At 36.8% G+C, this 72089-nt stretch overlaps 2 protein-coding genes and 1 pseudogene across 2 annotated transcripts; all 3 read left to right on the top strand.

Moving 5' to 3' along the window:
- Positions 1–565: 565 nt before the first annotated feature.
- Positions 566–1471, top strand: LOC121139868 (40S ribosomal protein SA-like). Its single transcript, XM_040743891.1, has one exon. It carries the CDS (start codon positions 586–588, stop codon positions 1402–1404), a length of 819 nt encoding a protein of 272 aa, XP_040599825.1. The 5' UTR covers positions 566–585; the 3' UTR covers positions 1405–1471.
- A 50185-nt stretch (positions 1472–51656) lies between these two features.
- LOC106021652 (U3 small nucleolar RNA-associated protein 14 homolog A-like) lies at positions 51657–52921 on the top strand. Its single transcript, XM_040743890.1, has 3 exons — positions 51657–51810; positions 52521–52714; positions 52828–52921. The coding sequence occupies exons 1-3, from the start codon at positions 51682–51684 to the stop codon at positions 52895–52897; spliced, it is 393 nt and encodes a 130-aa protein (XP_040599824.1). The 5' UTR covers positions 51657–51681; the 3' UTR covers positions 52898–52921.
- Positions 52922–64165: 11244 nt separating this feature from the next.
- LOC121140129 lies at positions 64166–64274 on the top strand (annotated as a pseudogene).
- The last annotated feature ends 7815 nt before the right edge of the window (positions 64275–72089 follow it).

Genomic DNA, 72089 nt, shown 5'->3' with positions numbered 1-72089 from the left:
ATTATATAGAATCCATACTTCAAATTTCGTATTTCATTACCTGAAATGTGATTTCTGTCTAGTAAGTTTTCAATATTGCCACATTTACCAAGAGTCACTCTCATTGGGCAGGAAAGAAGGGGCCAATGATTGAACATTCATCATCTAAATGGCAATCTAAATAATGTACAATTGTTTATAAAGTGACCAAGTATTACTTTACAAGCACAAAGATATAATTAATGGGATGTCTGTAAGATTTTATTTAATATATTAAAATTTTTTCTAGTTAATTGTGAAATTCCCCTAAATAAATACAGAAACCTGATTCAGTATTTTGTTAAGGATTTTTGAATCTATATACCTGGAAAAGAACTCCCAAAATTTATTATCAAATACCAATTATTAGCCATAAAAAGCATACATATGAGCAACATTATATAGAATGAACATATTATATTGATACATTCATGAATGCATATACATATATTCATGTAGTAAAAATTAATGATAAAAGAGGACATGAGCCTTTCCGTGCTGCCCTGGGACGGGTCCATACGGCGTTGTTCTTGATTCCCGTTGTAACTTAAAAGGGAAACTAACACAATGTCCGGAGCCCTTGATGTCCTGCAGATGAAGGAGGAAGATGTCCTCAAATTCCTTGCTGCAGGAACCCACTTAGGTGGCACCAACCTTGACTTTCAGATGGAGCAGTACATCTACAAAAGGAAAAGTGATGGTATCTACATCATAAATCTGAAGAGGACATGGGAGAAGCTGTTGCTGGCAGCCCGGGCCATCGTTGCCATTGAGAACCCCGCTGATGTTACCGTTATCTCCTCCAGGAACACTGGGCAGCGAGCTGTGCTGAAGTTTGCTGCTGCCACCGGGGCCACTCCAATTGCTGGCCGTTTCACTCCTGGCACCTTCACCAACCATATCCAAGCAGCCTTCCGGGAACCTCGGCTTCTGGTGGTCACTGACCCCAGGGCTGACCAGCAGCCCCTCACAGAGGCGTCTTACGTCAACCTGCCCACCATTGCTCTGTATAACACAGGCTCTCCTCTGTGCTACGTCGACATTGCCATCCCATGCAACAACAAGGGAGCTCACTCAGTGGGTCTGATGTGGTGGATGCTGGCCCGGGAAGTACTCCGCATGCGTGGCACTATCTCCCGAGAGCACCCATGGGAGGTCATGCCTGACCTTTACTTCTACGGAGACCGAGAGGAGATTGAGAAGGAGGAGCAGGCTGCCGCCGAGAAGGCTATGACCAAGGAGGAATTTCAGGGCGAATGGACGGCGCCAGCGCCTGAGTTCATTGCTGCTCAGCCAGAGGTGGCCGACTGGTCTGAAGGTGTGCAGGTGCCCTCTGTACCCATCCAGCAGTTTCCTACTGAACTGGAGTGCCCAGCCAGCCACTGAGGACTGGTCAGCAGCTCCCACGGCGCAGGCCACTGAGTGGGTTGGAGCCACCACTGAGTGGTCCTGAGCTACTTGCTCTGCGGACACCGGAGCAAAGGGAAAAAAGGTGGAAGGAAAATAAAGTTTCTACAAGCAGAAAAAAAAGAGGACATGAACTTGAAAAGGCTCAATGAGAATTGTTGTTGCTGTAGTTTTTCTTGTCCCACCTTGTCCTGCCACCAGTACAGCCCCAAATAAATACACAAAGATTATATTAACTATAAACAGTTGGCCAATGGCTAAGGCTTCTTATTGACTAGCTCTCTCTTAATTACTAACCCATAACTAATAATCTAAATTTTTCTACATGGCCTTATCTTACCAGATAATTCCTGGTGCATCCTTTCTTCCCTGTCCTTCCGTGGCGTCCTGTTTGGTGCTTCGCTCTCTACCTTTCCCAGAATTCTCCTCATCTCTTAGCCCCAGCTATCTTCCTGCTTCTATCGATCAAACAGTGATTTATTCATCAACCATTAAGAGAAACATATATACAGAAAAACATCCCCCATCACATTGTGTGAGAGAGTTTGGTGATAATGAAGAGAAGGTATAAATGATACCACTTAAACTTGAAAAAATAAAAGATACTTTTAAATATAATCAATAGTTGTTTAAAGGTTTTTTTTAGATAAAATATATTAAAATTTATTTTACCAAGATCTTTTCATTTCTTTCTTTTTTTTTTTAATTTTATTTTCCAGTTTAAATTTAGATAAGAATCAAGGTTGCTTCACAAGTCAGTTCCAGGTCCCTCTGCCATTCCCTCCCTTCCTCCCGTGCCCTTCCCTCCCCCCCCCCCCGTTATCCTCTCATTTCTCCAGGGAGGGTGAGGCCCTCCATGGGGGTGTCCATAGTGTGTCATTTCATATAGGGCAGGGCCTAGACCCTTTCACAAGAGTTCTGGGTGAGAGTGCAACTCACATTGTTCTATTGGAGTCCAAAGTCCGTGTGTATACTTGGGATGGATACTGATCTGCTGCCCAAGGCTCAATAGATTCCCTAGGCCTCTTCACTGACACCCAGATTCAGGGGGTCTTGATCAGTCCCATGCTGGCTTCCCAGGCTAATGCCTGGGATTCAAGAGTTAACCTTTGTCTGGTCAGCTGTTTCTGGGGTTTAAACCAGCCCAGTCTTAATCCCTTTGATCATCACTCCTCCCTCTCTGTTACTGGCTTTCTTGAGTTCAGCTCAGTACTTAACCAAGGGAGTCTGCCTCTTCTTCGATCAGCCACTAAATAGTTTCTGTTTCCCAGACTCTCTGGCCATAGGATTGTAGGCTGGCACTCCCCAGATCTATGTCTAAAATCCATATATGAGAGAGTACATGCCATGTTTCTCTTTTTGTGACTGGGTTACCTCACTCAGGATGGTTTCTTCTAGTGTCATCCATTTGCCTGCGAATCTCATGATTCCATTATTTTTTTCTGCTGAATAGTACTCCATTGTGTAGATGTACCACATTTTCTCTATCCACTCTTCAGGTGAGGGACATCTAGGTTGCTTCCACGTTCTGGCAATTACAAATAAAGCTGCTATGAACATAGTGGAACAGACATCTTTGTTGTATGAATGGGCATCTTTTGGATATATGCCTAAGAGTGGAGTTGCTGGGTCTTGTGGTAGGTTTATTCCCATTTTTCTGAGGAATCTCCACACTGATTTCCAAAGTGGCTGAACCAGTTGGCACTCCCACCAGCAATGGAGGAGTGTCCCCCTTTCACCACATCCTCTCCAGCATAAATTGTCATTGGTGTTTTTGATTTTAGCCATTCTGACAGGGGTGAGATGGTATCTGAGAGTTGTTTTGATTTGCATTTCCCGGATGGCTAAGGATGTTGAGCACTTTCTCAAGTGCCTCTCAGCCATTTTAGACTCCTCTATTGAAAACTCTCTATTTAGTTCTGCAGCCCACTTTTTAATAGGGTCCTTTGGTGTTTTGGAGACTTGCTTCTTGAGTTCTTTGTAAATTTTGGAGATCAACCCTCTGTCAGATGTGGGATTAGTGAATATTTTTTCCCATTCTGTGGGCTGCCTTTTTGTCTTGCTGACTGTGTCCTTTGCCTTACAGAAGCTTCTCAGTTTCAGTAGGTCCCATTTATTAATTGTTGATCTTACTGCCTGTGCTACTGGTGTTATGTTCAGGAAGCTGTCTCCTGTACCAATTCGTTCAAGGGTACCACCCACTTTCTCTTCTAAGAGGTTCAGTGTGGCTGGATTTATGTTGAGGTCTTTGATCCATTTGGACTTAAGTTTTGTGCATGGCGATAGACATGGATCGATCTGCATTCTTCTACATGCCAGTCTCCAATTATGCCAGCACCATTTGTTGAAGATGCTTTCTTTATTCCATTGTATATTTTTAGCTTCTTTGTCAAAGATCAGATGTTCGTACGTGTGTGGGTTAATACCCGGGTTTTCAATTCGATTCCATTGGTCTACCTGTCTATTTTTGTGCCAATACCAAGCTGTTTTCAGGACTATAGCTCTATAATAGAGCTTGAGGTCAGGGATGGTGATGCCTCCGGACGTTGCCTTGTTGAACAGGGTTGTTTTGGCTATCCTGGGTCTTTTGTTTTTCCATACAAAATTGATTATTGTTCTTTCAAGGTCTGTGAAGAACTGTGCTGGGATTTTAATGGGGATTGCATTGAATCTGTAGATTGCTTTTGGCAGGATTGCCATTTTTACTACATTGATCCTACCTATCCAAGAGCATGGGAGATCTTTCCATTTTCTGAGGGCTTCTTTAATTTCTTTCTTTAAAGATTCAAAGTTCTTACGATACAGGTCTTTCACTTGTTTGGTTAGCGTTACCCCAAGGTATTTTATGTTGTTTGTGGCAATTGTAAAGGGTGATGTTTCTCTGATTTCTCTTTCAGCCCTTTTATCATCTGTATATAGTAAGGCTACTGATTTTCTTGAGTTGATCTTGTAGCCTGCCACTTTGCTGAAGGTGTTAATCAGCTGTAAGAGTTCCCTGGTAGAGTTCTTTGGGTCATTGATGTAAACTATCATATCGTCTGCAAACAGTAAAAGTTTGACCTCTTCCTTCCCAATTTGTATCCCCTTGATCCCCCTTTGTTGTCGTATGGCAATAGCTAGGACTTCAAGTACCATGTTGAAAAGGTATGGAGAGAGTGGACAGCCTTGTTTTGTTCCTGATTTTAGAGGAATTGCATTGAGTTTCTGTCCATTTAGTTTGATGTTGGCTGTTGGTTTACTGTATATAGCTTTTATTATGTTTAAGTATGTCCCTGTTATCCCAGATTTCTCCAAGCCCTTTATCATGAAGGGGTGTTGGATTTTGTCAAAGGCTTTTTCAGCATCTAGTGAGATGATCATGTGATTTTTGTTTTTCAGCTTGTTTATATGGTGGATTACGTTGATGGATTTTCGTATGTTGAACCATCCCTGCATTCCTGGGATGAAACCTACTTGATCGTGGTGAATGATTGTTTTGATGTGTTCTTGGATCCGATTTGCCAGTATTTTATTGAGTATTTTTGCATCAATGTTCATGAGGGATATTGGTCTGAAGTTCTCTTTCTTAGTTGTATCTTTGTGTGGCTTGGGGATCAAGGTTATTGAAGCCTCATAGAAAGAGTTTGGCAAAGACCCTTCTGCTTCTATTGTGTGGAACACTTTGAGAAGAATTGGTATAAGCTGTTCTTTGAATTTCTGGTAGAATTCTGCACTGAGGCCATCTGGACCTGGGCTTTTTTTGGTTGGGAGACTTTTGATGACAGCTTCTATTTCCATAGGGGTTATAGGTCTATTTAAATTGCTTATCTGTTCTTGATTTAGTTTTGGCAATTGATAGCTGTCCAGGAAGTCATCCATTTCCTTTAAATTTTCGAATTTTGTGGAGTACAGGTTTTCAAAGTATGACCTAATGATTCTCTGGATTTCCTCAGAGTCTGTTGTTATGTCCCCCTTTTCATTTCTAATTTTGTTAATTTGCGTGTTCACTCTCTGCTGTTTGGTAAGTTTGGACAAAGGTTTGTCTATCTTGTTGATTTTCTCAAAGAACCAACTCTTCGTTGCGTTGATTCTTTGTATTGTTTTCCTGGTTTCTACTTTATTGATTTCAGCCCTCAATTTGATTATTTCCTGGCGTCTACTCCTCCTGGGGGAGTGTGCTTCTTTGTGTTCTAGAGCTTTCAGCTGTGATGTTAATTCTCTGGTATAACTGTTCTCCTGTTTCTTCATGTGAGCATTTAGCGCTATGAACTTCCCCGTAGCACTGCTTTCAAAGTGTCCCATAGGTTTGGGTATGTTGTGTCTTCATTCTCATTGAATTCGAGGAAGTCTTTAATTTCTTTTTTTATTTCCTCTTTGACCCAGGGATGGTGCAGTTGAGCATTATTCAATTTCCATGAGTTTGTAGGTTTTCTGCAATTTGTGTTGTTGTTGAATTCTAATTTTAAAGCATGGTGGTCTGATAAGATGCATGGAGTTATTCCAATTTTTTTGTAGCTGCTGAGGTTTGATATGTTGCCAAGTATGTGGTCGATTTTTGAGAAGGTTCCATGTGGTGGTGAGAAGAAGGTATATTCTTTTTTATGTGGATGAAATGTTCTATAGATATCTGTTAATCCCAGTTGGGTCATTACTTCTATTAGCCCTTTTGCTTCTTTGTTGAGTTTCTGTTTGGTATTCCTGTCTAGTGGTGAGAGTGGTGTGTTGAAATCTCCCACTATAACTGTGTGGGGCTTTAGATGAGATTTAAGTTCTAATAATGTTTTTTAACGAATGTGGATGCCTTTGTATTTGGGGCATAGATGTTCAGAATAGACACTTCCTCTTGGTGGGTTTCACCTGTGATGAGTATGTAATGACCTCCTTCATCTCTTTTGATTGATTTTATTTTAAAGTCTAGTTTGTTAGATATTAGGATTGCTACCCCGGCTTGTTTCTTGGGTCCATTCGATTGAAAAATTTTTTCCCAACCTTTAATTCTCAGGTAATGTCTGTCTTTAAGGGTGAGGTGTGTTTCCTGTATGCAGCAGAAGGAAGGGTTCTGTCTTCGAATCCAATCTGCTAGTCTGTGTCTTTTTATGGGTGAGTTAAGGCCATTAATATTGAGGGATATTAATGACCAATGATTGCTCATCCTTCTTCGATTTGCGATGGTTGTTGTTGGTGGAATTATGTGTGGAATTTCACCCCTTTGTTCTTTTGGCTGTTGGTAGAGAGAGATTCTCTAATGCTTATGTTTTTCTGGTTGTAGTTAGCTTCCTTGGGTTGGAGTTTTCCTTCCAAAATTTTCTGTAGGGCTGGGTTAGTGGACACATATTGCTTGAATCTAGTTTTGTCATGGAATATCTTGTTTTCTCCGTCTATAGTGATTGAGAGCTTTGCCGGGTATAGTAGTCTGGGCTGGCATCCGTGGTCTCTTAGTGTAGGTAGAATATCTATCCAGGACCTTCTGGCTTTCAGCGTTTCCATGGAGAAATCAGGTGTAATTCTGATAGGTCTGCCTTTATATGTTACTTGACCTTTTTCCTTAGCTGCTCTTAATATTCTTTCTTTATTCTGTATGTTTGGGGTCTTGATTATTATGTGGCGAGGGGATTTTTTTTGTGGTCCACTCTATTTGGTGTTCTGTAGGCTTCTTGTACCTTCATTGGCATGTCTTTCTTAAGGTTGGGAAAGTTTTCTTCTATGATTTTGTTGAATATGCCTTCTGCCCCTTTGAGCTGGATTTCTTCTCCTTCTTCTATACCTATTATTCTTAGGTTTGGTCTTTTCATGGTGTCCCATATTTCCTGGATGTTTTGTGTTAAGGATTTGTTGGATTTAAGGTTTTCTTTGGTTGATAAATCCATTTCTCCTAGCGTATCTTCAACACTTGAGATTCTCTCTTCCATCTCTTCTATTCTGTTGGTAATGCTTGTATTGGTAGTGCCTGTCTGTTTGTCCAGCTTTTCTATTTTCTGCCTTTCTTCAGATTGTGTTTTTTTTAATGACTCTATTTCAGTTTTCAACCCTTGCAGTGTTTGCATTGCTTCTTGCAATTTTCTGTTTATCTGTTCGTCCGTTTGTTGCCTTTTATGAATTTTTTGGTTTGTTCTTTCTTCCATTTCTTGCATTTTTTGGTTTGTTTTTTGTTCCATTTCTCGCATTTTGTGCTTTGTTTCTTCTTCCATTTCCTGCCTTTTTTGGTTTGTTTCTTCCTCCATTTTTTTCATTTTTTGCTTTGTTTTTTCTACCATTTCTTGCATTTTTTGCTTTGTTTCTTCTTCCATTTCCTGCCTTTTTTGGTATGATTCTTCTTCCAATTCTTGCATTTTTTGCTTTGTTTTTTCTTCCATTTCTTGCATTTTTTGCTTCATTTCTTCTTCCATTTTCTGCCTTTTTTGGTTTGTTTTTTCTTCCAATTCTTGCATTTTTTGGTTTGTTTTTTCTTCCATTTCTTTGAGGGATTTTCCAATATCCTCTTTTAGGGCCTCTATCATTTTCATGAAAGTGCTTTTAAGGTCGTTCTCTTCTGCTTCGTCCGCATTGGAATGTTGGGGTCTTGCTGGTGTGGAGTCTCTAGAATCTGGCGGTGTCATATTTGTTTTTCTGTTGCTGACTGTGTTTTTGTATTGTCTCTTTCCCATCTCTTCTTCTAGTGGGTACAGAAAGAGCCCCTTACTGGTCTGGGGACCAGCGTTCCCTTTTGGTGGGTGCTAGCAAGTCCAATAATCTGGTGGTTCTTCTATTCCTTGTCCGAATGCTGGTCCCGTGGGTGGAGAAGAACAGGAATCTGGGGCGCTTATCCTCTTACCTGGTCCCCTAGACCCTATGCTGGGTCCTGTTGTACTTGATCCAGAACAGCTACTCCCCTGGTCTCCCTGGGTCCTCTGGTTTCCTGGTCTCGTTGGTGGGAGAGAAGACCTGGGGTCTGGGTGCTTGGCTCCCGCCGGGATTGGGAGCTCTGTGCAGTTCCCAGGGGATCTGCAGGCACTGGAGCACAGGCCGGGAGGCCGGCCTGTTTACCTGATGCTGCTGGAAGAACCGCCGCTTCGCTGGTCTCCCAGCCTCCTCTCCTTTCCTGGTCTCGTTGGTGTGAGCGAAGATCCGGAGTCTGGGGTGCTTGGCTCCCGCCGGTATTGGGAGCTCTGTGCAGGTCCCAGGGGATCTGCCGGCACTGGAGCACAGGCCGGGAAGCCGGCCTGTTTCTGTTTAAAGGTTTAATTGTTTAATTTTATTTTGTGTGCATGTATTTTTGCCTGTGTGTGTGTGTGTGTGTGTGTGTGTGTGTGTGTGTGTGTGTGTGTGTGTGTGTGTGTAATGAATGCTTAGTACCTACATATGGGACGCTGGCAGTTGATGTGAATCCTCTGTAAAAAGCACCTAGCATGACAATTGAAGTCTGAATTATGCATTATTTCAATGGGTGTTCAGTTAACAGTGATCAAAAATGAGCATAATGGGAGGTTTTTCATTCATCAATAAATTAATCCATTCATGATTTCAAATTTAACTAGACTACTAGGAGGTGCTTAAAATCTGAGGAATGTTGAATTATATTTGCAGGAATTTAATCCTTGAATCACAAACTTTTGGTTATATATTGTCTCTTTATTCTGCTTCCTGGCAACAATGATGTAAACAACTTTGCTTTCAGCATAGGCAGAGAAACAACTGAGTAAAGTGACACGGGACATCAATCTCTTAAACTATGAACAAGTATGACAAGTATTTCCTTCACTATGTTAATTTTCTCAGGTATTTTGCAAAAGTGATGGAAAACTAGTTAGCACAAATACAATGCCAATATTAATTTGACTCTGCCTAAAGACATGGTAAAATATCCTTATCTATCTTCATTATTTGATAGGGTAAGTTGTACAGATATTGTCAGTATTCAAGTAGCTAAGAAACTCTGGATGAAACAGTTTTGAATTACTTACAAATGACCATTAGTTTTACATTTACATGTATACGATATTACTAGATTTAAAGAAATATATGTCATTTATCTTAGATTAGATGTGAACTGCATACAATGCATGCCACTGTCAGTTTTTTAATCATATCATTTTGTACAGTATCATGCATCACAGATCACAGATGTACTTAAAATAAATCAAGTTTCATTATGTCAGTATAATGTTGGAATCACTCAGAATGCCTGACCGAACTGATTGAAAATATAGCCTCTCTAAGCCTTATAAACCATTTCTATGACATGGAAAATTTAGATAGCTTTAATATGTTACTTCAGGAATATTCAGATATTATATATTTATATCTATACCTATATGAACCTATCTGTCTGTCTATTTATCAATATGCTTCTCTATCTAACCTGTTAAGATTGTGTTGACATTTCATTCATTAAGAAGAATTACAAAGTATTTGAACAGTTCCATACTAAGTATGGAAGAGAGTATCTGGTAATATTTTTATCATTTAATTTTTACAACTTTTACAATTCAACATAACTTTTCCTGAGAATGTCATGTAATAATTTTTTCCATTGAAATAGCACTTTATGGTTGAAGAGAACATATTCAAATACATTTGGTGATTAAAACAATCTTGTAAAGTAGGTAGTATCATCCTTATTTATATATGAAAAATGGTGTAATCTGTTTGTCAGACTCTACCCTTTCCTTAGTGCCTTACTGTAGGATAATTGACATGAACTATTTTTCTATCATTAGTGAATAGCAAACTAATAAAATTTTATACATTTATATAACAATTTTATTTTTATATGATGGAAATATACAATTGGATATTATATATATCTTGTATCTAAAAGACACAATTGTGTTGAATACATACACTACTTCAACCATTTACATATGATTAATACTTTACTACTATCTATGAATATAAAATACTGAAAAAATAATAATTTCTTCAAAATATGTATTTTTTATAATAATGGTTATGTTCAAATCCATAATATGATTGTCCTAGATAAGGTTACTTTTGCTATGATGAAACACCATGAAAATGCAACTTAGATAGGTGTTTTAGTAATTTGTCTTTGTGAGGCTTCAGTAGAATCTAGCCAACTTGCCTGGTTGGTACCTGAGACGGGGAGTATGGATAGAAAAATGGCAGATAAAGATGCTATGAGAAAGACAGACACAGAATAGAGTCCAGAGGGCAACCTAGTGAATACTGGATGCCCGTTGTTTATTTTTCAACATTCTTAAATACCACAACAAAAAATGGAACATCACAAAAGACTTCTTTATCAAGATAGACGGAAGAAACAGACCTTCTTCCTCAATTTGTCAAACATTGATAACCCTATCTCTTGTTATCTGGCATTGAGGATCAAGAGTAACCACACCTCAGAGCAAGTCTCTTGTTATTTAGATAAGATATCCACAACCAAGATCAAACATCGTATAGTCACCATGTCTTAGACCTTTAGGTCTTATGGCTTTAACCTTGGAGGACTAAGAGTAGTTTTGAACTCTCTGACCTTAAGCAAAAATTAAGTGGGGTCATTTTTATGTGCCCTGACAATTCCCCCTTCTAAATTTAATTAAATAATTCCTGTACTTCTGCCACAGGACAGAAGACTGTGTCTGTCTTAGGTTGTCTTCTTTTACCTTCCAACTTTATCTGTCATTGGAACACTATTCTGTCATATGTGACCTGTCTTAGGACACCTGGAGGCAGAAAGATTTTAACTGTTAGACTACCAGCCTCTATAATAATAAAGGTTAGGGGATAGTGTGTAACTTGATGCCATGTACCTCTGAGCTGACTTTTCATCATGAGTCCACAAGTAATCTTGAAAATGCTAAGTAATATATGGTATTATGTCTACAACATCTCCTATTAAAGGAATAAAGGACAAGCAAGATGAAATGGCCTTTAAAAATTGGTCTAGGATGTCTCCAGTAGTTTTAGCTGTATCAAAATCCAAATCTGCCTTTTTAATTACGTTTTATCTAACTACTCATTAGCATCATGTCAAATTCTTGCCAGAATTAACTCTGACTTTTTGCTATCAGTTAACACTTACAAAGGATAGCAAATGTTGCAAAACATTAATAATGCCAGTATGATTATTAACAATAAACACGTAATAGACTAGATTATAATACTCATAATTTCAATTCAATCAAAGGACAATAAAATTTTCTCATATTGGGTAAAGTACGAGTAACTCCACAATTCTGAAACTATATTTTCCCTCTTTTAAAGTCCTGTGTATTGCTGCTTCTAATTTCCAAAGATAAGATTCATATACAACAGTTCTTGAGTACTCAATACTAGCAGTAAAGCTTTTGTCCAACTCCCCTTCACACACTGAAGAGGGGCTTTGGCCGCATATCACCTGGATAATAGTGTTCAGTTGTTCTAATGAGTCTTTTTCCCCATAGAGGAGAAGTCTCTGAGACAACAGAAGAAATGAATTTTGACTGGCAAAAATGAGTTCTATGTCCCAAGATGTAGTGTGGACAGTCAGTTCTTGGCCGGATCCAGGATGATTAAAACTCACAGAGGCCTGGGAAGTTGATGCAGCAGGTTTGTTGAGAAACTGAAAATCTCCAACCATAGTCTCCTTCCCTTCTCAGACTGCAGAATGATGACATCAGTGGTTCAGAAACACAGCTTTAGGAGATTTCATTTGAATTCACGTGGGGAACTCTAGCAGTCACAGTATCATCAGGTCTGGCATTCCTCTGCTCCACACACTTCACCAGATGTTCTGGAAGCCATCAAGCCTTATTTTCTTTCTGTGAGAAAGAACACAAACATGCCCTTGAGCCCATATTAAAACAGGATTTGGCCATTTCCATAATTCAGTGCAAGGACCTTTCCATTTGACTTGAGCAAAAGTCACACGAGTGCCATCATGCCAGAATCCATCCACAGCATACTGCTCACAGGCATCCACATCCAGAAAATTTGAAATGAAGAGTGCATGATTTCATGCACTATGTGGTAACTGGGGGTACAACTCCCCCTTACTTCTTTTTTGAAGTTGTGTTTTCCAGGCTCCATGGGCACTTCAATTGCATGCTCCATGTGAGTCAAAGTTTGTCTAGCAGATTCTATGAGCTGTCTAGAGGAACTAGGGTCACAAGTGCCCTTATGAATCTCATTGAGGGGGTCAAGATCCCCTGTAGATAATTTTAAATGGGGTCATATCTCCCAATAATTTTTTAAAATATTTAAAGTTTGCAAGTATTCTTTTATAATCCAAGCTGCAAAGCTTTCGTTAGCTGACATGGTCTCATTTGCATCTTCACGGACTTTTGCTGGGTACAGCTGAGCAACAGTCCCTTGAGGCTATCTCATAAACTTTTCTCAAAACCTTTATTAACCTCCATTCTCTAGATTTCATTTTTAACCACAAAAATAGGAGAATTTTTGTATTCTTTCCTCTGATAAAGGCTACTGAACCATCCATACAGGCTCCCTGGGCTCTCAGGCCACGCTGGCTTTGGCCATTTCCTGACAAGCAGCTCTGGGGGCTGGCCATGGGAGGCACAGCTTGCCCATCTTCCTTGTTAAGACACTGTCTGACTTGGTGCCCTTTTTGCCTACATCCAAAGCAATTTCCAGAAGGTTTTCTGGCCTTCTTTCACCCTGAGAATTGATTTTAAGTTGTAATAACATATCCTTAACTGAAATCCCTTGCATTGCAGCAGCCATACCTAACCCCTGAGTGTATGAACATCCAATATCTGAACAAATTTAAATAAGTTCATCTATGTTACCTTTATTTCTATAAGGTCTTAGAGCAGTGTGACATACTGCATTAGCATTCTCACAGGCTAGCTCTTTAACAATCAAGAATTTAGCTTTTGTATCTCCCATTATTCTGGATGATTCCTGCATTAGCCTAGGGACCCTAACAGATAGGAAAGGGCTTATTATGATTATGATTCATCATCACTGTTATTCATTAAACTTAAACAGTGCAGGAACCTAGAGGCAGGAACTGATGCGGAAGCCATGGAGGGAGCAGTTTACTGGCTTACTCCTCATAACTTTCTCAGCCTGTTTTCTTATATAACCCAGGATCACTAGCCCAGGGGTGGACCTTCCTACAATGGGTTGGGCACTCTCACAGCAGTCAAATATTTGTTTGTTTGTTTGTTTTGGTTTTTCGAGACAGGGCTTCTCTGTGTACCTGTGGAGACTATCTTAGCACTAGCTCTGTAGACCAGGCTGGCATCCAACTCTCAGGGATCTACCTGCTTCTGCCTCCTAATCGCTGGGATTAAAGGTGTGTACCACCAACGCCCTGCAGCCATCAAATATGTTAAGAAAATAATCAGTGCTTAAAGGGCCATACAATCTCACCTACACTTTGATCTCGTGGAGGCATGTTCTTAATTGACTTTCCTCCTTCTCAGATGATGTAAGCTTGTGTCAAATTGACATAAAAATATCCAGTACAATGAGCTTTAGTATCACATCTTAAAATTTCTCTTACTTTTTGATACTTAAATATGAGGATTAAATATACCTGGATGAATGAGTGAAAATCTGAAGAGTGTCACTATTCCAAGAAATAAGCTATTTATTATGCATATAATCTATATAATGTATATTTATATGTTATTTGCAGTAAGATCAGCAATAAAGGCAAATGTAATACCTCAAATCCCCATATATATTATTATTTAGACATGGGGCATAAAGACCACTAAGCAAATACTTGACAAATTATCATTACAGACATGAAATGCTCTTGATGTTTTTCATGGCAGAACTGAATACAATATTTGTCTCTATGAAGCAAAACCATTAGATACCATAGGAAAAGAATATTTATCACTGTATATCATTGTCCTTCTTAAAATCACAGTTTCAATGTGCCTAAACACAAAGATGATATTCAAACATAATTATTATTAGGCAGTTGAAAAACATTTCACATATTGAAATGTTTTTTTCTCTGATGAATTATGACTTCTCAGTAAAATTCCTTGAAATTGAGAAAGCAATGACCTGGAACTTCTATTATTAATGGATTTAAGTAAATTAATATTTAGTATTCATAGGAGAATGTGTCAGTTAGGTAAATGTGGAGACCTTTATTCATTAAAAGGGATATCAGGATACAGCATCTCAAGAGTTTGAGTGCTCTTTCATTTTATCTACATCCATGAGCAGACTGGTGTGAACTATTGAAATGTTTCTAGAAAACAATTTTATTCTGAACCTCCATTCCAAAATTATTTCAAGAAGAGTAATTCAGATAAAGGAGTGAAAATGCACATGGGAGGGGCACATAACCCTTTCAAAAGCATTCCTTTGAGACCAGAACAAGTGGAGATGTCAATGAATGATACCTTCACAATTATGTAAATACAAACTGCAATGCCAGACAATGTATCAAGGGATATGACTAAGCAAAATCTGTCACATTATCAACTCACAGAGATAAGTTCCCAAGCCCTGTAATTTGATATATCTAACATTTAAGAAAAAAATCAAACTTCGGAGATTGTGGCACTGAAATGTTTAGAGGACAGTTTGATAATACAAAGCAGGTAACTAGGGCATATAAAATAAGAGAATCAAGGGAAGATGCAAATAATGGACTGAGTTCATGGGAGAAGTATAGATGTCCCTGAACTTCCTCAAAGCACTTGCTTTTCGAGAGCCAGAAATTGCTTTTTGCGACAGGAGACCCATGCCATCAAATCATAGATCTTTTAGCCTTGACATAGAAGAATGAGATGCTGAATCTGACAATTTGGAAAATTTAGCATAAACCAAAAGCCAAAGCTTATTCAAAGTTTAGTCAGTCTTGAGTACACAGAAACTTGAATATATGTAATAAAAACAAATAGAATTGGATTGCCTGGGGACTGCCACAGTGCTTCCCATCCCGGTAGGAGCCAGGCACCTCAGTTCCCAGGTCTTCTCTTCCACCAACAAGACCAGGGGACCAGCAGGTCCAGGTAAACAAGGCCCTACATCCAGCCTGCCTTCCAGTGCCTGAGGACTACCTACTGACTGCCACAGAGCCTCCAATCCTGGCACACTGAAACAACATAGATCCCTGGACTCCTCTTCCACCAACGAGACCAGGGGACCAGCAGGTCCAGGAAAACAAGGCCCGGCATCTAGGCCCACACTCCAGTGCCTAGGGAATGCCTGGGGACTGCCATATCCTGGCCTGTGCTCCAGTGCTTGGGGATTGCTTAGGGTCTGCCACAGAGCTTCCTATCCCGGTGGGAACCACACAGCCCAGATTCCAGGTCTTCTCTTCCACCAAGGAGACCAGGTAAACGAGGCCCCACATCCAGGCCTTCCTTCCAGTGCCTGGGGACTGCCTACTGACTGCCACAGAGCCTCCTATCCTGGTAGGAGCCAAGTATCCCAGATCCCAGGACTTCTCCAAAAACAGGACCAGGGGACCAGGTGGGAGAATATGCACCCCAGGTTCCTGGGCTTCTTCTCCACCCATAGAACCAGGAATAGAAGAACTACCAGAGTATTGGACTTGCTTGTACCCACCGAAAGGGAACTCTGGTCCCCTAACCACCAGACAAGTAAGGGGCTCTTTCTGCACCCACTAGAAGAAGAGATGGCAAAGAGACAAATCAAAAACACACTCAGCAACAGAAAAACAAATATGACATTGCCAGATTCTAGAGACTCCACAACAGCAAGACTCCAACATTCCAATGCAAATGAAGCAGAAGAGAATGACCTTAAAAACAACTTCATAAAAATGATACAGTCCCTAAAAGAGGATATAGGAAAATCCCTCAAAAAATGAACGAAAAAGCAAACCAAAAAATGCAAGAAATGGAAGAAAAAACAAACCAAAAAATTCATAAAATGCAACAAATGGAAGAAAAGACAAAGCAAAAAATGCAAGAAACAACTCAAGCAGTGCAAGGGTTGAAAACTGAAATAGAGACAATATAAAACACAATCTGAAAGAAGGATGGAAACAGAAAAGCTGGGAAAATGGTCAGGTACTACGGATACAAGCATAACCAACAGAATACAAGAGATGGAAGAAGAATCTCAGGTGTTGAAGATACACTAGGAGAAATTGATTCATCAACCAAAGAAAATCTTAAGTCCAACAAATCCCTAACACAAAACATCCAGGAAATATAGGACAACATGAAAAGACCAAACCTAAGAATAATAGGTATAGAAGAAGGTGTAGAAAACCACCTCAAAGAGGCAGGAAACATATTCAACAAAATCATAGAAGAAAACTTTCCCAACCTAAAGAAAGATATGCCAATGAAGGTACAAGAAGCTTACAGAACACCAAATGGAGTGGACCAAAAAAAAAGTCCCCTTGCCACATAATAATCATGACCCCTAATAAACAGGATAAAGAAAGAATATTTAGAGAAGCTGAGGAAAAAGGCCAAGTAACACATAAAAGCAAACTGATCAGAATTTTACCTGACTCCTCCATGGAAACTCTGAAAGCCACAAGGTCCTGGATAGATATGCAACCAACACTAAGAGACCATAGATGCCAGCCCAGACTACTATAGCTGGCAAAGCTTTCAATCACTATACATGGAGAAAACAAGATATTCCATGAAATAACTAGATTCAAGAATTACATATCCACTAACCCAGCCCTACAGAAAGTTCTGGAAGGAAAACTCCAATCTGAGGAAGTTAACTACAACGAGAAAATCCCATTAGATAATCCCACTTTACCAACAGCCAAAAGAAAAAAGGAGTGGAATTCCACACATAATTCCATCAACATCAACAATTCCAAATCAAAGAACAATGAGCAATCAATGATCATTAATATCCTTCAATATTAATGGCTTTAACTGACCCATAAAAAGACACAGGCGAACACAATGGATCTGAAGACAGAACCCATCCTTCTGCTGCATACAAGAAACACACCTCACCCTCAAAGACAGACATTACCTGAGAGATAAAGGTTGGGAAAAGATTTTCCAATCAAATGTACCCAAGGAACAAGTGGGTGTAGTGAATCTAATATCTAACAAATTATACTTTAAAATAAAATCAATCAAAAGAGATGAAGGAGGTCATTACATACTCATCACAGGAGATATACACCAAGATGAACTTTCAATTCTGAACATCTATGCCCCAAATACAAAGGCAACCACGTTCGTAAAAGAAACATTACTAAAATTCAAATCACACATAAAGCCCCACACACTTATAGTGGGAGACTTCAACACCCCACTCTTACCACTAGGCAGGAATACCAAACAGAAACTTAACAAAGAAGGAAAGGGACTAATAGAAGTTAAGACCCAATTGGTATTAACAGACATCTATAGAACATTCCATCCACATAAAAAAGAATGCACCTTCTTCTCACCACCACATGGCACCTTCTCAAAAATCGACCACATACTTGGCAACATATCAAACCTCAGCAGGTACAAAAAATTAGAAAAACTTCGTGCATCTTATCAGACCACCATGCATTAAAATTAGAGGTCAACAACAACACAAATTGTAGAAACCCTACAAACTCATTGAAATTGAATAATGCATAAGTGCACCATTCCTGGGTCAAAGACGAAATAAAAAAAGAAATTAAAGACTTCCTTGAATCAATGAGAATGAAGACACAACATGCCCAAACCTATGGGACACTTTAAAAGCAGTGCTACGAGGGAAGTTCATAGCACAAAGTGCCCACATGAAGAAACTAGAGAATAGTTATACTAGAGAATTAACAGCACAGATGAAAGCTCTACAACACAAAGAAGCAAACTACCCCAGGAGGAGTAGATGCTAGGAAATAATCAAACTGAGGGCTAAAATCAATAAAGTAGAAACTAGGAAAACAACACAAAGATTCAATGCAACGAAGAGTTGGTTCTTTGGGAAAATAAACAAGATAGACAAACCTTTGTCCAAACTTACCAAACAGCAGACTGTGAACATGCAAATTAACAAATTCAGAAATGAAAAGGGGGACATAACAAGGGACTCTGAGGAAATTCACAGAATCATCAGGTCATACTTTGAAAACCTGTACTCCACAAAATTCGAAATTTAAAGGAAATGGACAATTTTCTGGATATCTATCACTTGCCAAAATTAAATCAAAAACAGATAAGCAATTTAAATAGAACTATAACCCTATGGAAATGGAAGCAGTCATCAAAAGTCTCCTAACCAAAAAAAGCCCAGGTCCAGATGGCCTCAGTGCAGAATTCTACCAGAAATTCAAAGAGCAGCTGATAACAATTCTTCTCAAAGTATTCCATGAAATAGAAGCAGAAGGGTACATGCCAAACTCTTTCTACAAGTCTTCAGTAACCTTGATCCCCAAGCCACACAAAGACACAACTAAGAAAGAGAACTTCAGACCAATATCCCTCATGAATATTGATGAAAAAATACTCAATAAAATACGGGCAAATCAGATCCAAAAACACATCAAAACAATCATTCACCACGATCAAGTAGGTTCATCCCAGAGATGCATGGATGGTTCAACATATGACAATCTATCAATGTAACCCACCGTATAAACAAGATGAAAAACAAAAAAATCACATGATCATCTCACTAGATGCAGAAAATGCCTTTGACAAAATCCAACACTCCTTCATTATAATGATCTTGGAGAGATTTGGGATAAAAGGAACATACCTAAACATAATAAAAGCTATATACATCAAACCAACAGCCAACATCAAACTAAATGGACAGAAACTCAACGCGATTCCACTAAAATCAGGAACAAGACAAGGCTGTCCACTCTCTCCATACCTTTTCAATATCGTACTTGGTGTTCTAGCTAGAGCTGTATGACAACAAAAGGAGATCAAGGGGATAAAAATTGGAAAGGAAGAGGTCAAACTTTCACTATTTGCAGATGATATGATAATTTAAATAAATGACCCAAAGAACTCTTCCAGAGAACTCTTACAGCTGATTAATACCTTCAGCAATGTGGCAGGATACAAAATCAACTCAAGAAAATCATTAGCCCTACTATATACACATGATAAAAGGGCTGAGAAAGAAATCAGAGAAACATCACCTCTACAATTGCCACAAACAACATAAAATACCTTGGGGTAATGCTAACCAAACAAGTGAAAGACCTGTATCACAAGAACTTTGAATCTTTAATGAAAGAATATAAGAAGCCTCCAGAAAATGGAAAGATCTCCCATGCTCTTGGATAGGTAGGAACAATGTAGTAAAAATGGCAATCCTGCCAAAAGCAATCTACAGATTCAATGTAATCCCCATTAAAATAACAGCACAATTCTTCACAGATCTTCAATGAACAATAATCAATTTTATATGGAAAAACTAAAGACCCAGGATAGTCAAAACAACATTATTCAACAAAGCAACATCTGGAGGCATCACCGTCCCTGATCTCAAGCTCTATTATAGAGCTGTAGTACTGAAAACAGTAGCACAGAAATAGACAGGTAGACTAATGGAATCAAATTGAACACCCTGATATTAACACATGCATGTATGAACATCTGATCTTCAACAAAGAAGCTAAAAATATACAACGGAAAAAAAGCATCTTTAACAAATCATAACTGGATGCTGGCATGTAGAAGAATTCGGATTGATCCATGTCTATCGCCATGTACAAAACATAAGCCTAAATGGATCAAAGACCTCAACATAAATTCAGCCACACTGAACCTCTTAGAAGGAAAAGTGGGTGGTACTCTTGAACGAATTGGTACAGGAGACAGCTTCCTGAACATAACACCAGTAGCACAGACAGTGAGTTCAACAATTAATAAATGGGACCTTCTGAAACTGAGAAGTTTCTGTAAGGCAAAGGACACAGTCAGCAAGACAAAAGGCAGGCCACAGATTGGGAAAAGATATTCATTAACCCCACATCCCACATCTGACAGAGGACTGATCTCAAGAATTTACAAATAACTCAAGAAGCAAGTCTCCAAAATACCAAAGGATCTAATTAAAAGTGGGCTAAAGAACTAATTAGAGAATTCTCATTAGAGGTGTCTAAAATGTCTGAGAGGCACTTGAGAAAGTGCTTAACATCCTTAGCCATCCTGGAAATGCAAATCAAAACAACCCTGAGATACCATCTTACTCCTGTCAGAATGGTTAAAATCAAAACCACCAATGACAATTGATGCTGGAGAGGTTGTGGTGAAACGGGAACAGTCCTCCACTGCTGGTCGGAGTCCCAACTCATGCAGCCACTTTGGAAATCAGTATGGAGATTCCTCAAAAAAATGGGAATAAACCAATCACAAGACCCAGCAACTCCACTCTTAGGCATGTATCCAAATATTCACATTCATACAACAAGGATATAGGCTCAACTATGTTCATAGCAGCATTATTTGTAATAACCAGAACTTGGAAGCAGCCTAGATGCCCTTCAACTGAAGAATGGATAGAGAAAATGTGGTACATTTACACAATGGAGTACTATTCAGCAGAAAAAAAACAATGGAATCCTGAGATTTGCAGGCAAATGGATGGCACTAGAAGAAACCATTCTGAGTGAGGTAACCCAGTCACAAAAAGGGAAATATGGCATGTACTCACTCTTATATGGATTTTAGACAGACATGTGGGAGTGCCAGCCTACAGTCCCATGGCCAGTGTCTGGGAAACAGAACTTTCAATGGCTAATGGAAGCAGAGACAGACTCCCACAGCTAAACACTGAGCGGAACACAATGAATCTAGTGATTCAGGCTCATCCATCAGCCTGGAGTCCAAGAGCTTCCCCTTGTCAGGTCCACTGTCTCTGTGGGTTTCACCAGCACAGTCTTGACACCTTGATTCATCACTCCACTTTCTCTGTCACTGGGTTCCAGGAGTTCAGTTCAGTGTTTGGCTGTGGTTATCTGCCTCTGCTTCAGTCAGTTACTGGGTGAATGTTCTAGGATGGCATATAAGGTAGTCATCAATCTCATTATCAGGGAGGAGCAATTAAGGTAGTCTCTGAACTATTGCTTAGTTTGCCAGTTGGTGTCATACTTGTAGATCCCTGGAAATCCCACTAGTGTTAGCTCTCTCCTCAAACCTATGATGGCTCCCTCTATTATATAGTATCTCTCATCCTGGTCTCCTCTTTTCTTCCCCCAACTCAACCTTATTGCTCCTCCATATCCCCCTTTCCTCCCCTCTTCTTCCCCTCTTTTTCCTGGTTCCCTCTCCCCTCCCTCCATGCTCCCAATCTGCTCATGAGATTTTGATTCATTCCCCTTCTCTGGAGTATCTTGCATATATCTCTTGGGAACCTCCCTGTTTCCCAGACTCACTGGCAATGGGACTGTAGGGTGGCACTCCACTGATCCATGTCTAGAATATATATATGAGTAAGTACATATCATGTTTGTTTTTGTGTATTTTATTTATGTCAACCTTGATCTGACTGTGTTATTTCTTGCCCTCTAATACTTTTGAATGTTATTCTTTTTGTTCTAGATATTTCAGGTGTGTTATTAAGTTACTAATATAATATTTCTCCAATTTATGACAGCACATTATACTATGAAATTGCCACTTAGAACCAACTTCCATGTGTCCCACAAGTTTGGATATGTTATGTTTTTATTTGAATATTTTTATTTTCCCAAATTTCATCTTGAGCCATTTTTTCATAATGAATTGTTCACTTTCAATGAGTTTGGAAATTTTCTGTTCTTTGTATTCAGCTTTCATCTGTGTTGGTCAGATAGGATGCAGAAGGTTAATGCAAATTTCTTGTATTTGTTGAGACTTCCTTTTTGTCCAAGTATGTGACAATCCTTAGTGATTGATTTGTGAGGTGCAGAGAATGCATATTCTTTTTTCCTGTGAAATATTAGGTAAGCATATTTTAAGTCAATTTATTATCACTTTGTGAAGTGTGATGTGTAATTTAGGCTGTAATAGTGTTTCTTCTATGAACTTGAGTATCTTTTAATTTGTTTATATATGTTAAGAGTTGGGATAGCCTGTGGTAGATTTTTCCTGTGATGAGTATGCAGCACCATTATTTTTGGTTTGGAATTTGTTGTGTCAGCTATTAAAATGGCTACACCAGCTTGCTTAATATGATCATCCATTTAAGCTTTCTGTCCTTTCTGTTGTTGATATCCAAGGGATGTCTATTTTGATGTTAAAGTGTGTTTCCTATATGCAGCACAATGATAGATCTGTTTTCCATGTTTAGGATTTGTTGTGTGTGATTATCTATTGCCTGTGTTTACCTAGGTACCTCTAAATTTCTTGGGATGAAGTTTTCCTTCTAATGTTTTCTGTAGGACTGAATATGTGGATAGGTATTTATTAATTCTGGTTTTGTCATGGAATATCTTTTTTCTCCTTCAATGACAATTAGAAGTCTTTCTGGGAATAGCATCTGATTAATGTGTGTCCAGGACCTCTTGGCTTTAATAATCTCCATTGAGAAGTTGGGTGTTAATCTGATGGGTCTGCCTTTATAAGTCACTTGATATTTTTATATTAATATTCTTCCTTTATTCTGTACATTTTGTGGTTTGATTATTATGCATAAAGGGGACTTTTTATTCAGTCTATTTTGGTATTCTGTAAGCTTCTTGTATCTTCATAGGCATTACTTTCTTTATGTTGGCAAAGTTTTCTTCAATGATTTTATTGCATATATTTTCTGTACCTTTGAGCATGCATTCTTCTTCTTCTGTTCCTATTATTCTTTGATTTTGTCTTTTCATGGTGTCCCAGATTTCCTGTGTGTTTTGAGTTATGACCATGTTGACTTTAATGGTTTCTTTTACCTATAAATCTTTCCTCTATCATCTTCATGAAGGTATTTTTAAGGTCACTTTCTTCTGTTTCTGCATTGGCATATTCAGATCATCCTGTTGTAGGACCACTAGTTGCTGGTGTTACCATATTACAATTTAGGTTGTTGAATGTATACTTGCATTGGTGTCTCCCTATCTCTTCTTCCAGCATCTTTTTCTCTTGCTCTGATCCTTGAAGTCAGTGTATGTGTCTCAGAAATTCTCAGTTGGACTAATTAGTGTGGTTGCTGTATGTGTCTCCATGAGCCACCCTTGGTCACCTCTCTTCATCATCTCTGTGCAGTTGATTTCTGTGTCTCAGGGAGATGCTAAGGTGAGTTGGGGGTGATTTGTGCAAGAGTAGGACTTGTAAATCACAGGGTCCTGTGGGAAGGGATATTGGTGTAGTCTGCCTGCAGAATGCTTTCCTGCTGACTGTTTACCAGGGGTGACATGGGGAAAGGGACCTGAGTTTTTTTCCTGGGATGTAGGTTCTAGAAGCTGTTTGGTTCAGCTAGAGGTAGGAATTAATGAGCCTCTTCCCAATCCACGCTGAAATGTTGGCTGTGTTGAGCTTCTGCTTGCAGATATACTCACTCTAAATTCATGTGCCCAATGGTTTTCGTTTTTTAATGTTTTTATTTCTTTATTGAGATTTACACTGCTTACAAGAGAATGGTATCCTATGCTACTTATCCTATACTGCATATGTATTTATATGCACTATTATGTTTACATATCATTTTAGAGGATAATGTATACATTTTCTAGATTATGACAGTAATATGAATAAATCAGTTTAATAGTTAAAAGAACAAATATCCTTATAGTATGAATGTGGATGCTTTGAGTATATGCTCAAGAGTTGAATTGCTGGGTCTTGAGGTACATTGATTCCCAATTTTCTGAGAAACCACCATACTGACTTCCAAAGTGGCTGTACAAGTTTGCACTCCTGCCAGGAATGAAGAAGTGTTCCCTGTTCTCCACATCCTCTCCAGAATAAACTGTCATTGGTGTTTTTGATTTTAGCCATTCTGACAGGAGTAAGATGGCATTTCAGATTTGTTTTGATGTACAGTTCCCTGATGGCTAAAGATGTTGAGAAATTCCTTAAGTGCCTTTCAGTCATTTGAGATTTCTCTATTGAGCATTATCTGTTTAGTTCTGTATCCTATTTTAAAAATTAGATTCTTTGGTATTTTGATGTCTAGTTTCTTGAGTTCTTTATATATTTTGGGTATCAGTCCTGTGTCTGATGTGGAAGTGGTGAAGAACTTTTCCCAGTCTGTAGGCTGCTGTTTTGTCTTATTGACTGTGTCCTTTGCCTTATAGAATCTTCTCAGTTTCAACAGGTCCTACTTATTAATTGTTGCTGTCAGTGTCTATGCTACTGGTATTATATTTAGGAAGTAGTTTCCAATGCCCCTGCATTCCAGGCTACTTCTTGTAAAAAATCAAGTATTCATAAGTGTGTGGATTAATATCAGCATCTTTGATTCAATTCCATTGATCCCCCTGCCTCTCTTTATGCCAGTATCAAGATATTTTCATTACCATAGCTCTATAATAGACAGGGATAGTGATGCTTCCAGGCAGTTTCTTTATTGTATAGGATTGTTTGACTATCCTGGATTTTTTTGTTTTTTCCATATGAAGTTGAGTATTGTTCTTTCAAGTTCTGTGGAGAATTGTTTTGGGATTTTGATGCGGATTGCATTAAATCTGTAGATTGTTTTTTGTAATATTGCCCTATTTTTTATTATGTTGATCATACCCAACAGCATGGGAGATCTTTCCATTTTCTGATATATTCTTCAATTTCTTTCTTTCAAGACTGAATAAATCCAGTAAAACATCATAGATACTTGGAAACAGCCTAAAATTTTAGTTGCAACTTACCTAGATTATATAACAAACATGAAAAAGGCACTCAAGATACATTTTTCAGAGATTTCTGTCATATAGAAAAGTCAAAAGCACAGTGTAAGAAAAGCTTTATTCTGAAAATGCCTCTTGTTTTCAGAAACTAAACTTTTGTCTGACCTTAATTATTAAGTTAAAATTTTTTCTTGATACCATTTAAAATTACATACTTAATATATTTCCCTACTGTGTACTTGGCCTATTTAATGTCAACTTTCTTTTAAGAAAACAAAGCAGCCAATATATACTTTGGATGTCTCAAGTTCCCAAGTAAAATCAGCTTTTATAAACTATGCTTAAACAGAAAGCTTTAATCATAAATTATGGATTCTTCCATGTGCTTTAACAGAATAATGTGTATATCCCTCTGTGTGTCTTTGTGTATATTGTTATCATCATCAGATAAAAATAGCCAACAGGTTGAGAGAAACTTTAAAGAAAACAAATATCAACCATATATATTGGCAGCAGCTTATAGATGTAGGGTAATGGATCTGTTGTCGTTCTCAGTGCTATTCTGACACAATCGGGTTCAGAAAAGCAAATTCTTTTGTAAACTCTATTTTTTAAAAAAAATATTCAGACCAAGATTCTTCATTAATTTCCCATACCATATTTTATGTACTATAAATAGAGAAGAAAACTTTTTGTGGGGACACATGAAAGACACACACATGTACACACACACACACACACACAGAGAGAGAAAGAGACAGAGACAGAGACAGAGAGGGGATGTTGAAATTTCAAATTTGAGCTCTTTTTTTCTGACATCTATGCAACCAAGTGTGAGGTTTCTATGAATGCTACAATGTATAAGGCTATAACAAGGATGAAAAAGTTATAGAAAGAGACTACTTAATTAAAATTTTGGAGATATATGAATAAATATAATATATTCCAGAGTGTGTGAGATCAAAATTGAACTTAATCTTTTACATTAAATAGCATTCCTGAATATAAGTTTATTTATTTTAAGTTAGTTATCCTATATTTTTGACAGCAGAGAAACTTCATTGTGAGTATAAGACAATCAGGCTCATTTATAGTTATCATTAATGCCCCTTAAAAGAGGTATTATATAACTGTGAGGAGAGCTTCTCTTTCAGAATGTTGGGAATAGAATCTGTCATGGAGAAGCCGTAGCATGCTAAAGGAGAGATACAAAACCATGCTATTTATGACAAGATATTTATAGGAGGATGAAACAACTCAATATTCTACAAGGAGTTAAAACATCCCAGACTGTCTGTCCCTCCCCTCTCACTTTCTATTTTTCTCTTTGTCTTTCTCTTTCTCTTCCCTCTCCCCTCACTCTGTCTCTATCCCCACTCCCTTTTCTTCCCAATAAAACTTCCTTCCCGTGTAAAAATTTCCATCCCATGAGGAAGTTCAATAGCTCTGGAAATAAACAACAACAGTTTTAGGAAGTCCCTAAAACTTACCAGATCCACCAAGGCACTGGTTTCTCAATCACATATTGACAGCCAGGTCTCCTTATAGGCATTCTAAAACATGGTTTTGTATTCTATTTTTTTGTTATTGTTTTCTTTGATGTAGGCTTTAAAGGTGGGGGTGGCCACAGGAGGACATGGAAATGAGTGGAATTGAGGTACATGATGTCAAATTTGCAAAAGAATAAAAAATGTTAAATATAATGAGCAGCTGACCAAAAAATAGTTGCATTCAAATAAAAACAAAATGGAGGGGAGCAGGGGAGGATGGGAGGGATAGGGAGCTGGGATTGACAGGTGAAACAAGCTTGTTTCTAATTTAAATAAAAAGTCAAAACAAACAAACAAAAACAGGTCTGACTTGCAGGCAAACTGGTTTGCTGGGAAGAGGCTCAGAGGTTGAACTGTCTTAAAAACATACATCAGCAAAGCTGTTCATAGAAAACAGATACCATGGAACTCTGTGATTTAATGTTTGCCCTTCTGGTTATTAGTATTTTTTTGGTCCAGTCTTCCCTTGCTAGCCTTCATTTTAGAATCGGGATGTTTACTATGCTCCATTTTACGTAAGAAGTATGTGGCGTGCATGCATTTCATTTTATAGGGGCTCACAGTAAGTATGGCCCCGAGTCTCAGTAGAAATTGGAGTACAATTGTTGAGACTGAAAGTCCCTTCAGTCTTTCTCTCAGGATACTTGCCCCAAAGATCACCAGGGAGCTGAAGTTCATTGCAAAACACAAGAGGACTTTTTATTAAACTGGCATTCCGGGGTTCAGCAGCCTTGGGAAGGAATGAACCCCGAGCAGAAATTACAGCAAGTTTTTTTATGCTTTTTTTTAATGTAGGATGTTTTCTTTTTTATTTTCTTTTTTTGTTTATTTATTTTTCAGTTTAATTTTAGATAAGAAACAAGGTTGCTTCACAAGTCAGTTCCAGGTCCCTCTCCCTTTCCCTCCCCTCCTCCCGTGCCTTCCCCCCAACCCCCCCATTATCCCCTCATTCCCCCAGGAAGGGTGAGGCCCTCCATGGGGGTGTCCATAGTCTGTCATTTCATATAGGGCAGGGCCTAGACCCTTCCCCCAAGAGGTCAGGGTGAGAGTGCACCTCACATTGATCGATGGGAGTCCAAAGTCCGTGTGTATACTCGGGATGGGTACTGATCTGCTGCCCAAGGCTCAATAGATTACCTAGGCCTCCTTACTGACACTCACATTCAGGGGGTCTTGATCAGTCCCATGCTGGATTCCCAGGCTGATGCCTGGAATTCAAGAGTTAACCTTTGTCTGGTCAGCTGTTTCTGGGGGTTAAACCAGCCCAGTCTTAATCCCTTTGGTCATCAGTCCTCTCTCTCTGTTACTGGCTTTCTTGAGTTCAGCTCAATACTAAACTGCAAACAGGGTGTGGGAGTACAAGGGGTGTTGGGGTAATCAGTGCCAGACCTTCATGCTAACATGCATGCTTGTGGCTGTCTGGCTGACTTGCTCGTTGTCTGTCTCAGGCAACGTCTGTGCCCTGACTGAACTTTGTGACCGGCCTGGAACCTTGAGGCCTGGGGAGTGTTCCCAAGTCCTTGAGGACTGAGGTCTGGGAAATATTTTCAAGCCCTTGATGACCACCAGGGGAGGATGTCTATCTTTAAGGGCAGCTGTTCACATTTGAGAACGGGACAGCTTAGTAATTTTTCAATTGTTGGGGCGGGGGTTCTTCAAGACCATGGAGACTCTTGAGTTGAACTAAATATACCTTCCTCATAGGACTCTAAGTCTGAAATGTCTCTCACAGGTTTCCATTTTGAATATCTATCCCCCAGCTCTTGGTCCTATTTTGGCAGTCTGTGGATCTTTAAGAAAGTGTTCCAATGGATGAAAGAAGGTCCCTGCGGAGGATGAGTTACTTGCTGCTGTGTTTCCCATTCTGTTGAGATGAGAGGAGCCTCAGGAGCATCTACAACACAGTCCTGCTACCATGAGCTCTGTGTTTCCTGCCATGGTGACACCGTGAGCTCAAACAAACCTTTCTTCCATTGAGTTTTTTCTGTGGGGTATGATGGCCATAGTAACAAAAGCACATCCAATTGTCTATCTGATTATCTGTTGTTATCTGTTTATTACCTTCCTGTCATCATCCTATGTAAATTTATCCTGGATGAAAATCATTTTTAAAGATGTGCATACAAACATTCAAAACTAGGGCTAAGACTGTGCTGCCCAGGGCCATAATCACAAAGGCCAGTGACCCACTCCATTCCTTAAGTAAATTACCTGTCAGCTGCAGTCCCTTTAAGAGGGTGTATCCCAAAAGTGGAGACATGCTGGTCTCAAAAATCTTAATTTGGGAAAATTAAGAGAGTAATTTGCTGATTAAGATTTAAAGTGCCCAATTGTACTAGAGAAGTAATATTATTTTGGGAACTTAAGGCAGAGGCAACCTCCCCTGAGAGCTTATCCAGCATGCCTGCTGTGACAACTGGCTAAGAGATAGGGAAGCCAGAAACTGCAGCTGCCCTGATGGCAGCTCTAATAGTGGCCACAATAGCCACTGTGATGTCAAAGTCTCTCCCATGCCATGTAAGGATGAGCTGGTTCTCTCCTGAGTGTTCTGCTGGCATAGGCTTGATACCAGGAACATGGACTGCCAAGGGTGATATTGCACCATTCCAACAGCTTCTCAAGCAGCGTTCCTGGAGGAAATAATTAAGCACTTCTCCAGAGGGAGTGCTATTGAATATAGCAAATGTTTAAGCAAGCACAAGGCCTGCAAAGAGACTTACCTGAGAAAGTTGGCGTGACCCAGCTTAAAAGAGGACTAATTAAGTGGGCCTGGCCAACACCTAGGGTCAGACAAAAGGGAGTGATCTTAAGGCCAATAACAGAGGCATTAGGAAAAAATCAGCAATGGATAAATTGCACAAAACTAGCAAACATGTCAATATGAGAAAGTTTCATAAGATAAAACACAATCTCAGGAATAAATTTTCCTTTTCTAAATCCATCCTGACAGCTGCCTTTTCTAGGCTAAGGTTGAGGTTGAGTATAGCTGGGTATACCTGACACTGAAGACCCGCCAGCATTAGGACAGTCAGGCTCCTCATTAAAGCCTAATGAGTCTATAGACAGCTGATGTGTATCAGCAGGAACAGAGTGCACACAACACTCTGGAACCCAAAATGGGGACTCACCATCCTGCAGGAAGACACCAACAGACCCCCAGGGCCCACACCAAAACCGAATCTGGTCCTTTCCAAAGGCCTGAGGGTAGGTCATTCCATTTAACCAGAGGTTTTTGCTGTACAGAGGACTGCCAGTGACAGTCTTCTGAAGAGTTACCAGAAGCATCCACAATTAAAAAATTTAAGATATAGAGGATAAGTGACAGAGCAGAGTGAGGGGATCTAAGGTGATCCCCAAGATTCCCCTTCTTTACTTCAGCTAAATAGGCTTTCAGCATGCTATGGGCATGTTTCACAATAGCCTGCCCTTGGGAGTTGTAAACAGTTCCAGTTTGGGGGAAATATCAAAATCTTGACAAAAGTGATTCAAACCTCTGCTGACATAGGCGGGGCCATTATTAGTCTCAATTTGTCTAGGGACCCCCATGTGTGCAAAAGCCTGTGTCCTAGCAGCTGAAAGCTTGTTCTAAGTTCTCTTGGCAGTTGTGCCAATCTGCGTACGCACTGCTATCTGGTTTAGGGGCAGATATTTTCTGTTGTCCTTCACATAAATGTGATCTAACTTTAGTTTCCCCAAGCCTGACACAGCTCTAATACAGCTGTGGTGGTGGCTTCTGCGAGAGGGAAAGATCCTTCCAAAACTTTTAAACTCTAAAATTTCCTGTACTTGCTTCTGCTTTTCTTCAGCTCTCCTGGCTAACAAAATATACCCAAATAAATATACTCTCAAGATTAGAATAAAATCTTTAGCTTTCTTGACCTGCTCTTTCACTACCGTATTGTCACTGAGAAGCATGCCCTTAATGAGATGCCACAGAGAAAATGTAACAATTGGTATGGTATTTGGCCCTTCTTTTTGTAATGTCCTTTGTTGGTCTACTGTCACCTGCTCCCATTCGAGGAAATTAAGATCACCAGAGACCAAAAACCAATGGCTAACCTTATTTAGTTTTAAAAAAGTCTTTTGATGTCTTATGTCTGATACTGGACCAACTGGTCCTTCATAGGAATGTAAGAACTAGCAACACCCATGTTCAATATACCTGCTCCTTATATTAATGAGAATGCTGGCCAGCCTTCAATGAGGGTTACCTCTCAGTGACCCCTTACTTTCCCGATCTCAGTGGATCAGATGAAGGCTGGAGGTTAATACAACTCACACTCCTACCTTACTTGCTGGCCAGCATTAATTAGAGCATTTGCTCTTCTTTCCTGATCTCGGTGGGATCTCCATTTGTAGTGCCTGAAAGGGAGGAACACTTCTCAAGGATTCCGGTGAGGCCCTGAGGATTGAAATGAAGACAAAACACAACAGACCATTCTTGCAAGGAGAATGCCATTTATTGCAACAAAAAGGGAGCATTATATACCAGCTAGCAGGCAAGGTGGAAAGCTACCAAGATCAGAAGCACAGGTTCCCAAGGCCCTCAGGCGATAAGGATGGGCAGACAACAGGAACTTGCATTCAAGCTTTACCGGAAGGAGGGGACAAGAAGTATTTGCTAGAAGCTCCTAGTCACAAGCTGGTCAGCAGACCCCTATGGGGGAAGGGTCCAACACTTCAAACTGTTGATCTGCCAACAGGTTTTGCAACAGCTTTTCAGCCTTCATAGACTAAAATCAATACTGTGGTGGGCCTTGGTATTGTAGCTGTTTTTGTTTTTTCTTTTGGTTTTTCGAGACAGGGTTTCTCTGTGGCTTTGGAGCCTGTCCTGGAACTAGCTCTTGTAGACAAGGCTGGCCTCGAACTCACAGAAATCTGCCTGCCTCTGCCTCTCAAGTGTTGGGATTAAAGGTACGTGCACCACTACCTGGCTGGTTCTGTATGTAGCCCTAATAAAACTCATCGATCCCCAACTGGACTTTACAATTGTCCCATATTTTGGTGTGTTGTCAGTTCCCTATCTGGTATGAGAAGATATTTGTTCATGTCCTTCTGGGGATACTATCACACAACATGACCTGTAATAAATAAAGGAAGAACTGGAGAAACATGAAATGAAATGTAAACAAAACCCCAATATTATAATCAAGGTCCTATCCTAATATAACATTCAGTATTGAAGATTGTAGGAGGATACTTCTAGGAAAATACTCCCTGAGAAGTTTAGTTAAGGTCTAGACATTTTCCATTCTTCACTAGAGTTCTGGGTTTTTCATATAGAATAGAAAAGGACAAAAGATAGCTATTAGGTAGCCACTTTATGAAGACAAATGAAATTCTGTCATACATCTTTGTCTGTTCCATCTGTCGCACTATAGGACCTTCTGGAATGAATAATAAATGTCTTTGTGATCTACTAAATGTTTCTCAAAAGCATTCATTAAAAATATAATGTGTATTTACCATCCCAGTATCTTTTAAGATTCCGTTTAGCAATATTTTAGTGATTCTAATTTACATATATAATGATTTTAAATCTGACATTATGGACAATTAAGGTTTAGAAATTTTAATGTATTGGGTCACAATCATTAAAGTGAAAGATACAACAGAATATTTTAGATTGAGAAAGTTGTAGATATATGTATAATCTCATCAAACATTTGTTTGAAGTATATGTATAAACAGATACATGTGTATATTTACTCATGCATATGGGCTTATAGGTAATAAATAAATGGGTAATAAATCACAAGGTAACCTCTATTTCCTGTTAGATTTAGTAAAACAGTTCAAGTACAAGTGCTTTACCAGGAAAAGAATAAAACTGTTCTGAAAAGGACAAAATCCACTGATTCAAATATGTGACTGATTCACTATCAGCAGGTGGGATTTTTAAAGCACAGATCCTGGTCTCATCATCTGATGATGCCTTGTACATGGACAGTTTTTACCTGCAGGAGCCCTTACTTAAGAAAGACCCCTGGAGTGAGAACCATCCTCAGATGATGCCTTTGCTATTGCTTTGAGTGAATGCCCACCAACTGCTTTTCAAAGATATCAGATCGTTCATCTTTAAGAGCTTAAGTCCCTAGTTATCAGACCTTGAATTTCTGTTTTCAGTTCTTTACAATTATGTTAATTGAATCTTATTTTTTCCCATTTTTTTCTAGTCAGATCCATGTTTGTTAAAGTAAAACTGAGAAAGTCATTCCTCTAATTCAATTGTCTAGGAAAAAGATAAAATATTAGCAATTTTAAGTTTTTTAAATGTGTCCTTTCATTGACAGGTTGCAGAAAAAAACAGAAAACTTACATAATGCACAGAAAATTATAGTTTATGAGTAGGATCAAATAATTTCCATATCATAATCAGTGTATTCTTCAGCTGTATGAAGACAATGTATTGAATAATATAAAGTCATTGTCTTCATCCTTTATGTTTAAAGTCTTTAATTACTTATTTCTTAGAATTTCATACATTTATACAACAAAATATAATAATACGTCATTTTATCCCTTCATAATATTCTACTTCCAAATTCATGTGTTTTATTTATATAAATTAGTAAATTCAGATAGTACTGATCATATCTAAATGGATATGGGACTGTCCACTGGAGCATAAGAAATCTACCAATGTCTATATATACTCAAGCAAACGTGATTCTCCCTCTTCCAACAGCTAACCATTGCCATTACCTGCTCAGTATGTTGTTGTACATATACATCTCATGCCTCATGCAAACAAGCATTTTCAAAGGTTTTTTTTAATAGATCTTGTTCAGGTTACCACAACTGCTATGAGTTCATGAGTATGATGGCCATGTCATGTACAGAAGACAACATGTCACAGTACTCCTTTACATTTTTTGGTTCTTAAATTCTTTTTGCTTCCTCTCCCTTGATATTTCTTAGCCTTGGTGAAAATACCATTAATATATATTAAGAACCCACGTTGTGAGCCTTGTTTATGCCAGGTTTGATGACCAGGGATGGATGTGTGAAGTTGGCACCATGAAGAAATTGTGACCACCTGTTGTTAAAGCAAATGGCCTGGGATAGACTGGGCTGTGTTTATTTATAGTTTCAATGATTTTCATAAACAGTTTTACAAGTTTTTACTTCCTAAGTTTATAGAAAAATGATTACAGTAATTACCGGTTTATTCCTTGCCTCTTTCCCCTTCTGTCCCCAAACTTTCCCACCAATAGCCATAACCACTTTGATGTATATTTCTATTGTTAGACGCATAAATAGACTTAAAAGCTACAAAGCACGTTTTCTAACTAGGAACACCTACTTGTAGAACAGTGTGCCCAGGTGTTCTTAAAGTGTCGTATAGGGTGAGAGGCAATTTTGTCTCTAGTTGTTAACATTTACATCTGTTAGGGGCTGGGTTCTCACAATCAACTCACCACCCAAACGTGGATCGACCCATTCTACATTCTGCACTACTCCATCCTCTCTGGGGGATATACCAGGTTTTTCTTTTAATCTATAAGCAACATAATTTGAAAACTTACTCTTAGTAGTTGGCACTGTTTTTCCCTTATTCTCATGTATATATCTTCTTAGGGTATTGGCAAAGTTATTAGAAATGAGTGAAGTGTGGATTTCTATGATTCTGCTTCATTACCTGTTCCTAGACAGTTCCCATGAATTCTCGATACAATCCATTTAATAACATTTCCCAAAGATTCTTGTGGTTAAAATCATTCTTTTCAAAACAGTTATGCTAGTATGTAATATTAAACTTTATGAGCTACTGTGACTCACTCAGGACATCAGTATGGATAGTCTGGTGAAAGCAAGGAGAATAGGTAGCACACATGTTCTTGGGGTCATGCCCAGAATTGTGCAGTGAATTGTCCACAGACCTTTGCCAAATGAGTCAGGGTCTCCAGCGTCCTGCCACAAGTACAGTCATTAGGGCTATTCTCAGGTCTTTTCCCCCAAAGAAGTCTCATGGCTCCTACCAAATCCAGCCTTTCATTTTCAGCATTTTAAACTGTTCTGGTTCTCTCCATATCTGCTATCTACTACTACAATAGGCTTCTCTAACAAAGGTTAAGAGCAGCCAATGACTAAAGTAAAACATAATTTGACAGCAAAATAGAAATAGTAGTTTCTACCATAAGACTTATGCCCTCCCAGTCATGAACTATTGACCAAGATTGCAGTACAGGAATGGAATTTGTCCTGTGGAGCAGGTCTCAATAAGAAAACAGTTAGTAATTACAGCTGTGCTGCAGCTACACTATTAGGCACATTTTCCTTGACAGGTGATTATTGTAGCATGCACAATACAACAATACAGTGCTTGGTAAGAACACTGGTGTCTTTTGTCTCTTTAGAGTCTGAATAACATCTCTGGCACCTTGAAAGCTAGCCAGTAAGGAGGAAGTTACCTGGTTGGCTGAAGATTTACATCGCAATGCCCTGCAGCCAAATTACATGCTGTCTTCATCAGTAGGACATTACCAAATAATCAAGGTGAGAAAACAAGAGAAAACACAATAGCTAGAGTTTTTGGATACCACTGACCCAATAAACCTCAGGAAGGTGTCTCTTGCGCTGCACTACAATATATTTAATGATCTATGTCTTATTGGAGCAACACTGTCCATTCATACTGGGTAATTCTGTTCTAACCCTCTTATTAAAATACATTTTGAAATTAGCTTACTAATTAGTGAGTTTGCATAGGGCTTTTAAGAAATCTGTTTGTTTTTGGTTAGCCCAATGACTAATGCTTTCTCTCCCTCCATACCCCTGTCTCTGCTTAATCTGCTAAACCTCAGTGTTTTTTCCCTCCTTTTCTTTTCAAGTGTGTTCTACTAACCCTCAAATATTTATGATGATGATGATGATGATGATGATGAATTTGTGTTTCTGAATACCTCACTCACGAAGACTTTTACTAGTTCCATCCATTTGTCTGTGAATTTCATGTTGTCATCCCCCACTGAGTAATAACCCATTGTTTAGATATACCAAATATTCTTTATCCATTCTTCAGTTGAATTGAGGGGCATCTAGGCTCTTTCAAGTTCTCAATATTGCTAATAATGCTGTTAAGAACATAGTTAACAAAGTGTCCTTGTGGTACTGTTGAACACCCTTTGAGGTAGATTGATACCTATGTTTCTGAGAAACTGCCAAACTGATTTCCAAAGTGGCTGCACAAGTTTGCACTCCACCCAGCAGTGGAGGAGTGTCCTCTGTCTCCACATCCTCTACAACATAGGCTGTCAATTGCACTTTGATCTTGGCCATTCTGACAGGCGTTAAGATGGTAACTCAAAATTGTTTTGATTTGAATTTCCATGGTAGCTAAGGATGTTGAACACTCTTTAGGTGTATCTCAGCCATTCAAGATTCTTCTGTTGAGAATTCTGTTTAAATCTGTACCCTATTTTTAAATGGGATTATTTGGTATTTTGATTTCTAGTTTATTGAGCTTTTTATGTATATTGGATATCATCCTCTGTCAGATATGAGGTTGGTGAAGACCTTTTCCCATTCCTTAAACTGCCATTCTGTTTTATTTACTGTATCCTTTGCCTTACAGAAGCTTTTCAGTCTCAGGAGGTTCCATTTATTAATTGTTGATCTCAGTGTGTGTGCTACTGGAGATACTGTGCTGAACCCATGTGTTCAAATCTCTTTCCCACTCTCTCTTCTATCAGCTGCAGTGTAACTGGATTTATGTTGAGATCTTTGATTCACTTGAACTGGAGTTTTGTGTAGTGTGATAGCTATGGATCTATTTTTATTTGCATTCTTCTACATGCACTGATTGTTGAAGATGCTTTCTTTTTTTCCATTGTAAACTTTTGGATTCTTTGTCAAAGATTAGGTCTTCATCTGTTTTGGGGTTTATTTCAGTGTCTTAGATACAAATCCATTCATCCACATGCCTGTTTTTACAACATTATCAAACTGTTTTTATTACTATACCTCAATAGTAGAGAGTGAAGTCAGGGTTGGTGATACATATAGAAGTTCCACTATTGTACAGGATTGTTTTAGCTGTCCTGGGGTTTTTCCATGTGAAGTTGGTACTTGATATCTATCAAGAAAGTTGTCCATCACTTTTATGTTTTCCAATTTGATGGAGTATAACTTTTTGAAGAATGACCTAATGACTCTGTGTATTTCCCCACTCTGTTGTTATATCCCCCTTTTTGTTTCTGATTTTGTTAATTCACATAGTATTTCTCTGCCTTTTGGTTAGTTTAGGCAAGGATTTGTCTATCTTGTTGATTTTCTTGAAGAACCAGCTCTTTGTTTCATTGTTCCTTGTATTGTTCTCTTTGTTTCAATTTCATTTATTTCCACTATGAGTGTGATTATTTCCTGCAGTCTACTCCTCCTAGGTTACTTTGCTTCTTTTTGTTTTAGAGCTTTCAGGTGTGCTGTTAAGTCCCTTGCATGGGATTTATCCAACTTACCATATAATGCTATGGGATTTCATCTTAGCACTGCTTTCAATATGTCCTATAAACTAGGGTATGTTGTAGATTCATTTTCATTTAATTCTAGGAAGTCTTTAATTTCTTTCTCATTTCTAAGAGCTTCTCATTTTCCGTGAGTTTGTAGGCTTTCTGTGGTTGGTGTTGTTTTTGAACCCTAGCTTTAGGCCATGTTGGTCTTTCCACACATTTCTCAGTTTGTTTTTTTTTCTTTTTTATTGTCGAGGAGACCTAGAATCAGTAGTTTCTAGCACTATTTTCCTTAATAAATTAGTCTTCTCTAATTTTCAATTTAAAAGATTTACAAAGTTACCCTTACATTTGTCTGCTTTATGAGGATTGTAAGCCCTTTATGTAATATGGGATTATTATTTATCTTATTTTTTCTTCACCTTTAAGGAAAGATAAATTCTTGCTGGATGGTTAGTTGTTGGTATATACAGTTTGGTATCATCACACATAAATTAGGATGACCTTTTGATCCAAAGTCATGTGCATATATGAAAATTACAGGGTAAACTAAGGGAACTTGGGTCTTTTCTCTCTCTCTCTCTCTCTCATCACACAAGTGGCACTAATTTAATTTGTTTATAGATAAAATATAGAAATCAGAAAACTAAGTTAAATCTCTGATATCTCATGCATGACAATAATTTAGGTAATACTCATGGGACCTAAGAAACAATTAATGATTGCAAGTAACAAGCCTTGTAGTTCCATTTTATGCACTTAACATTACTTTCACATGAGGTGTTTGCTTAAATGATATAATCAAGCAAATAGCAACAACAACGAAAAAACTTGTTTGAAGACTGCCAGACAAAAGTTATATAATACTGTGTAAGTTGTATTTCTAAATTAGGAGGAAAATTTTTCTACTAGAACTAAGTATTCTTTTTTCTTAAAAATGTCTCCCACGAAAAAATTGGATTCCTATGACAAGGACATCTTGATTAAGCAATATATTTGGCTTACAACAAAGAGTTCTATTTTTAACACTCAAAATAAAATATGCACTGTCTTTTCTTCTAAGAGACTGGCTGGGCAGTAATCAGACCAGAAACTGTCAACAAATGTTGTTCTGTAACACTCTACATAATCGAGTTGCCTTGGCAACGGTATCTCTATTGACAAGAAAGATAAAGAAACATATGGTTTGGCAACAGCCTTCTACATGAAGCCTAAAATCTATTTACAGGATCATCTTTGTCTCCAATATTCAAACCCAGAAAAATTTTAATTAAATATTCCAATGTGCTATTGAAAATATTATTATTTTGCTAATAAGGTAAAGAATGACAAAAATAGCCTGCAGTATTTTCAAAATGCTTTATTTACTTTTACAAAACAAAATTAATGAAAATGTACTTATAATAAAAGTGAATATATTCTTCGCCTAGCACATTCTTACTCCTCAATAAAATGTAATATGATTATACTTATAAAGTAGGAACTATGTACAATGAGTTCCTGTGTACCTGGATGTCACATAATATCTTGATTTTTCTGGCTAATGAGGATATTTTGTGTTGGTTGAGACAAGGTCTTACTTTGTAGCTCGGGCTGGCCAAAAACAAATTTTATGGGCCAGACCTGCTGCAAAATTGTGGTGATCTATCTGTCTTCATCTTGAAAGTTTAGAAATTCCATGTAGGATTCAACATATTCAGTCAAGCCATGGTTCTACATGAGTGCATACAATATTATTGAACAATAAGAGTATAATACATAATTGACATAATAAAGTACAGAATAAAAGATATAACATGCAAAGTTTCCATAAGATCATGAGTTATGGTTTAAAATATTCATGTTATATTGGATATAGTATACTGTCTTACCTACAGAATAATATGTGGTAAATAATAAAAAATTTTAATGACAGCTAACTTTTTCATTCGATCTCAAATATTGAAAGATTTCCAGCAATAGACTGACTAATTTCAAAGAAATATTCATTTTAATTATACCTTGCTAAAAATTTTAGACACACTGGATATCAAATTGGCAGTTAAATTTGTTTATCAAAAGATATATACAGCTAGCATCAGCACACCAGAAACAATAAATTTATGGTATCTCCAAAACATTGTAAAAATTTATATTTTGTAGTGCTATATAGAAATAAAAGAAGAGTAAAAAGGATCTAATTGGTACCATAGTCAAGAATGAAAAAGTTATTTTTGCTTTTCTATCATTTTAGTAATATCCCAATTATCTTTACCACTTGAAAATTCAAATTTTCTTCACATAATTTTCCTCCTCTTTTGATCCACATTTTCTTCACTTGTATAAAATGGTTTTGAAATAATGATTAGTGATGTCATTTGAAACTTGTATAGAATATGACTTAGCTGTGTTTTAATTTTAAAAATACATACAATAACTCAGGCACAGGGTACAGGGGCCCCTGAGTTGGAATTATCAGAAATTTTCCTCCCTGAGAACTATCTTTCATGATACCAAAGGTGCCAAGAACATTTCCAAAGGAGAGGAAGCAACCAATAGTCCTACACAGCTGTGACACATATGGACCACAACAACCATAACACTATATTACTAAGGGTTCAGAGTATCATGAATACCTTTGTGGTAAACAACATGTCTCTAATTGGGCTTAAGATCTACTCAAAAAGAGGGAAATAATGCTTAATACTGGGAACCTAACTAATTACCCAGGGATGGTAAAGTCATGGATCTTGAGTAATAATCTACAACTGCCAATTTACTTATACAGCATAATCCATGACTACATTCTGATTCTACAACCAAGTAGTATAGACAAGAAAAATGATAATTCTACAGATTAGGCAAAGATTTGGATGATCAGAAAAAGTTTGAGGAATTGAACTTCTATATTAGAAGATCAGAATCCCAATTTACACTCTCTACTCTTAAAAATACTGTATACCAAGTTCAGGCAGAGCCAAGAACCTCTCCCTTGTATCAAAGCTGAGAAAGATATCCCACCATAGGGAATGGGTTCCAAAAAAAAAAAACAGTTCATGCACCCAGGATAGGTCCTGGTCCCACTACCAGCCCACACAACAGATCAACCCATATAACCGTAACCCACATTCAGAGGGCCTACATTGTTCCCATGCAGGTTAGATAAAAGTATATGCTTATCATGATATTATTAATAGTATTCATCTTTAAAGGTCTAGTTTGTTGTTCTGTTGCTGCTATTGTTGTAAATACAATAGACCAGAATCATATATGTTCTTTAAGCATATTATGATTCCAATTCCTTTTTTCTCAATATATGTTTTTATTTAAACTAGAAACATACATGCTTCACATGTCAGTCCCAGATCCCTCTCCAACTCTCCTCCCTTTTCTCTTCAACAGCACCCCCCACCCCCCCACCCAATCCCCACATCATTCCCCATGGAGGGTGAGGCCTTCCATGTGGGGATCTCCAGTCTGTTATTTCATCCAGGGCAGGACCTAGGCGCTTCCCCACGTGTCCAGCCTGAGAGAGCATCCCTCCATGTGGAATGTGCTCCCAAAATTCATTTGTACAAAATGGTAAACACTGATCTACTACCCAAGGCCCTGGAGATTGCTGAGGCCTCCTTACTGACACTACATTCATGGAGTCTGGATCAGTCCCCAGCTGGCCTCTCAGCCATCAGTCGGGATTCAAGAGCTCCCACTTGTCTGGTCAGCTGTCTTTGTGGGTTTCATGACAAGAACTTTGAGTTTTTAAAGAAAGAAATTAAAGAAGATACCTGAAAATGGAAAGATCTCCCATGCTCTTGGATAGGTAGGATCAGTGTAGTAAAAATGGCAATCCTGCCATAAGTAATCTACTGACTCAATGCAATCCCCATCAAAATCCCAGCACAATTCTTCACAGACCTTGAAAGAACAATTCTCAACTTCATATGAAAAATCAAAAGACCCATGATTCCAATACTTAAAGGTAGCTAAGAATCCAGCTAATTTTACCACCTACCTCCCATCTGTCAGCAACATACTTCCTATAGTTTGAAATATTTTTATTTAAAATATGTCTGGCCAATGCTCAATTACATTCAGGGTAGCAAGCCCAATATCACATGAATGTTGTTGCGAAGTGTTAGCCAAATATTCTAAATCTCTGAATTTTCATCAATTAATTTTTTAAATTATTTAGGAATTATCTATTGTTAGAAATAGCCATTAAGGGGATCACTGATGTATGATTCAATATGAACACAGAATGAAAGGAACATTTAAAGGAATATTATGAAAGTGTTTAATTATTGGTACTACTAATTCATAAGTGGAGGTTAGGTTCTCATTAATATGACATCCTATGGAATCATTCATAGTGAACATTTTGAAATATGAACTATCATAGCATTTATATTTTTTCCATTTTGTGGTACTTGAGCTGGAACCCAGGGCCTTACAGACATTAGAATATTTCTGTATCATTTAGCTATACCTCCAGCACTATTTAAACCTTATAAACAATTCTATCACTTAATTTTACTATATATCTCAACTTTAACCAGAATGTCCATGTGGGCCCACAGAGTTAATATAAGTTATGATTTTTCTTTAAAACTATTTCTACATGCTTTGAAATCACTTATGTAGTAGATTACTTAGATGAGCACATTTTGCTCCTTTTCACATTGGACTTGCTAAAAACAGGTTTTACCCTGAAAGTTTTGTATGAGGAATATTTACATTTAGTATAGCAACTCATGCTTTTAAGGATATTAATGTGAAGAAATTTTTTTCTTTACAAATGTTTCAAATGTGATTTCAAAGTTACAATTATTGAAAGTAATATTTGTTTTCTTACTAAGTATTCTGTTCTTTATAAGTCTTAAAATAATTTGAAAAGAACAGCAGAGTAAAGATAGCTTTCTCACCACTTTCACAAAAGTAGAATAGAATTCACATTTAAAAATGAAAATACCCTAATCCTTTTTGCATGTAAATCTACACTGCACTTTTTGGAAAGAATGCTACCTTATAATTTCGCACTTTGAGAAGCAATGAGGACGACCTGTATACTTAGTTTCTTTGAAAATATTATAAACATAGAAATTTAGTAATGTATATAGTTTATCAATTTATAACAATATTATTATTGTTTTTATTCACAAAACTGATCATCTGCAATTATTTTAACTATGGAGCAGTCAATAACTTCAATCAAATATATCCCCAGAAATAAAATATAGGTTGCAAGCTTTTAAATAAAATAGTCAAAAGAGATCAATGTAAAGATGTGTTACATTTGATTATGTGGCATTTGTTTAGCTAGGCAAAGATGTGTTACATTTGTCTATGCTGTATTTGTTTAATTATGTAAAGATATGTTGCTGTATTACCATGCCTGCCTAAGGCACCTGATTGGTCTAGAAAACGTTAAATAGCCATTGGCTTGAGAGAGAATAGATAGGTAGTGTTGGGTAGGCAGAAAGAATAAATAGGAAGTGGAGCCTAGGATCTAGGAGAGAAAAAAGATGGAGAGATAATAATGAAGAAAGAAGAGAGAGAAGCCTGGGACTAGTCAGTCAGGCAACCAACAACCAGCAAGACACAGAGAAGGACAGAAAGAAAGAAAGAAAGAAAGAAAGAAAGAAAGAAAGAAAGAAAGAAAGAAAGGAAGAAAAGAAAGAAAGAAAGAAAAGAAAGAAAGAAAGAAAGAAAGAAAGAAAGAAAGAAAGAAAGAAAGAAAGGTAAAAAGTCCAGGGGCAAAACATAGATGAAGAGAAACAAGTTAGATTAAGTTATAAGAGCTAATAAGGCAAGCATAAACTAAGACTGGGTTTTCATAACTAATATTAAGTCTCCATGTCATAATTTGGTAGCTGGTTGCTGGCCCAAATGAAAACCTGCTACAGATCACTATTTCTATTTTACAGAGAATCTCTTAATGAAACATCTTTCAGATATAATCACAATTTCTCTGATCTTTGTAGCAAATTATGTTTGCCTGTAAATGTGTACATAGAGAGAGACAGTAATACCTGTTTTATGTATAATTGACCTTGATACAACTGCAAATTATTCTTCATAACTGCTGTTTTTCTATTTTATTACTTTAATTTTTGTAGTCAGGTTTATTTTTCTGTGTGCAAGCACATTTTTCTTTTCTTCCATATATTTTACTGTGCATTAAATATAGTAATTATTTTCTTTTTTCACTAACATATTCTTCTGAATTAGTGAACCAAATAGGAGCCCTCTGACATGATAGTTCAATGCTTAACATTTTCATATTCCATGATTACTGTGTTTTAGTGCCTGCCCTACAACTTAAAGCGATGATTTTGACCTGAAGGATATACATTCATTTTGGAATTTGAGGTTACAGGTCTCCTACATGCCAGACAGTTTGCATGAAACAGAAAAATGAGCAAAGCTTTTGTTATTATAATGATCTTTAACTAATGTTAGAGTTTGAACTTCTTACATAGAGTAGAATGCAAATTCACTTAGAAAAATCACATTATGCTTTGCTGGTTAACTTTAATTGAAATTAATTACATGTCAAACAGGGTGCTCAGTATATGAATATATAGTTTCTAGATTGGAAATTATATTTATTTTATTTGTATTAAACTGATGGTGAGCCCCAAATGGTGATTTCTACTATAATTATAACACTTGCAAGATGTGAACTTGACATACATAGCGAATTCCAGGCCAGCCTGGTCTTTAGAGTTACATGCTGTATCAACAAATAAGGGAAGCTGATAATGTAACATCTATAGGCCATGGGATCAATAGCAGAGAGCAGAAATCTCTTTAATAAAGGAGTGTATTTTTATACTTCCAAAGACAAAGAGTTATATCCTTTATGTTTAAGAAGAAAAAAACTGAGCTAGTAGAAAGATACTTAGAAGAACACAACCTAAAATCCATATTTCAAAATATATTCAAGTGAGAATATTGTTCTAAAGGTGATGATATTACAATACACTTATTCATATAGGGAAAGGTGTACATGGATAGCCAATAATGTGATAAAAAATTGGTGCTGAATTTATGTTATATATTTGATATTTTCAGACAGTTATGTATAATAAAATTTTGTATAAAGGTTTGGTGAAAGTGGTATGATCATTGTTTCCTCTATTCTTGCCTGGGAAATGAACAGGTTTACAAAATTGGCCATAAAATTCAACATAGTTACATGACACTGTAAATGTTGCTTGTGACCCAGTAGCACAATAGTGCTGATAATTGTTTGGAACCATGTTATAAATGCTAAACACCAGATTTATTTATTGAGTGTAAACTTATATTGATAATAATAAGTAGTTTTTTCTTTATACTGTAGCAGAGTGAATAAGAAATAAGTTTTCAAATCAATATACAAATGCTGTTATTTACTCACAATCTAGTGAAAATAGAGAAATCAGTTATGATTTTAGAACTAGAAGAAATTATAAAGAAAACCAGGTTTACTCTCCTACTTTATAAATGAGAATGTTAGACTGATGCTAGGAGGTTTTCAAGTTGAAATATCATGTTATTACTTTTAATTAGTACTTGAGCATGCAAATTCGTTTTCTTATTTTACTACTTTTCCATATAATAATGTATTTCCAAATATTACTTTGAATTAATTTCCTTTATGCACAGTGTAAGAGTAATGTTAACTGGTTTTAGAGTTATATGCTATGTATAATGATGAAAGCAATGCGCTTTGAACAGTAATCATATTTTAAAAGCACTGAAAGAAAAATATAGAACTAATAGACTCATGCAAGGTCACAAAGCAAATTATCTATACAGTTAGTTTATTCTAGTTACACATAATAATTACAAGGGTTTTATTCCCACGCTACTGACATCTTATGCTTGAAATCTATAAGATTCCCCCAAAGCATCCTTGGAGAGTCTTTGAAGAGCATGGATTTTTCTTTGACCTTTCCTGAATTTTCAGTCTCCTGTTACAAAACACGGTAAATACTGGCATCTTGCAATGTCACTATGAAAGACTAAATTGTCAGAAAAGAACTACAAGTGCTGTACCACTGATTAGTGACTATAACTGAATATATGCCTCACAGGCAAACACAAGAAAGTTCTGTTCTCTGAAACAAAGCTCAATGACAATTATGATTACCTATTTGTAAATGCACTTGGTATTTTGGCATGCATATTTATAGATTATACAGGGATGTTTATAAACATTTTTACATATCTTAGCCTACAGAGTTTTGTTTTGTTCTGCTTCATAAAGTTTTCACAAAACTAGAAGCATAATGAATGAACAATTAATGAATAACAGTGAAAATATTGGCAATGTCATAATATATCATAACCAAAAATGAACCTCTGTCCCCTTATAATTTGGGCTAAGGGCATACCAGTTGTGGAATATTTAACAATTTAAAGATGTGCTACATTTGCTTATTCTATGGACTATTTATCTGTGTAAAGTCATGTTACAGTTGTCTCTGCTGCGTTTAATTATGAAAGGATGTGTTAGGTAGAGAAAGGATAGGCAGGACTGGTGAGCAGAGAGAATAAATAGGAGGAGACAGAGGAAAGAACTAAGGAAAGTGTGGGAACCAATAAAGAAGGTTCCTCTTCATCTTGCCTCAAGGTCAGGGAGTTCAAAACTGTCCTTAATAAGTCAAAAGACCTAAAGGTCTAAGGCTTGGCTACTGCAGGATGTTTTGGCCTTGGTAGTGGATGTTTTATCTGAATAACAACAGACTTGGGCTCAGGTTTTTTTACTCTTGACCCTGAAGGCCAGATAACAGGTGTGGTTAACAGATGCTTGTAGGATTAAGGGAAGAAAGTTGGTTTGCTCCTTATACATGATAATAGAATTCTTCTGCCATGTCTCCCTTTTGGTTGGGGTACTTAAGAATATTGAGGCATTCGGTATTCACTGAATTGTCCTTCTGATTTTACCCTGTGTTTCTGTCTTCAGCTGCACCTGCCCTTTCTCAGTCCACACACTCTCTTAGGTACTAACTGGGCAAGTTGGCTGGTTCCAACTGAAGTCCCACAAAGACAGGTTGCCACAGGGAAGAAGAAGAGAGAATGAGGGAAGAGGAAAAGGAGATAGATGCCCAGGGATAACTAGTCAGCAGCCAGCCAGAAGACATAAAATAGGACATACAGAAATATAGGATAAAAGCCCCGAGGCAATATAGAAAAAGAGAAATAAGTTAAGTTAAAAGAGCTAGCCAGAAACAAGCCTAAGCTTGGCTGAGTGTTCTAAACTAATAACACTCCCTGTCATGATTTGGGAGCTGGTTGATGCTTCCAAAGAAATTCTGGTACAGGCTCATTTTTATCCTGGTAGACTATTCAAACTAGTACATTATTTATGATTATTTAATTAAGTCTTAAATTTAACAGTCATATTTGAATACTGTATTTTTCATAAAAAGTACAAGCTGATTAACTTGGTGCATCGTTTTTCTTATTCTTATTTACTTTTAAATAAAAGAAAGTGAAAAGTTGATTTATTCAATGCAGTCATATTGAGAAGTAGAACAAAGAGATTGAACAAACTCCTCAACTCTAGTATTAGGATATTAATGTGAGATCAGAGTTTAAATACATGGCCAAGGATATGCATATTTAAGAATTCTTGGTCAAGCCCAACATTGACTATCATTATCTGGGCTTCATTCTGATGCTATAAGGTGGTCTGACAAGTTGTTATAACTTTTAAATCTGTGGGAGACAAGTTTCCCCTCTGGCTGGTGCCTTTTTCTTCTCCCAGCTTGAAATTCCCAAGTAATTTTCATTCTTTCAGGGGTTCTTGTCTTCTTTTATTTGCCTTCATCCATATATTTGATCAGGTAATACTATGTGTAAACTATTTGTTATACATTATATTACAAATAGTAACTGGCACAGTATCAAGAATATCATAGTTTCACCATTTGTGTTAATGGTAACATATATTTACATCCATATCAAATTTGGATCTTACGTTCATCCAGATGCCAATCTTTTGCAGGCCTTTCCTACTCATTTGGGTGAATCTCACAGTAGTTAGTAAAGACTACTCTGTCGTACAGAAACAACAATTAAGTTTTGTAGTTCCCTCCTCAACCCATGTTTGGAATTTGGTTGGAATGATCCTGTTCAGGGCTTGGGTATTAAGTCTCAGTTGCAGATTCTTGTGAGTTAATATATACTAATCATTTATTTTTCAAGAAAATATTATGCATTATAGTCACCCACTTCCTAAAGCACCATTAATCTTTTCATAACATCTTCTGCTATAACCCTTGAGCTTTTCTAGGAGGAGGTATGATTTAGTTGTCTGCTTGAGGTCTGAGCACTCTTCAGACCCTTGTTTCTGTATACTGACTGATTGTTGGTCTCTACATTAGTATTTATCTGCTGCAAAAATGATGTCATCTCCCATCTGAAGTATCTATATAGTTTATATTTGTTTTTCATCTCTAGTGGTTTTATTTTACAATATTTTATGCAAAGAATACAAGCAATATGCATATAGATTATAAAACATAATGTTGAAGCAAATAGTCAAAATCACCTAGGGTTTAATCCTCTTCTTCTAAATAGTAAATTAAGAGCCTTAAAAATATAAGTTCCAATAAAGCTCTAACCTCATAAGTCAAAACTGATTATGAAATATCTTCTCCAAACCTTGGTAATGATAATATGCTATAATGGCTAAATTGTACTTGAATCTAAATTATTTGAGGACAACGTTCATATAAATAAAGTGAATTGAAAAAGCAACCGGATTTGTACATACTCTCTATTAAATAAAAATTTTAATTAAATCATGTTTTATTACTTTCCATTGGATTAAATAACCTCAAAATTATGACTAGATTATTGTTACCAAGCAGAGAAACTGTGGATATGATTACTATGAACAATGATACATTCACAAATAATATATTAATTATTCATATGGAAATTATAGCCACATGAATGTTTTCGCTAGCTTCAACACATGCCTCTTACAGACTTTTCTCAACTCTTCAAGCTAAATTCAAGATAAAATACTTAGTGTATGGAAAATTATGGTGATTTGAAATTTCTAATTGTTAGGAAAAATCTGAAGCTCCTTGTCATCTTGTTCATGTTAAAAATAATCAAATGAGTTCATTCTTTTCTGTTTATGTAAAATTTCATTATCCTGATTAACTGTATAAAGCTGGGGTTATTAGGGAATTCACTGAAAATGGTAATGAAATTTAGGAAAATGATCTGAATGTTAACTGAGTTTCTAATTAAGTTGAGAAATAAACATTGATCTTGTTTGTGTATCGCTATAACTAGAGTCCTGATTATTTGTATATCATATATTCACTCTCACATACAAAGAATACATACTATCCTTTCACTTTGGAACCTCATTGGAAAATATCGAATTGTATCTTAATATCTTGATTTTTCCCACTGGTAATTTAAATATTAGTCAATGTATGCACATAAAATTTTAATTTATTATTATAAAAATCTTGCAAATTTTAGTGTACATAGAGAAATATTTGTAATGTGTGTTCATTTGTACTTTTAAATAGTATACATGTCTTTGAATATACTTAAATTCATCTATTCAAGAATATTCATCTTGTTTGTAGTTTTTGTTTTTATAAGATTATAATAAACTTCCTGATCATAGCAGTTTATAACACACATGCAAAATTTTCAATAGTTAATATCTAGAACATTAATACTATTATGAAATATGTGTTACCTCAGGATTGTTTTAGGTGGTGCTTTTCTGTGTTCTTCCTTTCAGATATGGCCCACAGATCAGTTTCAAGTTTGAATTTTCTGCCTACATTAAGGTCTTTCTGTTTGTAAATCAAAAATTTTAAGGACATTTCCCACATTCAGGAACCCATGTCTTATTTGTAGTATGACACAAGAATTGGCATGGAAATAAACAAAGTGTGCGATTACAATTTATGGGAGGAAAATGGTCGTTTACCTCCTGAAGCCCAACCCGAGCTCTGTACAAGTGGGACCTTAAGATTAAATATGTTTTCCTAAGAGAGTGACAGAGCTGTAAGACCCAATGAATTATTATGTATACCTTAGGCTGACCTGAAATTAATCTTTAGGTTATTACTACTAGCTTTTGTTTCTTTTGTCTTCTCTAGAAAACCTCACATTTCCTCCACCTTCAGTTTGAATTCTGTTATATATCTCCTAAAATATTTTCCTATCTCTTATGGAGCATTTTCATGTGTTGTTAGTGGAGATAGGATAGGATTAGAATGAGTCTTGCTGTGTCAGCTCAGTTTTCCCTATTGATTGGTAGGAAATCAATGAGTTTTTAAATTAAATTCTCCTTTCTAATGCAGTGGCACAGGTGGAAGTTGGGCTTATTGACACACTGTTAAAGAGGACACAACATTGCAAAGAGTGAGGCCAACGAAGCAATTTTGTGAGTTGAATAAATCATGATGCTTTTTCTGTAACACTGAATAAAATGAGTGGGCCAGAAGGCTGTCAGCAAGAGCACATGTGTACAGTGTATATCTGTCTGTTCTTTAACAGTATCATTTATTTATTTTCATTTATGTATGTGTATGTGTCTGTCATGTGTGCAGGTGACCTCAGAGGCCAAACAGTTATACAGATACACTGGAGACAGAATTACACATGGTTGTGAGCCATCTGGGATGGGTGTTTAGAGCCATATTCAAGTCCACTGGAAGTGCAGCAAGCACTCTTCTGAGATATCTTCCCTTTGCAGTATATTCCAGTTTGGATATATTTAATCAAGTAAATCTCCTCCCCAAATGTGAAGACATTTATCCAATAAAATTTACTCATTTGTGACAGTAGTAGTAAGACTTCTTAAATATACAATAGATACTGAACTTGGCCTGACTTCATCATCATGGCTTAAAAGCTATTTCATTAGGTAAAATAGTAGGTACCCAACTTCAGTAGCTCCTGATAGACAAGTTTCTTACAATGATGTAAACAACTCAAATACTGTGGCATTTTACTATTTTTATTAGATCTATTTCTAGATTTACCTTAAGATTTATAAAAGTTGGCATCTAAAACAAAGAAAAAATGAGTTAGGGAGACTGATATGTAAACCAACATAATAAGTTTGTAAGGTAATTAATACTGATTACAGTGTACACAATTTATTACATTAATTTTAGTTTATCAATATTATGTATATTACTTTATTATTTAGAACAGTAACAGAGTACAAAATTCCAAAATATTTTATTAGCTCTAGGAAAATTAAATTGTGCTTCATAGATATATAAAGTATGGATGTTGTTTTATTTACTTATATTGAAAATTTAGAAAAAAATTCTTACCTTGTCATTTTTTTAAATTTTCTAGTGAAGTTACAAACAATGTCGGAAAAATCCACTTACCTAAATATTTCTAGTGCTTGTCTTCTGCCCTACATTCCCTCTGTATGCTCATATTTTTATAGTTTGAATACTAAAGAAAGATCTGATCTTATCAGAAACTGAGGTACAGTAAAATAAATTTTCCTGTTCATATTAAAATTTTACTGATTTCTGTTTGGAAACCTGTAGGACTCAATGCATTTTTGGTGGTACAACCAACTTAATATTTTCAAAATATTTTAATCTAAAAGAATTTCATTGACAAAGTAAAAATCAGTGAATAAAGAGTGAGTACAAAATTCAAAACAATTTGTTTAGATTTTGTAGTGTATTCATTCAACTAAAATTAAATAAAAGTGTATGAAGATGTGGGACATATACTTAAAGCAAGGAAAATATACAGTGTGGTTGAAGGATTCATGGTGGATACTTGTATGGAACACTATATCTTCTAGTAGTAACACTATAAAATGGTATTGCTCAATAAATTTAGACTACACCTCTGACAATGAACAATAGATATAAAAAGTGAATTTTTGTCAGTATATGCTTAGTTTACCTCTCAGTATAGTAAAGAATTTATTACCCAGATGTGGTAAAAATAATGTCAAAATTTACATGTTGCAAAGTTTAAATTAAAATCACTTAACACAGACAATTCAAAAAGTTTGCTTCTGGGTTTATTTTTTACAATTAAGTCTGAGCAAAACATTACCCATTCTGTTATGGTATACCAAAAGGACCTACCTAGCAACCTAAGTTAGTGTGCTTTAAAACAGTGTCAATAAATAGCTTATTCTGGCCTTGAGTTTGTAATCCTCCTTCAGCTTAACCCAGAGAAAAGTAGTCTCTATTTGTAGTTGGACCTTTACCTTGGGAATGATGTCTCCCCAATATTGACATGGAAGTGTGTTATTAATTATAAAAGTTATGCCATAACTTAGGCTTGTTACTACCTAGCTCTTACAACTTAAATTAGCCCATTTCTATTAATCTGTGTATTGCCACATGGCTCACGGCTTTTCCTTTTCTTGTTCCTTCTCTGTATCCCAGGGAATCTCAACTTCTTTCTGCCCAGGATCATGTCTGTCTGAGTGTAACGCTTAATCCTCCTGCCTAGTTATTGGCTGTTTAGCTTTTTATTAAACCAATAAGAAGGTGCCTTGGCAAACACACATCTTCACAGTCTATAAAAACATTATTCCACAACATCTTGCTGCAGAGGCCACAGAGAGTCCAAACTGTGGAGAAACTGAAAGAGCTAGGTAGAGAGGAGTCTTCCAAATAAGGAGCTCTCTAGAGCTGCAGCAGAAGGGGAGCAGATGAGGAGGAGCCCACAATACCTGTTGAAAGGAAAGAAGAAGGAACAAATGATCAGTCTGCAGAACCTCCTGACCTCAAGAACGCCTTCTGTGACATCACTGGCAGTTCCCACAACAGTAGAGGAGCTGGTGAGCAGAGCCATGGCTTTGGGCTTGAGGGTGCTGGAGCTAGAACAGAATGGTCCTTACACACAGCACAGTCTAGGAAGGTTGCTTTTGCTGGGAATACGTTTCAGGAGTTAAGAGGTCCAGGTTACCGTGGTTCCAGGCTGGGTCCATATGCAGACATGTGGACACCGCTGAGCCACACAAGCAGCCTAAATTCTGGGCCACTAAAACTCCCCGAGGAAACTGTCAACCAGCCCTCGGTGGAGAAGGTGTCAGTTGAAAGCTCTAGCTAGATCTCAGGACGAGAACTCAAAGGGCAGTTACTGAGTAACAGCAAGGTTCTGACACCAGGCATCTGCCCTGAACCCCAGCCCCAGCTGCAGCCCCAAATTAAGTAATTAAAACTAGTTAGACAAGGCACCCCATCCACTTTTTCTGGAAGTTCACATTCTGTCCGCACTTGGAGCTTCTTCTGTTGACCCAGGCCAACCTTTCTCCCACCCTAAGACTTCCTTATTGAAGGTTGTAAATTGTGTCATGATGACGAGCTAAGGATCTTCACCCTAGAGAGAGGGAAATCTGAGCATGATTGCCTGATTGGTTCCTACTGGAATCGGTCATCCTTTCAGCACTTCCCCCTAGGGGGCGCTAAGATGTCACAACCCAGGATTCGTTCCTGTTATGAAGCACTCACAAGGCAAGTTGCTGTTCTTACTCTTGTTTCTTCCCAGGAAGATGAAGTGGAGAGAGAGCAAAAGCAAATGATAAAGGAGGCTTTTGCCAGGGATGATGTCATCAAAGAGTTCCTAAAAGAGAAGAGGGAAGCTATCCAGGCCAGTAAGCCAAAGGACGTGGACCTGACCTTGCCTGGCTGGGGAGAGTGGAGCGGGATGGACCTGAAGCCCAGTGCCAAGAAAAGACGACGGTAAGAGGAGGGAAAAGACTATCAGAAGAGCAGTATCCCCAGCCCACCCTGAAGTGTCCTCCCCGCACTTTTGACTAACTCCTGAATATTCCTTTTACTATTTGGCTTTCCAGGTTTCTTATTAAAGCCCCTGAAGGTCCTCCGAGAAAAGATAAGAATCTGCCCAATGTAATTATCAATTAGAAGCACAACATCCACGCTACAGCTCGCCAGGTAGGTTCAGAGCATTCTCTACTTGTCTGATTCCCACTACCTGCTTCTCTTTTTCAGAACTATTTTAGTAATCGGTGGGACACCGGAGAGGGATTGTGATGTTTTCATTTTTAGGTTTGTTTACTTTTGTGCTTTTGAGACAGTTTATGCCAGGCTGGCCTTGAACTCTAAATCCCACGTTCTGAGCGTGATCCCTAATCTCAGTACTCCTTGAAGCCTGTGTTGGCATACTTGCCTGGGTTGTGTGATGATCACCAATAGATCAAATTTGTTTTTTTCACTGACTGGCTTCAAGAGTAGCATCACCAGACAGGCTGTGCTGTTGTAACTACTGACAAGGTTCAGGCTGAAAAGAGACTCCGCTAGCAGTAACAGAGCCCCCAAGCCACAGTTTCAACTGGTACCCCGGATCATTCTGCTCTAAATGAGTCTTGCCAATGTAAAATTAACAATTCTGCTGTAGACTTGCATTTGTAGTCAAGGTAACAGAGACCAAAAGGCTTGAGTCTCATGTTAAGAAAATCGGTGGTGAACCAGCATCTGTCCACAAAAATAAAGAGATTTTAGGTTAAATCATTTGCTATTAAACTATTTGCTGTTCTATTTGTGTTGCTGGAGATTGAACCCAAGACATGTATCACATACACTCTACCATTTGGCTGCTTACTTAGGTCTCCAAATATTTCTCGATATTCAAAGAAAGCAAATTTCTCAGAGCTGAGAAACCTAGCTTAATGTCTATAGAGCTGTGTACTTGGACCTACTGTATTTTGAATTAATAGTGAAGAATTGACACTGTACAAGACAGAAAAGGAACAGAGATTTATGACTGCAGTCAGATGTAACGTAAGTATAAAGTTATAATAAATCCTCATTGACATGTTATGACAAATTAGTTCTAAAATAACACATAGGAAAGCAACCTGAGCTGGTACCCTCTTACATGCAGAAAAGCAAGTCATTTGATTCACGGCTATTGGTCCACTTCAGCATCAACCTGATGAAGACCAAGATCCAAGTTCTGTTTACACATGCTTTTCCAGTCATGACACTCATCCAGAAGGCAAAACTCCACAAACAACTTGTGGCTGTGGCAGCAGGAAAATGAGGCCGATGGCTTTCACCAAGTATAAGCAGAAGCAGAAACTAGGACTGGAATTGTGGCTGGGATGTAGCTCTTTAGGTCTACCCTGAGAAACCCACATCTTCTACCCATCCCTGTCCTCTCAAAGTTTCTGCCCTTTCCCAATATGGTGCCAGGGCCTGGAGACCAGTGTTCTAACATAAGAGACAATGAGGAACAATTTACATTCATACCACAGAAATATGAAAAGAAGCTTTTTATCTGGCATACCTAATAATGAATCTGGGAAAATTCTTATTTCTGAAATGGCATCCTGATTGAATTTAACTTTCCTGTGATTGAGTTTCAATTCCTATACACTTTTTTGTGATACAGAGTTTGAGAATTTGTTAAAAGTTATTATGTCTTCCAAGGAAAATGTACAAACATGCACAGTTCCACATCTACTTTTAGCTTCAGATACACTTATAATTCCTGGACTTACACTTCTATGGTCTCTCCCAGTCACACATGCCTAGAACATATGGAAATTTTTCTCAAACAACCCACCAAGTCAGTTCGCAAGGGCTTAGACTTCAGAGTAGCAGTCTTAACTTCTTGATATTTGGTGTTTTTTTGTTTGTTTGTTTTTCTTTTTTTAATCTTATAAATTTCATTTAAATTAGAAACAATCTTATTTTACATATCAATCCCAATTCCATTTCCCTCCCATACTCCCATGTCCTCCACAGACCCCCCTAATCCATTCCCCCAGGGAGGGTGAGGCCTTCATGGGGGAATCGTCAAAGTATGTCAAGTGGATTGGGGCAGGGTCTAAGACCTCCCCTGTGTATCTAGGCTGAGAGAGTATCCCTCCATGGGTAATAACAACACTGATATATCCATCATTCTAAAATAAAGCCGTGAGTAACACTCACTTATCTATTGTTCTGTATAAGACAAAGGCCTTATAATTAATCTTTGAACAATCCAAATAAGTTGGTATTTTATTTTGCCTATTTTATCAGAATAAGTAGATGCAAGGAAGCAAATGTGAGCCTTGAAACCCAATCTTTACATGTGAATATGTGTATTCTCTGTTGTTTAAGATGATTAACCTAACTTATATAAATCTCAGGTTCATCATTTCATCAGAAATTGCAGTCTACACTACTTTAAGAAACAATAGATTTTAGTGAAGCTTTTTTGACATCATGTAGAGTAGTGCCATTAAGACAGGTTTTGGAAGCCTGTAAGTAAAGCTCTTCTAAACTTTAATTCACACACAATGGAAACTTACATGATTATTTTTTCATTTACTAATTTTGATACTAAAACAATACATTTTTGTTAAACTTTGTGATCCCACTTCATAAAATTTGCTGAAATATTTCTGTTTCTTTTCCACTTGAATACATGGTGTCTCATTTATTTTTAATTTCCAAGACCTGTTCAGTCAAATATAGTAGCAATTAGCTCAATAAGGAGAGAAAAAATGTATACTCTACAGTATGTTTTGTTGCTAAGTTGTAATGTTCAGTTGATGTATTTGCAAAAATAGTTTGGATTTATCAAAATAAGAGGATAAATATAAAAAGTGACACTAGTGTCTATGCTAAGAATAAAAATGTGAAGTATCTGTGACAAACCCTAACAGAACATTATTATCTCTAAATCATTAATAATCAAGGAAGTTTTTATGTGTGTATCTGTTTCGTGTATGCATTTGTATTTATGATGTCTCATACAAGTGTCTTTGTCTGTGTATGAGTGGCATATGTGTGCATATGTGTATGGGCACATGTATTGGGGTGTAGGTACACAAGTGTGTTCATATTAGAAGACCAAGATAGACACAGATGCTTTCCTCAATTGCTTCTGTGCTTTGCTTTTTGAAACAAGGTGTCCAATTGAAATTGGAGCTTTACAAAAGTCCCTTATTTGACTGGCCAGAACTGCAGAAGGCTCTAGTTTCTGCTACCCCTTTCACCATGTTGTGCTTAGCTATCAAGCACTTTACTAACTTATCCATCTCTCATTCCCACAGTCATTTTAACTGTTTGATGCATGCTTTATTATCCTATTATTTTTAACATTTAAAGTATTTTCCATGAAAAGCTGATTTCAATGAATTGCTTATGATTTCTTATATTAGTTTGACAGTGATATATCTTATGAAGTATGAATCCAACTATTCATACATTAAATAAAATACATCCCATAATGCCTCAAAATATATTTTATGGAATGATTTCATTATAAGTCAAGAGATAAGTTTTTCGTGGGGAGGCATGTGCACTTGGCCACATGCTTATATGTATTTGTAAGCACATACATACATATGGATATATGATTTATAATATTGACTTGTGGAAGCTGAGCAATCCAATAGTCCACAGTCTGATACCTGGAACTGATAATATGTGTAGATAAGAGATTTCAAATGAGCATGTGCCATATAAAGGCATCCATATGCATGTATGCATATTTGTATGTATTACAAATATATATAAATGGAGGAAATATTTCCTCTAAGGAAGTAAGTCACAAAATTATGGCTACTGAAATATGTTCTGTTTATTTTACTTTGTTTTTTTTAAAAATATAAAGTCCAGGAAAGTCAATTATATATTTACAATCTATATCTGAAGATCTGAGAAGCATATCATACTGACTCATGGCAAAAACTAGATACAGGGACAACTGATAATGCAGTTTGGTATTCAGGACAGGAAAATTATTATGGTACCAGATCAAATACATTAAAACAGGAGAAATTTGATCGTATTCAAGCAAGAGACAAACTTACTGCTCAAGTCAGACCCAGAACAAATTGGATGGGTCACATTCTCTCTAACAGTGAGCTCTATGTACTTTGTATACTGGTTAAAATGTTAATATCATGAAGTGATAAACTCAAACACAAACCTGGAATAATTTTTGAGTACATATTTGATTATCTCATGGCCTAGTAATGTTGGTGTTTTAAATTGACATTGAAAATGTGCTTTTCAATTGCTGCCTATAAGCATCTTTACAAACCATATTTTATCTTCAAAGAAAACAATAAAATAAATTATTCCACTTCAAATATGAAATTATTTTAGGTACAAGAAATTACGTATAATTTCTCATGAGGATAGGTGTTAATATCATTAACTGAAGTTTATTCGTTACTTAGCATCCAGTTATATAAAAACTAGGAAGTAGAATTGAGAACACAAGCACTAGAAACATTTTTCAGTGGGTAAGAGCACTAGTGGCCTTTCTAGATGGATGAAATTCACTTCTCAAAACCTGATAGTTATATGCTGCCATCTGGAACTGTAATCCCACGAATTCTGATGTCTTCTTCTGGCCTGGTAATACACAGAGAAACGTGTAAATAAAACCCACACACATAAGAAAAATAAAGCTAACTTTAAAATAACATCACATATTGCTCAAAGTAATTGTTGTACATTCATTATATCATTTATAACATGTCAACTGAATTAAAAAAGACTATATACACAGAAACATATTGATTAAATACAGGGAAGACATGTTTATGAACATGTTAATCCTCTTTTCTATACATTTTACATTTTAGTGGTGTTGTAAGCCTTTAGAATAGGAAAAGAGAAATCTACTACCCCTAATTGGAGATTTGTTTGGCTTTTTTCCTTAAGAATAGGCAGGACATTTTATTTCCTTGTGGATTTTTTTGTAACCAACAGTAAGTTTCCATTTCCTGCAATTTAGATAATTTCTCCTCATATATATATTTGCGTTATCTTATCCTGTTGTACTGCAGATACCAAAGGGATGTGTGAAGCTTGTTGTTAGCCTAATCAACCAGTAGTCTATTTTGTACTTCTGCATCAAAACAAGGCTTCTTTGTTCATATAACAAGACAAGGTGAATTACTGCAGTCACTTCCATGGTCTTTGGCAAAGACTAAGGCCCAGTCCCTGCTAAAGAAGTACATACACACTTTTCAAGCAGTAAAGAAAAGGATGGGGGAGATGTCACTAGGCAGGACACCATAAACCATATAAACTGAAAACTCGGAGTTGATACTTTCCCTAGCTCTGATAACACCTCTTCTGTCAAAGTTACTTCAGCATTTTTAAGTAAACATCATTTTTTCATTGGGTATGTGTAATTGTTTCAATTGATGACAAACAACCCAGCTTCAGGTTGATATCAGTAGGTATTTATAATTACTGCTCCACTATAGTGAATCTATTTCAAGGTACTGAGTCATATGATGATCCCAGTGAATTTAAAGGGTTTTGGTCAGTTGTCATACTTCTTTGATTGTAAATTCTCTAAACAAAAGAAATGCTGTGTGAAATGCAAAAACATCATTCTTACATGATAATTTTGGTAGAAAACTATATGTATGCAAGATAAAATTCTTCAGAGAGTAAGTTTGTAATTCAATAAATAGAAAACATATTTTCCATAATGAAATATTTAATGTATTCATGGTGTCACATGTAGTGAGGGGATTAATTCAGTGTTTGATGTAATATTATTAGTACAGTATTTGCCTCTGTTCCTCATAGAGTATATACTATGAAATGGCTCTAGCTGAGTCAGCCTTTGTGAATTCACATCCATGTTACTGGGCTTCCTTCCCTTCTATTTTACCGAATTCATTATATAAGTCCACTTAAGTGATAACAAGAATTGTTAAATATCACAATGCTCTTCTAATTGCCTGACAAGATATAAAAATACACCTAAATATTACATGTTCATGATGGTTAGCCTCAAAACTACTCATAATAGCCCTCAATGTGAAATTATACAATACCAACAACTAATAACTATATAAATGAAACTGAACTGATGTTACCATAGAATGAAATGGAATTCAACTATAAGAATAAAGAAACTATTCAGTGCATACTAATCAGCATGAGTAAATTTAAAAGTATCGATTAAAAGACATGTGAAATCTCCACATATGTTTAAAAAGTTCAGAAGATAAATTATGTTAATTTCACTTGTTACCCTTGAAACAAAGACATTTTGCATCTGAGTTAATAAGTATTTTATTGGGTGATGGAAATACATAGAAAATAGATTGGGTCAATGAATTAAAAAATCTGGACATTTACCAAGCATACTAAATTTTAATTACACATTCCTATTAAGTTATTTTCTCATGATTTTGTGCCTTTGCAACCAGTGAATTGGCATATTGTAGAAACTAGACTCTAAAGGTCTTTTCCTTCAGATGATCTCCAGTATACACCCACATCAGCTTCTGAAATACAGTGTGTATAAAAACACTTGATTATTTGTGTATATATGAATATTCTTAGTATTTAGAGTTGTGTTTTTTATTCTTAAATTTATGTTTTTTCCTGAGTAAATATTTATTCTAATATTTCTAATTTCCAAAAGCTAAAATTATTATGTCACCATGTTCACTTGGCAATTGTCAAAAAGTTTGCCTGCAATAGATTAATATAGGGAATGTATAAATATATAGAGTTAAAAAGTATTAATATACAGAAGTATACACATATAAAGAGTTAAAAAGTATAACAGCAAAGCACCTGAAGTAATTTAGTCAATACCAGCAAGTTAACATAAGAGGCATATCTCAAGAAAATAAGAACAAATGGCTAATAATTATATTTAAAGTTTTCTATAGAGTTGGCCGCTAGGGTAGTACAAATCAAAACCACACTGTGATTATATACAATTCCAGTTTGAAAGACTATAACTAAAAAAAAGCAAACAATAGCATCTCTGTATGTACTACTTACTCTTCAGTATTTTAACTATTTCAGTCATTAGAGAAAAAGAATATGTGTGTTCCTTAAAAACTAAAAGTAGAGCTATAAAGTAGAGCTATAATATGATTCATCTCCAGAAATACCAGATATATCCTGGAGGAAATGAGAGAAGCATGAATTAGGAATACTGGAATCTCAATAAATAAAATATGGTAGCACTATCGTAAATAGCCAACTTGGGGAATCAGAATTTGTATCCATCAAATGACATTGAAATAAAATATAGTGTAAATAGTATGTATATAGAACATTTCATATATAATTATATGTAGAGAGAGATATTAGAGCATTATTTAGCAATAAAATTGAATAAACATTTTATAAATAGAAGGCATCATGTTAATCAAACTGAAATAGACATGAAAAGTCAGCTGTCACATAATTTCTTTCATATAAAAAAACAGATGACTAGAAAACAGACAAGGGATTTTTGAGACTTAGGAATGAGATTGCAGGAGAAGAAATGCTGTATAGTAGAGGAGAAAGAAAAGTATTCTCAACCACTGAAAATTTATGGGTCTATGTGAATACCACAATGGCACCCATTAAGTTATACAGTTAACTTATTGAAATAACACGCTGATTTATTAATAATGATAATAAAACAAATCAGAATGTTAGCATAGATTATTGGCGTTGACATGAATATATAAAGTACTATATCATTTCAATATAAAATACTTCCATTTAGTAGTTCTTTACAAATATAATAAAAATTAATAAGAATGTTATGAATATTCATACACTTCAGTTGGTAGATCATCTGTTTAACCTTTTGAAATGTGGTTTTAGTAGAATTGATTATCTCATAATTAGTTTAATGGTATAGATTATCCTACAATATGAATTTTATCTCTTTGTGGTACATTTATCTGGCATTTTTATTCTTTCTGTTTTTTGTTCTAAGGGTTGGCTCCAGTTACATGGTGTTGTCATCCATTTTTCATAGTAATTCTTAATTAAATGTTTTAATTAATAATTTTTATCCAGTTTTTGAGTGAGCAATGTTGTAAACAAGACCCAGGGTCTAATGAGAAAAAAAAAACCTGTTTTTGAAAAATAACACATTTTCTCATTGACAAATTTTGGACAGGGAAATTAACACCTCCAGATTTCTGAAGTCAATATTCTGAGTATCATTTTTTCTTAATATGTGCTAAAGCTTCTTTTTTTTGAAAAATATATCTAACTGTAGTGGGGCTAACAGTGATGGATCGGTGGTTAAAAGGTTAAGAGTTTTACAGAGAATCTAAGTTTGGTTCCCCGCACTCACATGGCTCATAACCATCTATAACTTCAATTTCAGGGCTTCTAACATCTCCTTCTATCTTCCAAAGAACACAAGTATTCATAGAGTGCACATAAATACATGCATGCAGTCTCTCTCTCTCTCTCTCTCTCTCTCTCTCTCTCTCCATAGATATGTATATATGAAAACATTTCTACAAATAAGTTTTAATTTTCATTTTTTAAAATATTTATTTATTTTATTTGAATGTATTTGCTTTGCGATCATGTATAATCAATGTATATATGCCTGGGTTCCACAGAGGAAAGAAGAGCGGCCAAAACTCCTAGAATTCTTGCGACGGATAATTGGGAGCTAGCAAGGAGTTAATGGGAGCTGAACTTGGGTCCTCAGGAAGCGCATGATAACTACTCATCCATCTTGCTAACCCCAATTTTCATGATTTTATAATTAAATTTAAATTTAAAAGCATAAATTCAAGGCATTTAAAAATATTTTCACAGGAGTATTATAGCATATAGTAATTTTCCTTGAGAAAGAGCAAGGAATGAAAATACAGAGATAAAGAAAATCAAAGAAAGGTATAAACATTTGTTTGGGCTATTTCTCTTTGAATACTAAACTGCAGGATACCCTTGGTATGAACAATTTCTCTCTATAAATCATTTAAATGATATTTTTAATGGATATTTCCCTTTCTCAGCTGAAGCATTGAGATAAACTTTTTTATTTGTTTAACAAAAACTATAACCTGAATTATATTTTATAATATAACAACCTGTTTTAAAATATAAGTTGTGTTTGATCAAAACAAATCCCATAGATTGGTGCCTCAGGGCAATATACTACTAATGTTTTATTATTTTGTTGGCATATTTCTTAAACAATATTTTAGATAATCCTGGGTGGAGCTACAATATCTCAGATAGTCTTAATATTTTTATTATAAGATATAAAATATTGTAAAATTTTCTAAATATGTTTTTTATTTTAGAAGCACTCTTATTTACATATCAATCCCGCCTTTCTCTTGCCCTCCTATCCTCCCATGCTCCCCACCGACCCTCCAACCCAATTCCCAGGGATAGTGAAGCCCTTCATGGGAGACCATCTCAGTTCTTCACCTCATTTGGGGGACAGCCCAGGTCATCCTTCACATACTAGGCTACAATAGTATCCCCCATAGGGAATGGGCTACAAAATTCCATTTGTGCTCTAGGGATAAACACTGTCTCCACTGTTAGAGGTCCCATAGACTGCCCTGGACTTTTCGCTGAAACCCACATTCAGAGGGCTTGGTTCGGTCCAATGCTAGTTCCCCAGCTTTACGACTATGGTCTCCGTGCTCTCACAAGGTCAGGTCAACTGTTTCTGCCGGTTTTTCCAGCATCTTCTTGGCTCCTTTGCTCATACCTCCACCCTCTCTGCAACTGGATTCCAGCAGTATGGCTCAGTGTTTAACTGTTGGTGCCTGTTTCTGCTTCAATCAGTTGCTGAATGAAGGCTCTAGAAATAGCAGCCAAGGTAGTTAGTTACCAATCTCATTATAGGGGAAAGGAATGAAAGACAGCCTCTCCACCACTGCCTAGATTCTTAGGTGGGGTTATCCCTGTGGATCCCCGAACATTTCCCCAGTATGAGACCTCTCCCCAAGCCTATACTTGCTACCTCTACCAAGGCATCTCCCTTATTGCCCTCCTTTATTCCTCCCCAATCTCAGTCCAACTGTTCTCCCCACTCCCCTTCTCCTCCTCTTCCCTTCCACCTTCCTCCTCTTCCCCCCCATGCTCCCAATTTTCTCAGGGGTTCTTGTCCCCCTCCCCTTTTCAGGGGACCATGTGTTCTTCTCTTTGGGTCCTACTTATTTCCTAGTTTCTCTGGTAGTGTGGATTGTAGGCTGGTAGTCCTTTGCTTTATGTATAATATCCATATATGAGTGAGTACATACCCTGCTTGTCTTTCTGTGATTGGGTACCTCACTCAGGATGGTTTCTTCCAGTTGAATCCATTTGCCTGTGAATTTCGAGATTTCATTTTTTTTTCCACTGAGTAATACTCCATTGTGTAAATGTACCATATTTTTCCATCCATTCTTCAGGTGAGGATTATCTAGACTGCTTTCGGGTTCTGGCTATTACAAACAACACTGCTACGAGCATAGTAGAATATATGTCCTTGTTGTATGAATATGCATCCTTTGGGTACATGCCCAAGAGAGGAATTGCTGGATCTTAAGGTAGTCGACTGATTGCTATTTTCCTGAGAAACTGTAATACTGATTTCCAAAGTGACTGTACAAGTTAGCACTACCACCAGAAGTGAAGGAGTGTTCCCCTTTCTCCATATCCTCTCCAGCAGAAACCGTCATTGGTGTTTTTGATTTTAGCCATTCTGACAGGAGTAAGATGGTATCTCAGAGTATTTTGAGCTTCGTTTCCCTGATGGCTGAGGATGTTGAGCACTTTCTTAAATGTCTTTCAGTCATTTTAGACTCCTCTATTGAGAATTCTCTATTTAGTTCTGTAGACCACTTTTTAATTGGATTGTTTGGTGTTTTGGAGACTTGCCTCTTGAGTTCTTTGTATCTTTTGGAGATCAGTCCTCTGTCAGATGTGGGGTTGGTGAAGATCTTTTCCCATTCTGTGGGTTGCCTTTTTGTCTGGTTGACTGTATGTATCATTTGCCTTGCAGAAGTTTCTCAGTTTCAGGAGGTCCCATTTATTAATTGTCGATCTCAATGTCTGTGCTACTGGAGTTATGTTCAGGAAGGAGTCTCCTGTACCAATTCGTTCAAGGGTACCTCCCACCTTCTATTCTAAGAGGTTCAGTGTGGCTGGTTTTATGTTGAGATTTTTGATCCATTTGGACTTAAGTTTTGTACAGCAATCTTCTACATGGCAGCCTCCAGTTATGCCAGCACCATTTGTTGAAGATGCTTTCTTTTTTCCATTGTATAATATTAGATTCTTTGTCAAAAATCAGGTGTTCCTAGGTGTGTGGGTTAATATCAGGGTTTTCAATTGTATTCCATTGATCTACCTGTCTATTTTTGTGCCAATGCCAAGCTGTTTTCAGGACTATGGTGTATGTTGCAATGATGGTATATTGGTGAGCATAGTTGCCTTCCAATTGCGTCTTGGACTTTTGACTAAGGTCAAGTGTAGTATCTGTTCCTAACAGTTTAATGCTGTTCATTTTTATGTAAAATTATATACAAGTAAAGTTTTTCTACCCTGATACAATTTCCTCTCCTTCCTCTCCTCTTTTTGGTGTTTTTAACTCCTGGTCCCTCCAATCCTTTCTCCCCCTCTTCCTCTGAATTTCCTGAGCACTGCTTACTGCTTGGCTGTGTGTCTCTGCATCTATTTCCATCACTTGCTGTGCGAAGCCTCTCCAATGATAATTTGCCTAGGAACTGATCTATATGTATAGCAGAATATCATTAGGAAGCATTTCATTGACTGTATTTCCTGGGGTGTTTGGTTCTATCCTTGGTCTCTGGAGTATCCTGCCTCTGGTTCCTGGCTCTGAGTGGTGAGCGCCCACTCAGGGTGGGGTTTTCCAGTTGTGTCAGTCATTAGTTGGTCACTCCCACAATTTCTGTGCTATTTTTACCCCAGCATATCTTGTAGGCAGGACAAATTGTGGGTTTAAGGGTTTGTTGCTGAGTTGGTGTCCCAATCCCTCCACTGGAAGTCTTACCTTGTTACAGGAGGTGACGACTTCATGCTTTTTCACACTTTACTACAGTCATCCTTGTAGATTCATGGGTTTTTCCATTGCACTGGATGTCTAGCTCTTCCCAGAGATGCCCCGCTACATTCCATTTGTCCTTTCCAGCATGCACTCTCTCGCCCACCCTCCTCCCTTCTCCTGATACCTCATAGTCCCATCCCCACGCCCCATACTGAGCCCTCCACCTTCTATTTCTCCTTCACAGTGAGATTCATGTGTTCCCCATTGAGTACTCTCTGTTATTTAGCTTCTCTGGGTCTGTGGATTGTAGCATGGTTATCCTTTCTTAATGACTAAAATCTACCTATAATTGAGTACACACCATGTTTTTCCTTCTGGGTCTGGGTTATCTCACTCAGGATAACCTGTTGTTTATTAAGATCATTTATAATAAACTCTGGTTGGCATATTTCCTTTGTACACTAAAATACATGCTACTTTTGGTAGCATGCTCTTCTCAAGAAAACATCATAATCTGTATGAAAACAGTTTCCATAGTATTATTATACAACTGATAGATCCAATAGAAGTAATGTTACCAAGTCTTTTGGAGAAAATAACTGAATCTAGTATCATACAGACTTTAGGATAAATTTTCCCCTATGCTCTGTCACATTTTACTACAAAGATATTAATTAAAAGTAGCTTGATTATTATTACATGGCAAACAGATCAATCCAAGAATCTGAAATTCTGTGCCAAACATTAAAGCGGGAAAAGAGAAACTATGTAGGCAATGATATGGTTGCCACTTTTAGATTTATAATTGCATAGGGTCTAAGCAACATAAATAAATTACTAGGTAGCATATGACATAGGCAGTCAGACATATGTCAGTAAGACCCATGTGGATAAAGTGAGGTACAATGGTCCTTCTGTTATCCTATAACATGTAAAATTAAATTGTAGGATTAAAACTAATATACTTAATTTTTAAATGAAAACTCATGAAACAAATATTAATACAGGAATAATTTGGTATCACTACACTAGCATATATGTAGGAAATTTTTATCTATTTAAGAATTTGACCAGTTAAATGTTGCCTGAACTGTTATTAGCATTTTAATTTGTTGCATTATGGGGAAGGGTTGTTTTACTGCATTTTACCCTCACTTTCATCTTAATATAGGTTCTTAATGGCCTAATGGTCCATCTGGATCATTTGCTCTATAAGAGCTTAATTCTATGTAGTAGCTTTATCATCTGTAGATTTCCATTTTAAAGTTTTTAGAAACATCACATGATGCCATATTGCTTAAGTGGCTCATGGTAATTGTTTTGAAGTCATTAACAAAACATGCCTCAATTCTCACTTTTATAAGTTTAAATTGAAGCTAATTTATACAGAAGAATAATCAAACTCCCACAGAAATGTATATCATTCTGATATTCTACTATGCATGGAATAAAACATGAACAATTGAAAAACCATTTTTAATATTATCTTTTAAGTACTAAGTTACAGAATTGGAGGTGATGTCCACCAATGTAACACATTTTCCTAAACCTACTCCAGACTGGTACCAAATAAATTAAAACACAAAAATATACATTTTGGAGTCTTATAGAGGAATGTAAACTTGAATACCTTTAAAATTCATATCACAGATACTTACACATAATTATTTTTGCATAACTATTTATAAAGCAAAATTCACAACAAACTTATATGACCCAAAATAGAAGGATGGATAAAGAAAAATAATAGAAGTAACACATATTGTTAGCCAGTAGGAAAAATTAAAGTATACAGTTTTTGGAAAATTGATCAAACTGAAGATAATCATATAAGTGAAATAAAGTAGCCATAGACAAATGAGTGATTTATGCTTTCTCTCATTACATCTTCCTAGATGTTACATAAAATAACCACATAAAATCACATATGTTTGCATTATCAGATATGAAATTGAGTTGATGACTTACAGAAGGAGAAAGAAGAAAGGAAATAGACGGAAATTATGAGAAGCATAAAACATATACATATAACAAAATGTACAATAGTAATGAAAGTGTTTATTCCAATTTCTAAATGAATAAGGATTTTCAAGACAACACTATTTACTTCCTAGGGAAATATCAATTAATAATGTAACTAATTTGTTGTTTGGATTGGATTGCAGTAGGATTAGTGTTAGTTAGCTATATTAGGCCTATTCAGTCAGGTTTCTCTGGAGAGATAGAACCATACTGGAGCAGATTTTTAAGCAGGAATTTAGATTGGGGTTTTGAATTATGCAATTATGTAAATTGGAAGTCGCCTGATGCATCTTTGGAAGGAAACTAGAAGCATAAACCATCCAAACTTCAACGGACACATATGTAGCATAGAAGAAAGAAGTTAGCAGTGCCAATTTATGTCTTTGATTGTTTAGTGGATGACTATCTATCCCACAGAAGTCTCCTCAAATAAAATGCATGTTTTTCTGGGTTTACTTTTTCTTAAAGATTCCTTGCAATCTTTAGAGTAAATTGAATTAATCTTCTGTTCTCATACTACATTTTGCAAAATAACAAAACATTTGCTGCATTTAGCAATGACTTCTTTTTGCACTGAATTCTACTGAAGCTCTGAGAGCCAATTGATGGTGTCTTAGCCATCTTTTACATTGCTGAAATTTACTGCATGCTTTCAAAAAGTGCCAGCAGTTAGAGTACTTTTATTTTATAATGTATATATGCTAGGAATAGTTTAACCAATAAACTGATTAAGTAGAATATTACACATATGTATTAGGGACACCTGTAGGAACACATTGAACATTGTGCCCCTTTGTATTTGCTTGTGCTGGTCATATAATTTGATGATGAGAAAACCCTGAGGAAGGAGCTAAAGAACACCATAAGAAGGAACGGAAGAGCACAAAAGTTTAAGAATGCCTCAAGACTGCTTAGGCTGAGGAGACTCAGATTGAGAGTCTTCAGATTGGAAGAGTTTTTAAATTTCTCCATTAGTGCCCAAAATAATTCAGAGCTAGAGGAAGGAGAGACATGTGGTGAGGTGCTGTTTTCTGGCATGAACTATCAATTCCACTAAAGAACATTCAGTAGCTGTGACTACTGCACAGATTTGCCCCAGTAACATTTTATCATAGATAGGGAAGAGTCCAGGAGCTCTAAATACATGCAGAGAAAGAAGGAAAGCGAGACAGAGAGACAGACAGAGAGAGAGGACAGAGAGAGAGAGAGAGAGAGAGAGAGAGAGAGAGAGAGAGAGAGAGAGAAAGAAAAGAAAAGAAAAGAAAGGAAGAAAGAAAGAAAGAAAGAAAGAAAGAAAGAAAGAAAGAAAGAAAGAAAGAAAGAAAACAGAAGCAAGAAGGGAACAGGAGACATAGTGGTTATGTGATAATAATGGGGTTCAAAGGAAGCAAGAAGGTCGTGGGAGACAGTATTAGTCAAGTGAATATGATTAAAATAAATATATACATGCAAGAAAAATGCCATAATAAAATCCAATATCGTGTATTATTAATATATTCTAATAAATTTTAAAATCATTGTTACACAACTAAGATCTCAATCAGTTTTTTTTTTTGTTTTTTACGAGACAGGTTTCTCTGTATTGTTTTGGAGGCTATCAGTCCAGCCCAGCCTCGAACTCACAGAGATCTGCCTGCCTCTGCCTCCCGAGTGCTGGGATTAAAGGCGTGCGCCACCACCGCCCGGCTCTCAATCAGTTTTTAAATTAGATAATTTTGTATGTATTCCTACTAGTACCTATCTTCCTCAAATGATATATAGATGGAGTGATTTGATTCCCTATTTGAGAATGGTTGGACTCCCCTTTCTGTTCCTCTTTCCTTGATCAAAGTACTTAATCAAATAAATAGCCAGTTTGCTCGTGACAGGTGTTTTGCACTCTACACAGGCCCATGTTGGCAGGCACATAATGATTGCCGCTATTTGTTCTGGTGCTCAAGGTATATCCCTAGCCATGACTGCTTCTTGCAGTTTGAGTTAAATTTGACTTTAAACCACTTCTACAAGGAAAGATGGGAAACACTTCCCCCAGGGCTCCAGGAGAGGGAGTATCCTAAAGTGCAAAACAAACAATGTGACCACAATCCTTCATTTGCAGGAATGTTTCCTATAATCTGTGAAGATACCCATTTCCTGATTGAGTAAGTAAGGATTTGCACTCAATTGTTGAGGAGGCTGACAGATACCCTCCTTTACTGACTCACTAATACCAGTCTTTATGCAAATAAGTCTTCTTTGCTTGTTAGAAAAATAGACAGCTAAAAGCCAAATAAAAGTAGTTCCAGAACAGATGACAGTAGTATTGAATAGTAGAAGTAGGACGCTAATGGAGTTGACAGCCACAGAGGATGTGGAGGCATGTGACCTGTAGCAAAAGACCAGTCAGTACAGCTACAGTGGCAACATTAAAGCAAAGAATCGGTAAAAGAAGTAGAAGTAGTTGCCAATCAGTAGCTTCAGTCACAACCTTAGAATAGCAGCAAGAAACACCTTGGAGCTAAAGAAGGTGACTTGATCCAGGAGTAGAGGAATGAGAAATACAGGGAGGTCTGCAGTAGCAGAGAACTGAGACTAAAGAAGGATACAAAGCTGTAAAGTGGAAAGGAACGGAAATTGCAAATACTTGTTACTAGAAGCATTCCAGAGAGCTGTCAATGCTAAGGAACAAAGGTTTCAGGCACCATAAGTCCTGTTGGTGAATTACTGCCACTGCTGTGGGCTGAGGAATCCCTATATTTAGTCCTGTCTAGAAGCGTCAGTGCAAGCCACTCTCAAGGACTGCTGAATCAGGACTTCCAAGGCTGCAAAAACAAGACTAAGGGTCTTAATGCCTAATCATTTATACAATAATCATAATCTTAATATGTTCTACCAGCTGTCATTCTTGTCACTCACATGTAGTCATTTACTCACTGCTGTCAAACGCAAATGCAATAAAAATATTGCTAAAGATAAGTCATGCAAGAACTTCAACTGTCCTAACGAAATTTCTGTCTTGGTTTATCAAAAGAACCCCTGCCAGCTGATTGATATCACATCTGCACAGAAATATTGATGCTTTTTCTTTATGTTAGGAAACTGTCAGGAAAGTAATATGCTATTAATTTGTTACTTTTATAAACCTACAAATTACAACTCTGTAATTCTTTAAAAATTATCAAGTCTTGAAGTTCAAATAAAGCTTTGGTTGTTTTGTCTGCTTCATTGCTTCCTTGTTGTTCTATACTCATAGTGACCAAGCAAAAATAAACTGAATATATATGTCAATAATCACTATTATTAAAACATAGCTTCAGAGATTTTCTGTTTTGCACTAAACATTTAATTATTACTTGTCTTTATAGACATGGTTTGTCACTCATGTTGAATGACATGCTTAAGGTAAAAATAAATCAGCTCTTTGATTAAAAATACAAATAAACATGGAAGGTTTACAAAACATCAAGGTGAATGCAGGAACATTTTATTGTATGCTAAATTAATCAAAACATATTACTTACTCAGTATGCTACCTGTTCTCCATAAAGTAAGACAAGATCACTGTTAAAAATACAAAGTAAAACTCTTGTCACGATAGCAACAAAATAACATTTACAGTAACTGGGCATAAAGAAAATACCTGGCATATTATTTTTTGTCTGAAATTTCCAATTTTAAAGTATACTTTTATATGTCCTTTTAAGAGCAAAATTTAAATTAATGTGATGGACTTCAAATATTTATTTACACATGCATTACCGAAAGAAGGGGGATTTAGGAGGGTCATCATACATCTGCTTGCATTCACTCTACCTCTCGAAGAAACTTGCTTGAAAGTGGGATGTGAACTCACTAGAGAAGAAAAACTAAAGAGCAAGGCTTCTATTTTTTATGTTTAAAGGACAATGCAATCTGTGGACACTTATTATGTGATTGTCAAGTAGATTGGTATTTTGTGAGAATGACAAATGAGGAAAACACTAATCCTGTCTATGACTATAGGGTCATGTAAAACTCTTTGTTTTAAAACTTGTAGAATTTCTACATTACAATTTTAAGCACAAAATAGAGTATCAAATAATGAATAAGTGATACATAAAATAAATAATTTTGAGGTGGTTATTTTTTTTCCTTGTCTAATTTTCTAACTGAATTTCTGCATGGATATAATGCAAGACCATAAATATACCAGCAATAACTGAATAGGAGATGCTTAGCAACTAAATATCTAGTTAAGAATTTGTGAGTTCAGTTACTTTCTACAGTAGGAGAACCTCCAAATTGTTTTCTTTTTTTTTTCTTTGTTTTTACGAGACAGGGTTTCTCTGTATTATTTTGGAGGCTGTCGGTCCAGCCCAGCCTTGAACTCACAGAGATCCGCCTGCCTCTGCCTCCTGAGTGCTGGGATTAAAGGCGTTCACTACCACCACCCAGCCCCAGTTGTTTTCTATAAGAAGATATTGATTCACATTTCAGGGTTAGATTCTTACGACCAGATGAGGTGAGGACAAGTGACTGTGGTACATAGAATGTGCATAACTCACTCGGTCTCAGAGACCTCACATAGCATATGAACTATGTGCTACATTATAAAAGAGTTATTTAATGGAAATATTAGGAACAAACTCAAAGAAAACACATATAGTTGAAATTTCACCTATCACCTATTAAATATTTATGGTTGGTCATTTATTCATTTTAACATCTTTTTCCTGTTTCTGTAAAATTATAATAGCAAATTACACTAAGCCATTTTATATTATAATATGGCTTTAATTGTATAGGATTGTACCACCTTACCAACTAACTTTCTTCCCTTCCGTACCTCCCAGCTATCCTCCCACAAAGCCATCCCATTGCCCCCACTCTCAAGTTGATAGTCTTTTTTCTTTGATTACTATTGTTGCATACATGTGTATGTATGCATTCATGTGTATGCACAAACATATATACAACATACTGAGTCCACACAAGTGTGCACATATATACATATACATATATATTTGCAAGGTTTACCATTCTTATATTCTGCATTAGACAAACAATAAAGGGTTCATCCTTGGACTCTTCTGAGTAGTCATTAGTTGCCTGTAGTTTGTTGTTGGGGGGATAAGATGTCATGGAATTAATTTCCCCCTCCCATGTTAACATGTTCTTTGATATTACCATTGTTCCATTCTTGTTTATGCATTCACTTCTAGAAGAGACTACTTCGCAGCAGACTTCCTAATATAGGACACAGGATTTGGACAATTTGAGATAGATCTGACATGGAAATCTCTTTTCTGTGATCAAGCCTCCCTCCTTCCTGTAAACATTATGTAAGATGCCACAAAAGGGAAACAGTCTGACCCA

Source organism: Mesocricetus auratus, unplaced genomic scaffold (assembly GCF_017639785.1).
Source record: "Mesocricetus auratus isolate SY011 unplaced genomic scaffold, BCM_Maur_2.0 Super-Scaffold_100003, whole genome shotgun sequence".
Taxonomy (NCBI): domain Eukaryota; kingdom Metazoa; phylum Chordata; class Mammalia; order Rodentia; family Cricetidae; genus Mesocricetus; species Mesocricetus auratus.
This window is presented reverse-complemented; position numbering and strand designations above follow the sequence as displayed.

What these genes read in the sequence shown, in the direction of transcription:
- LOC121139868 (XM_040743891.1), top strand. Translation starts at nt 586, where the DNA reads ATGTCCGGAGCCCTTGATGTCCTGCAGATGAAGGAGGAAGATGTCCTC.
- LOC106021652 (XM_040743890.1), top strand. Translation starts at nt 51,682, where the DNA reads ATGAGGAGGAGCCCACAATACCTGTTGAAAGGAAAGAAGAAGGAACAA. An exon ending in CCACAACAGTAGAGGAGCTG is followed by an intron (nt 51,811 to 52,520) that starts GTGAGCAGAGCC and finishes GTTTCTTCCCAG; the next exon opens with GAAGATGAAGTGGAGAGAGA. An exon ending in AGTGCCAAGAAAAGACGACG is followed by an intron (nt 52,715 to 52,827) that starts GTAAGAGGAGGG and finishes TTGGCTTTCCAG; the next exon opens with GTTTCTTATTAAAGCCCCTG.